The sequence below is a fragment of the Heterodontus francisci genome, chromosome 7 (assembly GCF_036365525.1).
Source record: "Heterodontus francisci isolate sHetFra1 chromosome 7, sHetFra1.hap1, whole genome shotgun sequence".
NCBI lineage: Eukaryota > Metazoa > Chordata > Chondrichthyes > Heterodontiformes > Heterodontidae > Heterodontus > Heterodontus francisci.
In genome coordinates this window covers 66,064,114-66,136,202 of record NC_090377.1, presented here as the reverse complement: position 1 = coordinate 66,136,202, position 72,089 = coordinate 66,064,114, and the positions used below count along the sequence as shown (strand labels likewise).

The following is a 72,089-nucleotide window of genomic DNA, read 5'->3' as shown; positions in this document are numbered from 1 at the left end:
GCCTGAAAGGGTGGTAGAGGCAGAAACCCTCATAACTTTAAAAAAATACTTGGATATGCACTTGAAGTGCCGGAATCTACAAGGCTATGGAACAAGAGCTGGAAAGTGGGATTAGATTGGATGGCTCCTTGTCGGCCGGTGCAGACAGAATGGGCTGAATGGCCGCCTTCCGTGCTGTAAGTTTTATGTTTTTAAGATTCTATGATTTCTCTGATTCTATGATAGCTGTATATGTCTTCTATACTCGCCTACTTCCACTGAAGGTATGGAGTGGGTGATGGCTGGGAGTGGAAGGATGCCTCAAGGAGCAAGAGAGAGGGTGGCCAAGCTTTTTGATGTGGCTTGGTGGGGGAGGCAGAGAGGAGGAGGGATGTTCTCTACCAGCAGGGGGGATGAAGGCCTGATACGCTGCACTTGGAACAAGAATTTCTGAGAGGTCACATGGTTCCAGGGCCGCAAGAAATTTAATGGCCTGACTGAGTGGTCAAGGTAAGGTCCCATCTCAAAAGCACACTTCTTAATTACTGCGCCACCGCCACCAGAATCACAACCTCAACATACTTCATCCACCAACTAACTATCACTGACACTCCCGCATCTCACATTATTACATCATCTACAGGTACTACTCACAACTCAGACACATCTCATAGCTCTTCAAACATGTGAGACATCACACACACAAATATACCTGTCAATACACTCAGTCTTTCTCTTCCAGGAAAAAATATCACATAACAGACAATAGCAGGACCTGACCAGAGGAGGTCAACCATGTCTGCATGACATCACTCCCCTTAAAGAGGCAGTGCTGGTTGTGATCAGGAGGGGAGTGGGAGACGCTGTGGCTAAAGGCAGATCAGGGGGCATATCATCTAGAGGTAAGTGGCCATCCAGCTTCCTTAAGGATCCATAACTATTTCTGATCCCTAATCAACCAAACCTATCCCAGCTCCCAAGCTCCTTATTATCTCATCACACACCTCCACCTATAGTGGCCACCTGGGCTGCACCCTAACCCTCCCAGCTTTTCCTTTGCAGGCTCCTGAGGAACAAGTTTCACCTCACCCCATGGAGCAGGTTGAGGAAGAGCAGCAGACACCTTGCCCCCTGGAGGAAAAGGAGGAGAAGAGTGAAGAAGAATACACTGCGTCAATGGCTATGACTTTTGTAGGCACCAGCTCAGAGACCAGCACTTAGAGGCTAGCTTAGAAGAGGGATTGTCACAATGTCATTAGCAGGCAGCGGTCATGCATATGCCAGCCTTCCAGGGGTGAGGGGATTGACGTATACTAGTTGTGCTATAGAGGAGTCGGATGAGGACCTCACTGGGCCAAGCTTCAGAAGAAGGCTGATGGATGTGACAAACCAAATGCTTGGTGCAATGGAGCCTGCCTGAAAGCTTAATGATCATGGCTAGAGTAATGTAGGATTCTGTCTCCACCTTGGTTTATGGTTTGACACAGAGCCTGGAACCGATCCTCGCTAGCATGGAGAGGCTGGCGAGCTGCCTGTGGAACCTGAGATCATGCAGCATCTGATAATTCAGGCTGCAGATTTCACTGCAATCAATGCCATTTGAACAGGAAACTACTGCAATGGAAGCTCAGGCAGCTGCCTTAGTGGCTCTGGGCTCCCCCATTGAAAGGGGTTTGCAGAGAGTCTCCAATGCCCACACAGATCTGTCCTCCACCAGATCACTGGACTAGCTGAACATTGGTCCTGAGGTAGTGGCATGGGAATCATGGAGCAGGAACCTACTGGCCTCTTTCCAGCTGCCAGCATTGCTGCTCCCAACCCCACCATCCACCATTGCTCCTGCAGTTCCCTGTCAGCCAGGCGGCCCATACTGCTGAACCCATGTTGAGATGGTGCAGTCTGTAATCTCAGTGCACGATGAAGGTGTCCCAGGAGGCTACCTCTGGAGATTCTCAGCAGCCATCCACCTCGCTTGCTGCTACCACTGGGGTCGCACTTAGAAGAAGTACTAGATTATATAAGAGCTCTTATAGATAGCCACGAGGGGTCAGCACAAAGGTGAATAGTTTAATATTTGTAAGTGTTATTGATTCTGCCATGTTTTCATAGTTTGTGATGCATATAAACCGTGATTGTGGTAATTGGGTGGTCATGGAGTCAGTTGGCAGGAAAAAAGACAGAGGCTCAAGGGGAGAGCCAACTGTGCAACAGCCCCAACAAACAAATTTCTCTGCAGCACCTGTGGAAGAGCCTGTCACTCCAGAATTGGCCTTTATAGCCACTCCAGGCGCTGCTTCACAAACCACTGACCACCTCCAGGCGCGTATCCATTGTCTCTCGAGATAAGGAGGCCCAAAAGAAAGAAGGAGTCAGTCATCTTTTTTATTCTGGTCTTCATGGGGAAGAGGTTAAAAGGATTGAGTCCAGGTGATGGACTGCCTGATGGATTGTATGTTGGGAAGGTACATCATGTAGCAACAATTCTCTGGAGTCTGATGCTGGAACATGTCTCTCAAAAACACTCTTCAATTAGATGGCGGCAAGCGTCCCTCCAGAAGCAGGCCGTCTACCTGAAACTCTCTGGTGCTCCCCAATCCCCTTCCTCTTCCTCTTTCTCCTCCTTCTCCTTTTCTTCTTATGGCTCCTGAGTGTGACCCTTTGGCACAATTGCTAGTAGTAACAGCTGCTCTCTCACACTCGACCAGTTGTGGAGCAGGCAACAAATCACCACAACTGTGAATACATTCTCAGCCGAGTACTGACAGGCAGCTCCTGAATGCTCCAGGGATCTACACCCCTGCTTGAGGACCCCAATGATCTGCTCAATGATATTCCTGGTGACTGTATTACTCTCATTGTATGAGTGCTCAACTGGTTTATAGGGGTTTCTCAGAGGATTCATGAGCCATGGCATCAAAGGGTATCCCTTGTCACCTAATTGCCAGCCACGCATATTGTGTTGGGGTTCAAAGATCTGTGGGATGGAAGACCAGCTCATTATAGATGCATCGTGGCAACTCCCTGGATAGAAGGAATTCATCTGCATGATTTCCTGCCATGGGTTGTGAGAAGCTGTATATTGAGGGCCTGAAATCCCTTCCTGTTCTTAAACAACTTCGAGTTTAAATGAGGGGTTCACCTGTGTACAGTCAGTGGCTCCTTGAACCATGAGGAATCCTGCAATCCTGTTGATTCTAAGAGTTCTCTACCTGTGGTCTTCTCTGGCAATCGGGAATGATACCTAGTCATTCCTCAGTGTATAGAGCTGTAGAGACCTCCCTTATTGCAGAAGTGCACAAAGGATTGTGAAATGTGACTTATATCACCTGTGACAGTCTGGAAAGCTCCAGTAGCATAAAAATTAAGTGTTACTTTGACCGTGACTGCCACAGGTTGTGCAAAACAATAAAGACACTTTCCCAGAGCTTTCTTTCAATAAAATGAAATCTATGAAAACAGCTGCTCACTTCCCATGTTGCACAACACTCCCACTAACTTAGTGCAGACCCTCTGCTGGCTGCAGACCGTCGGACGCCGAGCTTGAAGACCAACTAAAAACTTGACTCAGACAACCTCAAATAAACGTCCCTCTGGCCCCATTGCTGTCAGTCAAGGACTACAGCCACTGACTGATTCTTTCTTCTTTTCACAGGTCTGTTCTGGGATCCTGTGTAGGATTGGGCCTCATCTACTTATAACCTATGCCAATGGTTTAGATGAAGGGACTGAGTGTAACGTATCCAGGTTTGCTGACAATACAAAGTTAGCGGGAAACGTAAACAGTAAGGAGGATGCACAAAGGCTGCAAAGGGATATAGATAGGTTGAGTGAATGGGTAAGAATATAGCGGCCGGGATTGTATGCGGCCCCCTGAGGCGGGGTCGGAGGAGGGGGGGCATGGAGTATCGCGACAGGTGGCGGGGGGGTAGAAGCGGCAGAGGGCTTGCCGCCTCCCCGTTGCCAAGTGATCTTTGTGGGGGTGGGATAGGCCGACAACGGTCTTCCTGCCCAGAAGCCAATTGAGGCCCTTAAGTGGCCGATTAACGGCCAATTAAGGGCTTCTTCCTGTCGCCACTGGGATCTTACTAACGGTGGGGCATGCCTCGTTGGCAATTTGTGGCCCATGGAGGACCCCACTGGAAATCGTTTTAACTGTGCCCCCCCCCCCCCACCCCCACTGGGGGAACCCCACCCCTGGACTGCATGTCCATTCTGGACTGGCACTGGCGGCCCCACCTCACTAACCTGAGGTCCGGGATTCCAGCACTGGGAGGGGTCCAAGGCCACTGCAGTACTGGCCCCTGGTGGCGCTGCCAGTATTGCTGAGCTGCCGGCCCTCTGATTGGTCGGCAGCTCTTGGAGGTGGGATCCCTGTCTTTAAAGGGACTGGGATACGGGCTCGTGAAACCTAGAGGTTAAAAGACCAGAGGATTACTCCAGGGTTGGGGAGGGGGAATGCAGAGCAAAAATGCCGAGGTGGGGGCCCTGCCACCTTTTTAGCCTGGTGCTGGGAGCCCCGCCTCCAGCACGAAATCTAGCCCACAAATGGAGTATAATGTGGGGAAGTATGAAGTTGTCCGCTATGGTAGGAAAAATAGAAAAATAGAAAATTTTTTAAATGGTGAGAGACTGGGAAATATTGGTATTGAAAGGGACCTGGGCCCCTGGGCCTCTTTGTACACAAATCTCAGAAAGTTAACATGTAGGTACAGAAAGCAATTAGGAAGGCAAATGGTATGTTAGCCATTATTACAAAGGGATTGGAGTACGAGCGAAGAAGTCTTACTGCGATTATATGGTGTCATTTGAGACTATAGCTGGAATTTAACGGTGAGGCAGTGGCCCTGCCCAGTGGCTGGAAAGCCCACCTCCGCGAGGCCTGAAAGCCACACTGCTATTTTCCGTGGCTCAGGCCCTTAATTGGTTTCAATCAGGGCTTCCGCCCCTCTGAGGCAGAAAGTCCCACTTTCAAGGCCTGCCGGCCAATCAGCAGGCCAGCAGCTCTTCAGTCCCAGCAGCACCACCGGGAGCGGTGGCCACTGCTGGGACTTAATCCAGCAAGAAGTGGATTGTGGACGTCAGCTTCCAAAAAAGTAAGTGGTATTGGGCTTTGCCGGGGGCAATCAGTTAGGCCCCAGCGAGGGGTACGCGGTTCAGAGTGTAGGGCAGGGGGGTTGTTTTAGCAGGGGTGGCCCATGCTGGTGGGGAGGGGGGCCTCCAAGGGGCACTGCCAGTTGCCTGATCAGGAGGGCTTCCCCCAGCCCACAAGGAGGCCACCATGTATTACTTGGCAGCCTCCTCAGGTGCCGAAGTGCCCGTTTGCCAGTGGTAAAATACAACGGCAGCAGGAAGAGGCCCCTAAGTGGCAATTAATTGGCCATTTAAGGGTCTCAATTGGCTTAAGGGCAGGCCGTTTGTCACTTTTCCTGCCGCAGGTAAAATAGCTGCAGGGCGGGTAGGCGACGGGCATGGCACCCCCTGCCTCTCACCAGATTTTACAACTCCCAACCTCCTAGCCCATTCCTGGGGGGTGGGGGGGGGGGAGGGCTGTTAAATTCCAGCCCACACCTGGATCTCTGTGTTAGTTTTAGTCTACTTACCTAAAGAAGGATACACTTGCTTTAGAGGGAGTGCAAGGAAGTTTGGAAGACTGATTCCTGAAATGAGAGGATTGTTCTATGAAGAGAGATTGAATAGACTAGGCCCATGGTCCCTAGAATTTAGAAGAATGAGATGTGATCTAATTGAAACATATAAAATACTTCAGGGACTTGATAAGGTTGAAGCTGGGAAGATGTTTCCCCTGGCTGGGGAATCCAGATTGAGGGGCCACTGTTTCAGAATAAGGCATCAGCTATTTAGGACTGAGATGAGAAGAAACTTCTTCATTCAAAGGGTTATGGATCTTTGAAATCCTCTACCCCAGAGAGATGTGGATTCTCAGTCGTTGCATATATTCAAGGCAGAGATCGAAACCATTTTGGACACTAAGGGAATTAAGGGCTATGGAGATCATGAGGGAAGGTGGATTTGAGGTAGATGATCAGTCTTAATCTTATTGAATGGTGGAAATGGCTTAGTTCTGCCCCCTTTTTTTTATTTGTTCTATGTCAAGATAGTGTGTGGCTTGGAGGGGATCTTGCAGGTGGTGGTATTCCCCTGTGTCTGCTGCCCTTGTCCTTCTACCTGGTAGAGATCGCAGGTTTGGAAGGTGCTGTCGAAGGAGCCTTGGTGAGTTGCTGCAGTGCATCTTGTAGATGGTTCACACTGCTGCCACTGAGCGGCCAAGGTAGAGGGATTGAATGTTTAAAGTGGTGGATGGGGTGCCAATCAAATGGGCTGCTTTGTTCTGGATGGTGTCAAGCTTCTTGAGTGTTGTTGGAGCCACACTCGCCCAGGCAAGTGGAGAGTATTCCATCACACTCCCGACTTGTGCCTTGTAGATAGTGGACAGGCTTTGGGGAGCCAGGAGATGAGTTACTTGCTGCAGAATTCTGTGCCTCTGACCTGCTCTTGTCGCCATCATATTTATATGGCTGATCCAGTTAAGTTTCTAATCAATACTGACCCCCATGATGTTGATGGCGGGGACTTGATGCTGGTAATGCCATTGACTGTCAAGTGGCGGTGGTTAGACTCTCTCTTGTTGGAGATAGTCATTGCCTGGCACTTGTATGTATGAATATTACTTACCACTTATCAGCCAAGCCTGAATGGTGTCTGGCTCCCGCTGCATGCAGGTATGGACTGCTTCATTATCTGAGGAATTGCGAATGGAACTTAACATACGAATTAGGAGCAGGAGTAGACTACTTGGCCCCTCGAGCCTGCCCTGCCATTCAACAAGATCATGGCTGATCTGACTGGAACCTCAACTTCTCATTCCCTCCTACCCCCAATAACCTTTCATCCTCTTGCTTATCAAGAATCTATCTATCTCTGCCTTAAAAATATTCAAAGACTCTGCTTCCATTGCCTTTTAAGGAAAAGAGTTCCAAAGACTTACGACCCTCTGAGAGAAATAATTTCGCCTCATCTCTGTCTTAAAAGGGCAATCCCTTATTTTTAAACAGTGACGCCTAGTTCTAGATTCTCCCACAAGAGGAAACATCCCTTCCACATCTACCATGTCACGACCCCTCAGAATCTTATATGTTTCAATCAAGTCACCTCTTACTCTTCTAAACTCCAGCAGATACAAGCCTAGCCTGTCCAACCTTTCCTCCTAAGACAAGAGTGCTCTCATCAGCGAATATCCCCACTTCTGACCTTATGATGGAGGGAAGGTCATTGATGCAGCAACTGAAGATGGTTGGGCCTCAGACACAAGCCTGAGGAACTCCTGTAGGGATGTCCTGGGGCTGAAATGATTGGCCTCCAACAACCACAACCATCTACCTTTATGCTAGGTATGACTCGAACCAGTGGAAAATTTTCCCGCTGATTCCCATTGACTTCAATTCTGCTAGGGCTCCTTGATGCCACATTTGATCAAATGGCAAGAGCAGTAACTCTCATCTTACCTCCAGAGTTCAGCTCTTTTGTCCATGTTTGGACCAAAGCTGTAATGAGGTCTAGGGGCCAAGTGGCCCTGGCGGAACCCAAACGGAGCATCAGTGAGCAGGTTGTTGCTAAGTAAGTGCTGCTTGATAGCACTGTCGACAACCTCTTCCATCACTTTGCTGTTGATTGAGAGTAGACGAGAGTTTAAGGGGCAGTAATTGGCCACATTGGGCCTGTCCTGCTTTTTCTGGACAGGATATACTTGGGCAATTTTCCACATTGTCGGGCAGATGCCAGTGTTGTAGTTGTACTGGAAAAACTTGGTTAAGGGCATGGCTAATTCTGGAACACAAGTCATCACTACTACAGCTGAGATGTTGTCAGGGCCCATAGCCTTTGCTGAATCTTGCTATTTCTTATGCTCTTATTAAAGACTTGTAAAAAATTGATTAATTAAGACAGCACCGACATTTTTTGAAATGGTATGGAGCAAATGTTGAGAGCAGTAGCCTAGTGGTTGTGTTATTGGATTAGTAATCCAGGCCTGCATTAATGATCCAGAAACATGAGGTCAAATCCCGCCATGGCAGCTGGGAAATTTAATTACAGTGACTTAAATAAATATGGAATAAAAAGCTAGCATCAGTAATGGTGACCAGGTAACTACCAGATTGCCACAAAAACCCATCTGTTCTTCAGGGAAGGTAACCTGATCTGTTCTGGCATATACATGACTCCAGACCCACAGCAATGTGGTTGACTCTTAACTGCCCTCTAAAATGACCTAACAAGTAACTCAGTTGTCATCCTCTTTATTACAAATGGACAATAAATGCTGGCCTTGCCAGCGATGCCCACATCCCATGACTGAATAAAAAAATGTTGTCTTCCAGTTTATACGTCTGTAGTAATTGAAGCAAACTCCAACAATAACAATTTGCATTTATATAGTGTTTTTAGGTAGAAAAACAACCTGAGGTACTTCACAGAAGGGTGAACAGATAATCAAGTAGCTGCCTCATAGATTACACACTGTACAGCTAAATATCAGCATCAGGTTTTCCCATTTACAAATCTGGAATAGCACAGATGCTACCTGATGCTGCGTGTGACTGAGCTAAAGAAGGCGATATTAGAAAACGTGACTAAAAACTTGATCAAACAAGTTTGTTTTAAGAAGGGTCTTAAAGCAAGATCAAGAGGTTTAGGGAGGGTATTCCAGAGCTTTGATGAAGGCACAACCCCCAATGGTGGGGGCAAAAGGATTTTGGGATGCACAAAAGGCCAGTGTTGGAGGAACACAGTTCTGAGAGGGTTGTGGAGCTGGAGATAGGGAGGGAAGAGGCCATGAAGTGATTTGAATACAAGAATGAGAATTTTAAATTTGAGCCATTGGAAGACGAGGGGCCAATGTAAGTTAGCAAGTACTTGGTAACAGATGGACTATGAGTAGCAGAGTTTTAAATGAACTGGTGTTTATGGAGGATGGGAGGACACTCAGGAGAGGATTGTAATTGTTGAGTGTAAAGGTGATCAAAACAGTATACTTGGTTCCCCATGTCTATCCAGAGTGCTGGACACACGAATAGTGTATTTATTTCTCCCATTTCTATTGATGTTAAAACATCACCAGGTTTATTGGACATGCCAGATGAGTTGATCTCAGAAGAAAGCAACACTACTATCCACACCAACTCCAGAGAAGTTATTGCTGTTGAGAACGGTAAATGATTTCTTTGGTCCTGGCTATTTCAATCGATTCAGCAACTTTTACTGTTCAAAGCCTTCTACTTATATTTTTTTCTCTGGTCCACAGAAAGCATTAGTGTACCACAGGATTGTTTAATAGAGCAAGGCAGTGCACTCAGTCAAAACTGTTATAATTTTTAAATGCATTGATCATAATAATGGTTCAACACAGTGAAACCATCAAAGCACATTCAAAGAGGTCTTTCAGTAAATAGAGTTGAGGGATCAGGATCATGAAGGGAGACAAAAGAAGCAAGTACGGGTAATGAAAGAATGCTAGTTAGAACTGGAACTGCAGTGACCAAAGAAAGAATATGTCACACAGCATAGAAACATAAAATGTTACAGAATAGAAGCAGGCCAGTATTTTTCTCCACATGATCTATCTAGTTTAATCCTACACTCCTAGTTGCTCTCCATATCCTTGAATATCTTGCTTTAGAAAAAAACTGTAATTAACTTTTCAAATGATTTATTATGGACTTTTCTTCAACAATCACTCATCAACCTACTGAAGGCAAAAAAGAAAGGAAAAATTATGTTCTTGTATATACATTACTTCAGAGTGGTCTATGCTGTAATATTTGAGATGTTATTGTGCATTAATTCAGTGTATTCTTAATTGTTTTGTATTTCTTTCTTTATGAACAGAGCATTATTGGTGTAATGCATTTATTACAACTTGTGTAATGTGCTAGTATTGTCCCTCACATAATGAAAGGATTTCCAAATACTGATGCATCAATAATAAAATTAGGTTCAGTTTAGTAATAGATGAAAAATAGCTCATGATGAGGGTACTTGACTGAAAAAAAGGAAAATGGTAGCAAAATAAAAAGCAACCTTCCCAAATTAAATGGAAGGAAAAATTGACAAATTGAACCAATCTACAATGGATAATATTTAAACAGGAGATAACAAGTGTATAAATCAAATACATTCTAATGGGGAAAATAGGAAGTGTAAACAGGATGAGCAAGGAGAGTAGATCAAAATAAGACTAAAACACAAGTCTTTAGTGGTTACAGGGCAGATGAAGAAAATGAAAACAGCTCAAATACAAGCAATAAACATACAGGAAAGTTGTAAAAGGGAGGTTAAAAAGGATAAAAGAGAATGAGCGAAAATGAGCAAGATGTAAAAGCGCAATAAGAAGTATTTCTTTAGGCACATTAGTAGTAAGGGGTGAAATAAGGTAGGGGTAGGAGCACAAAAAGATGATGGAATCAATCTTGTCATTGTAGAGTGCATGAAAATGTGTTCCAAGCCTGCATTCACCCATACCTGTTAACTTGTTGGAGAATCTTTGCAGCATCTTTTCCATTTCTTTTATTTCCTTCCTGTAATCTGATGCTCAAAACCATACACAGCATTACTGACTTGCTCAGTGATTGTATTGCTGTAGATAAAAATCCAAAGACCTTGTATAAATGTGCTGCTGCCTTTAATGACCTGTCTATCTACTCCATTTAAAATACATCCATTTACTTGGGAGCACGCTTTATGCTGGTAGTTGAGTGACTGCATTGAGAAAAGCATCGAGAGAGACTTGAATCATAGCACTTGTTTCAATCCTTTACTTTTACTTACTTTTCTCTACTCACACTTTATCAGTTTTTTTCCCCTGCTTTGACTCAAATGATTTGACTTTTTTTGTCTCCTCTGCTTTAACTCAGCATTGTCATCTTTTTTGTGGCCTTATTCCATTAAATTTCTTATCATGGTATTCATCCAATTTGTACTGTTAGCTTTTTAATCTTTTCTCCTATCTCTATAATTATCTAGCCTTCCGTTTTATATCTCAGATATTTCTCTTTGTTGTACCTGAGAAAAACCTAATTGCCAAAAACTTTGTTTCAAACTGGTTCTGATTTTTCAACATTTTCAGCTTTTCCCTAGCCATTATAGTGGCTGCCTTCATTTCCAGCTCAGTGTGTTAATGTTAAACGTATACTCCATTAGATACCACAGACTGTGAGTCAATATTCCCACTATTTCTAGCGACACCTGCTCTACTTAATTCCTCCAATGTTATCTCTTCCTTTCCTGTAAGCACTGATTCATGTTGGGCAATGGTTCTATAGGCACTACTAATTCTTTGATTAAGTGCCCATTCTTCATGCGTGGGTGTCAGCAATGACAGTGGGCTGTTTTACTGTGGGGCAGGGACACATTACAGCTAAACTTGATGCTGTTATTTGCACTGCTTTCTTGTTCTAATGCATCTTGTTAACTAATGCCAACAAACGAGAATTGAACATCACGTCTGAGTCACCAAGATGTTGGACTGCTTTCTTGTGCTAATTCATCTCGTTACTTTAAACACCAGAGTAGACACGAAAGCAGAACAATGTAACAATGCAGAATCAGGTCTTTATTGTGACATCACACTTCACGATTCCAGTATGAATGCTCCTGTACAGTGATTTGCTCACATTAAATACCATTTTTCCCTTTGATCATTACATTTCAGGCATATTATCAATATGCTGCCTGTGTGGAGTTTGCAAGTTCTCCCTGTGTCTGCGTGGGTTTTCTCCGGGTGCTCCGGTTTCCTCCCACAAGCCAAAAGACTTGCAGGTTGGTAGGTAAATTGGCCATTATAAATTACCCCTAGTATAGGTAGGTGGTAGAGAAATATAGGAACAGGTGGGGATGTGGTAGGAATATGGGATTAGTGTAGGATTAGTATAAAAAATGGTTGGTTGATGGTCGGCACAGACTCGGTGGGCCGAAGGGCCATGAAGCAATGATACAATGCAGGTGACAGTTGATCCAATTAATTGTAGTGAAACCAAGATACATAGTATAACAAATTAACAAGGATACATGCATACAACTAAAATACATTTTGTCCGTCTCAATCCCTTCCAAATATCCCATTGCCATGGTTACTTTGCCTTAATTAGCTCAATACCATTTCTCATAGGCACCACAGATCAGATCATATTCCAGATCATTACAGACATTGACAAGCGCTTACTCATCATTCTCTTTATCTGTGGAGATGCCCGTTCCATGTGCCGTCTTACACACCCATATCAGCCTTACAGTCCCATATTCAGCAGAAAGATTTTAACTCATGGTGCACTGGTTGTAATTTAATGGCTGCTAGTCCCACAGGTTGCCTCAGAAATTGAGGTGTTCAGGCTGTATGAACTCGCATTCCCACTTCTCTATCCTCACCTCCAGGAGCAGGTGGGGTGCTCAATGGACAGTAATCAAGATAATCTTGTTTTTTTCTCCTTTGCTAGTCCAGGAACACACAGGTCAATTATGGTAGCCTTACTGCTCCCCTGACATCACATTTGAGTTTTACATCTAGGCTTCCTTGATGAAGGAATAGGGATTACACCACTGTCAGTTTTTCAACAATTGGCAATGAACAAATATATTGCTCATATAATCTTTCATTTGACAAAGGAAACATATAGAACATTACAGCGCAGTACAGGCCCTTCAGCCCTCGATGTTGCGCCGACCTTTGAAACCATCTGACCTACACTATTCCATTTTCATCCATATGTCTATCCAATGACCACTTAAATGCCCTTAAAGTTGGCAAGTCTACTACTGTTGCAGGCAGGGCGTTCCACGCCCCTACTACTCTCTGTAAAGAAACTACCTCTGACATCTGTCCTATATCTATCACCCCTCAACTTAAAGCTATGTCCCCTCGTGTTTGCCATCACCATCCGAGGAAAAAGGCTCTCACTATCCACCCTGTCCAACCCTCTGATTATCTTATATGTCTCTATTAAGTCACCTCTTCTCCTCCTTCTCTCTAACGAAAACAACCTCAAGTCTCTCAGCCTTTCCTCGTAAGACCTTCCCTCCATACCAGGCAACATCCTAGTAAATCTCCTCTGCACCCTTTCCAAAGCTTCCACATCCTTCCTATAATGCGGTGACCAGAACTGCACGCAATACTCCAGGTGCGGCCGCACCAGAGTTCTGTACAGCTGCAGCATGACCTCGTGGCTCCTAAACTCGATCCCCCTACTAATAAAAGCTAACACACCATATGCCTTCTTAACAGCTCTATTAACCTGGGTGGCAACTTTCAGGGATTTATGTACCTGGACACCAAGATCTCTGCTCATCTACACTACCAGAAAGTGGCAAGGTTTTAAATATAAAGAAATGTTATGCCCACAGGTTCATTGTGAGCAACAAATGTGCATCCCATTGCCTCAGCACTGACATCATACACTGTGAAAGGGTTTGCAACCAATTGAATTCACCTTCCTCAATTAGAAGGATGCGCGGAGGTGTGTATCTGTGATTAGATGAGGAAAGAAAACATGTGAGTTATATTTGAATTTATTTACAAGATATAGTTGATATAGTTAATCGTACTGAGGTTCAAGCTTCATTATTATTTATATTGGAACGTCACCCAAGGCCAAGAAAACATTTAAAATAATGGAAAGCGCATAACTGGAGAATTTGTTATTATGAGGTGGTATTATGAATATGTGTTGTAATTATTCAAATACATGTTTTAAACAGTAAAACTTTGTTTTAGCTGTGGTGTGGCCAGTATTCAAGATGTTTTTGCCAAATGTAGGATTCAAGTTTGAGATGCACTTATCTGCAGAGCAACCTATACACAAGCAACAACAGTATTTTTGGATAATTTCATAGAAAATGTGACTGAAATAATAATCTAATGTTTTAAAAAGTTTCACTGACTTTTTTGATAAACACATTTTCTCAAATTTTGCCCCAACAATGTACCCCAATTGTAACTTGCATAATTGTACCAGAGTTATTTTTTCCATTTTCCATATTAGCCATCATTCAAGCCTTTCTGATTTAGCTGCCAGTTTTATGTCATGCGTATATGTGCACTAGGTACTGGGTTAAAGTTGCTGATATTTCTCTACTGTTGCTGCCTCACACTGGTAATAAGAGACTTTCATTTCATTCGCGAGGGTTGAGTTCATACCCAGGTGATAAAGGCCAAAGGACACTGTGCTAATCGTGTTTTGATGTCTGCAACAAGTAGCAATGCAAGTATTATATCCCTCCTATTTAACTGAGCATATGTATGATGAGCAGCATCAGCCTCACTGCGTAGGCTGTCCAGAGAAAATAGCAATTGATAGTGTACCTGTTAATGACATTTCCACTTATGTTGTGATGACATACCAATTGAGACACATCTTCATTATATCTCATCACATGATAGCTATAAAAAGAGACACTCTCTTAAATATAGCTTAGAGCTGTATGCTTTGGGCTTTCAGCGAGAATGCATTAAGCATATTTTATCAATTTTAAACGTGTTAACAGCTGCTCATGCTCAGGCTTGTGTATTCCTGATCACTATGTAACGTAACACCATTTTACCCATCACTCATTAAGCCTGATGTGATTTACTCTGCAATATCTGCCAGCATTTCAGTAGAGTACTGTCTAATATATCCTGGATAAAGATGTCAGAATGTAACTATATATACTGGAAGCTAACATTTCAATCAGAAAATCAGTAAAATAAAATTATTAAATACACCAAAATTATCAGTAAATGAATAAACAGTACATATAATCTATGCATGTATCATAAAAAGAAATAGGTCTGAATACCTTAACAAATATGTTTATAAAGAATCTCAGTTGCTGCATGTGGCAGGATAAAGGCAGTTTGCAGAATCCTGAGGTAGAAACTGGACATCATGCACCCATTTTACAGGAGTAAAATGGGCACAATAAGGTGTAATTTGGGAACAATATCCTGTGTCCAAGGGTGCCTGAAAAACGTCCAACCCAAAATTGGTTATGGCCATTTTCCAGGCGTTCCTGGCAGCTGCCTAAAACAGGAGTTAGTGCCCTTAAAAATGATTTTTAAAACTTCTTTCCTCTTTACACCTCCAAGACCCCTCTTTCTTATCATCGTTGCTCCTTTCTATACTGCCCTCCAAAATCCATACCCGAACCCTTCAGTACTCCTCGACATTCCAACTCTCCTGGCACTGTCCCAGGTTTTCCACCCTCTTAGATAAGTCTACCGTTTCCCTCTGTGCGTCTCTTGACATCCTCTGAATGGCTCATCGTTACTGCCACATTATGAGCAACAAGCCCAAATGCCCCATTCTACTCTCTTGCTGAACTTCCCACCCAGTACGCCTGCGGGGCTAATTTTGCCAATCTACTAGCCTTCCAACACCCCCCTCTTACTCCTAACCCTATGGAGTCTGCCAGTAGTTCAGTTCTTACTGCCCCTCTTCACAAATCCGTCCAGAATGTCCGTTCACTTATGAACAAGACCTTTGCCATCCACGAATTTATTGTGGATAATGATATCAACATTATGGCTTTGATGGAAACCTTACTGAGGACAAATTACAACTTCCCCCTAAATGAAGCCTCCCCACTCTCCAATGTCTCCAGTTGGGTGGGATTGCACTTGCCTGGTTCTATTCTTATCTATCTATAATCAGAGCCAGAGTATCACATGCATTGGGTTCCCTTCCTGCACCATTACCTCTGGTGTTCCCCAAGGATCTATCCTTGGTCCCCTCCTATTTCACATCTGCATATTGCCCCTCGGTGACGTTATCCAAAAATGCAGCATTAGTTTTCACATCTATGCTGATGACACCCAGCTCTCCCTCACCACCACCTCTCTCAACTCCTCCACTGTCGCTAAATTATCAGATTGCTTGTCCAACATCCAGTATTGGATGAGCAGTAATTTTCTCCAATTAAATATTGGGAAGAACAAAAACATTGAAGGCACTGCCACAAAATCCGTTCCCTAGCTACCAACTCCTTCCCTTTCCCTGTCTCAGGCTGAACCAGACTGTTTGCAACTTGGTTTGTTCTTGAGATGCTCTATTGACCACATATCCATGCAATCACGACGACCACCTATTCCCACCTCCATAATATCATCCGAATCCACCTCTGCCTCAGCTCATTTGCTGCTGAAACCTTCATCCATGCCTTTGTTACCTCGAGACTTGACTATTGCAAAACACTCCTGGCCAGCCTTCCACATTCTACCCTTTGTAAACTTGAGGTTATCCAAAACTCTGGGCCCCATGTCCTTACTTGACCCAACTTTCATCCACCCATCACCCCTGTGCTCGCTGACCTACATTGGTGTAGACATAACTGCCCTTAGCGAGACAAGACTAGTAAGAGAAGGCCAGCTTTTTAACAAATAGGAGTAGGATACGCTTTCTTTTAGAGTGGTCTACCTCCTGCAAAACATAGAGAAGCAAGGGTTGGTTTCTCTATCAGGAGAGAGATTACAAAGGATATGGAAAACATTCCAAAAGGCATTGACGAATGCCTGGTGAATCTATACCTTCCCCTGCAACCACACGGGAGATACACAACACTCGTAAGTGCAATTGCTCCCACAATGACTAACAGTGATAATGTGAAGGAGAGGTTCTAAGATGATCTGGACCATCTCCTACAATCAATCCCCAAAGACGACAAAATTATCCTTATGGGTGATTTCAATGTCAGAGTCAGAAATGACTGTATCACATGGGCAGGCATCCTTGGTCAACGTGGAGTTGGAAAAGAAAACTCAGATGGAACTCTCCTGCTTTCGTTGCGTGCCAAACATGACCTTGCCATAACCAATACCATGATCTGCCTCAAAGGAAAATACAAGACAACCTGGCAACACTCATGATCTAAGCAGTGGCATCTCCTTGACTACGTGCTTGTCAGACAAAAGGAAATGGCTGAGGTCATGATAACTTGTGCCATGCGAGGAGCTGTGTGCTGGACAGACCACTGCCTGTTCCACACCAAGCTGAGTCTAAAGATCCAGCCAAAACATTGTAAATCAACTTGCCAGGCACAGCCAAAGCTAGATGTGAAACTCCTCAAGAGCACTACTATTTCTTTAGACCTTGCTATGCAACTTGACACCATTCTGCAGTTTGATCTTCCTCTCCTGAATGACTTAGAAGATGAGTGGTAACAGCTCTGTGATCAGATCTTCAATATTTCAGTAGACATGCTGGGGTACTGCAAGCACAAACACCAAGATTGTTTTGATGAGAACGATGAAAATATCTCCCATCTTCTCAAATCGGAACAGCTCCCACATGCAAGTCTTCTAGCAGCCCCACAGTCAACAACCAAGCATCAAACCTATAAAAATTCTAAACACAAGTTCCAGCATGCTTTAAGAAATGCAGAATGACTGGTGGAACACAAAAGCTGATCAGCTGCAACATCTAGCTGAGAGGCATGATTTGTGTTTCTACAATTTGCTGAAGGCTGTATGTGGCCCAACAACCACAACCTTTGCTCCTATCCTAACAGTTGATGGAAATGAATGAATCACTGATAAGGCGGATGAAATGGAAAGGTGGCTTGAGGACATCACCGAGCTCCTCAACAGAGACTCCCACATCTCAGCAGATCCTCCACATCAATTGAGCAGTTGCCTGAGAAAGAAAGTCTGTCTCTTCCTCCTTCCACTGAAGAAGTGATAAAAGCAATCAAATCAACCAAAGAAAGCAAAACCCCTGGCCCAGATGACATTCCAGCAGAGATAGTATAAAGCTTGTTAAACTTACAGCCATCTTCAAGCGTATCTGGGATCAAAAAGAAGTTCCACAGGACCTTGAGGAGGCCAACATAGTCAGCATCTGGACGCGGAAAGGATCCAAAAATGTATGTGGCAACAATCAAAGAATAAGCGTTCTCGCAATTAAAGGAAAGATTCTCACAAGGATCCTATTAAACCATCTACTAGTTAGCTTTGAGGATGATGTCTTCCCGGAATCACAGTGTGGCTTTAGGGCTAACTGTGGGACTGTCAATTTAGTGTTTGTAGAAAGACAACTCCAAGAAAAGTGCAGACAGCAACATCAGCATCTAAATATGCTGTTCATAAACCTAACTAAAGCTTTTGACAGTGTGAGTCGACCTAATACACTTGCTCTCCCATCTAGGATCTCCGAACAAGTTTGTCAAAATCCTGCACCTACTGCATGATGGCATGTTTGGATGTGTTTCTGCCTGTGGTGAGATGTCCAATGCCTTTGTGGTAACCTTTGCGATGTAAAGCAAGGATGTGTCGTGGCTTCCCAAATCTTCAATCCCTTCTTTGCTGCAATGCTTAATGAAGCCACCTGTGACATACATGCTTGCAGACATCAATATTAGGTTCCGTTCAAGGAAGCTCTTCAATCTTTCCAGTGTGTATGCCTCCACCTAAGTCACAAAGGCAGTAATCAGAGAGCTTCTGTATGCAGATGACTGTGCCCTAAGCTGTTCGCAACAAGGGAGACATCCAGACTATGGCAAACAAATTCTCAAGTGCTGCCAAAAACTTTGGTCTCCAAATCAGTGACTCCAAGACCAAGGTTATGTTTCAACCAACACCAGACACATGCTATGAAGCACTGGGCAAAACAGTTGATGGCACCAGTCTCAAGGCTGTAGAAAAATTCTCATATCTTGGTATTGTGTTGTCCAGGGATGCCACTATTGATGAAGATATCCATGCATGCATCCAGAAAGCAAGCTCTGCCTACGGCCGACCCCATGATTGTGTCTGGAAGCAGCGTGGCGTTAAGCTGAAGACTGAAATCAAACTCTGCCATGCCGTTGTCCTTACCACCCTGCTGTATGGCGCAGAATCCTGGGTGTGCTATAGATGCCACATTAAAGCTGTGGAATGCTTCCATCAAAGACACCCGAGGTCCATCATGAGATTTCAATGGCAGGGCAAAATCACAAAAGTGAGCTCCTCCGTCCTGCTGGGTTCAACAGCATGGAGACCACCCCTCAGAAAATTCAACTTAGATGGGCAGGCCACTCCTGCATGGATGATACAGAATTCCCAAGCAGATCTTCAATGGGGAACTGTCTCAGGTCAAACGACATCAAGATGGTCAGTACAAATGATACAAGGACACCCTAAAAACATGGCCTTACAAATTTATGCATTGCAGACAACCATTCTTGGAAAAACCCTGTAGCCGACTGGCCCACGTGGAGGAAGCATTGCAATTTAATTCAGCATGTTTCGAGGACCATCTATGCAAAACTTGCAACATTTGACTTGCTCAGAGGAAGGTCAGAGGTGGCGCAGTTGCAAAAGTTCCCCCAAACACCAACAGTGACAATATGAACTGCCAGCTCTGTGGACATCCATCCTGATCCTGCACCAGACTCTTCAGTTATGAGAGGACCCACAGAACATGATGAAATCATTTACAGCTTGGACATATTCGGACATAGTCTAACATGACATTGGCTCCCGGTCAAGCAATGCATCAATGTAAAAATTCTCATCCTTGTTTTCAAATCCCTCCATGGCCTCGCCCCTCCTTCTCTCTCTAATCTCCTCCAGCCCCACAACCTCTGAGATATCTGTGTTCATCTAATCCTGGCCTCTTGCGCAAGCCCAATTTTAATTGCTCCATCATTGGTAGTGTTGCCTTTCGGTGCCCAGACCATAAGCTCTGGAATTCACTCCCTAAACCTTTTCGGCTATCTACCTTTCTTTCTTCCTTTAAGACACTCCATAAAGCCTACCTCTTTGTCCGAACTGTTGGACCTCTGCCTTAATATTGTCTTATGTGGCTCAGTGTTAAATTTTGCTTTTCAAAGCTTCTGTGAAGTGCCTTGTGACAGTTTATAACTTTAAAGGAACTATGTAAATACAAGTTGTTGTTGAGCGGCTAACATCTGTTTTATGCTGCCATCTTGAAATCAGTATGCGAGGAGTAAGGTAGCTAACAAGCCTGCCTACTCAGAATTCTTCAGCAGCCACTGCGGCCAAGGCAATGGCTGCAAATGAAAGGTGTGTGCCTTTTCAAAAGTAATTTTAATAAACATTCTTGTGGAACCACCCAGATCCAGATGTTTTCTGAGGCCCACTGCAGCCTACAATTCCGTCCCTCGAGTCTTCCTTTTCTGATTATCGTTGAACAAAGATATAAAAAATCTACCAAACACATACAGTGTAACAGCCATATGCCTGAGTTGTGTTTGAGCTATTGACTATTGAAGTTAGCAGACTAAGTGGGGCCTGCAATCAGCTCTGTGCAGTCCATAACTATTCTTGTTATTGGATTTATGTGCTCAAAGGAAGTTGGAATTAGCAGTTCAGTTCAATTTTATATGCATTCTGTTTTGGAGGAGAGAAAACAGTGGGCTGGTATTGTCGGGGCCTCCTGAAGACGGGAATAGAGGCGGGCGCGTCCCGAAAATACTGGCGTTGGGCAGCTTGTCAGTTTCAAGATGCCGTTCCCAGAACCACCATTTATCACTGGGGGTGGGGGGGAGGGCAGGACAGGAATCCCACTCTACTCCCAATTGAGGCCATTAAAACTGTTTACATGCTCATTAAGAGCTTGTTATGGGGTGAAACTTAAATTTTTAAAGGTGCGCACAGGTTACCTGTGCCTTCAGAAACTGATCAGCAGAAGGGAGGTGCGTAAAGAGTGGGGAGCCAGTCATGGCTACCTTGAGCATCACCCCAGCCCCCATAAGATGGTCAGGAGAACAAAGAGGGACTGGGCACTTGGGAAGGGGAATCCCTTGGCACTGCACAGGAGTACCCGGGTTTTGAACAGGGTAGGCACCCTCCTGGCATCACAGGGGCAGAAGAGAAGGGGGCAAAGCTGCCAAGGAGAATTGGGGAGCCAACTGCCCAAAAGAAAGGCAATAGCTGGCAATGGGGGCACAGTCATCAGATTTAGGGACCAATGGCGATGAGGGACAACACCCTCTGCTGGAAGGGCAGAACTTTGGGCATCAGGGAGCCCAGCACATCAGTGCGAAAGATAAGGCTGAAGCATTTGCAACAATCTTCAGCCAGAAGTGCCGAGTTGATGATCCATCTCGGCCTACTCCTGAATTCCCCAGCATCACAGATGCCAGACTTCAGCCAATTCGGTTCACTCTGTGTGATATCAAGAAACGACTGAAGGCACTGGATACTGCAAAGGCTATGGGCCCTGACAATATTCCGGCAATAGTACTGAAGACTTGTGCTCCAGAACTTGCCGTGCCCCTAGCCAAGCTGTTCCAGTACAGCTACAACACTGGCATCTACCCTGCAATGTGGAAAATTGCCCATGTATGTCCTGTTTACAAAAAGCAGGACAAGTCCAACCTGGCCAATTACCAAACCATCAGCCTACTCTCAATCGTCAGTAAAGTGATGGAAGGTGTCATCAACAGTGCCATCAAGTGGCACTTGCTTAGCAATAACCTGCTCAGTGACGCTCAGTTTGGGTTCCGCCAGGGCCACTCAGCTCCTGACCTCATTACAGCCTTGGATCAAACATGGACAAAAGAGCTCAACTCAAGAGGTGAGGTGACAGTGACTGCCTTTGACATCAAGGGAGCATTTGACTGAGTATGGCATCAAGGAGCCCTAGCAAAACTGAGATCAATGAGAATCAGGGGGAAAATCCTCTGCTGGTTGGAGTCCTACCTAGCGCAAAGGAAGATGGTCGTGGTTGTTGGAGGTCAATCATCTGAGCTCCAGGACATCACTGCAGGAGTTCCTCAGGGTAGTGTCCTAGGCCCAACCATCTTCAGCTGCTTCATCAATGACCTTCCTTCAGTCATAAGGTCAGAAGTGGGGATGTTCGCTGATGATTGCACAATGTTCAGCACCATTCACGACTCCTCAGATACTGAAGCAGTCCGTGTAGAAATGCAGCAAGACTTGGACAATATCTAGGCTTGGGCTGATAAGTGGCAAATAACATTCACACCGCACAAGTGCCAGGCAATGACCACCTCCAACAAGAGAGAATCTAACCATCTCCCCTTGACATTCAATGGCATTACCATCACTGAATCCCCCACTATCAACATCCTAGGGGCTACCATTGACCAGAAACTGAACTGGAGTAGCCATATAAATACCGTGGCTACAAGAGCAGGTCAGAGGCTAGGAATCCTGTGGTGAGTAACTCACCTCCTGACTCTCCAAAGCCTGTCCACCATCTACAAGGCACAAGTCAGGAGTGTGATGGAATACTCTCCACTTACCTGGATGGGTGCAGCTCCAACAACACTCAAGAACCTCGATACCATCCAGGACAAAGCAGCCGCTTGATTGGCACCCCATCTACAAACATTCACTACCTCCACCGCCGACACATAGTGGGAGCAGTGTGTACCATCTACAAGATGCACTGCAGCAATGCACCAAGGCTCTTTAGATAGCACCTTCCAAACCCACGACCTCCACCAACTAGAAGGACAAGGGCAGCAAATGCATGGGAACACCACCACCTGCAAGTTCCCCTCCAAGTCACACACCATCCTGACTTGGAACTATATCGCCGTTCCTTCATTGTCGCTGGATCAAAATCCTGGAACTCCCTTCCTAACAGCACTGTGGGTGTACCTACCTCACATGGACTGCAGCTGTTCAAGAAGGCAGCTCACCACCACCTTTTCAAGGGCAATTAGGGATGAGCAATATTTGCTGGCCTGGCCAGCGACGCCCATATCCCATGAATTAATAAAAAAAAAGGAGGGCAAGATGGAGGAAAGAGGGGCAGGAAGGCAGCGGAGGCCAAGCACTAAAAATAGGAAGTACTACCAAAGATGGAGCTACCTGGAGATGACTGAGAACGAGTGCTGCAGGAAACTGTAACTCTCCGGGCAGATTGTCACAGAAATCTGTACCCTCTTCATCAAAGACCTCACACCTCGCAGCATTGGTCGCCATGCCCTGCCAGTAGCTGGCAAAGTCACTGTGGCCTTGAACTTCTTCACTTCTGGCTGTTTCCAAGGATCATCTTTGTGGTATCTCAAAAATGGCTGCACACCACTGCATCTCACAAGTCATTGATACCCTCTTTGCCAGAGCTGGACAGCACTTAATTCATTTAACAACAGACATGACCTCACAGAGACAGAGCACATTGGGTTTCGTCTCCATCATTGGATTCCTCCAGGTGCAAGGCATCATTGATTGCACCCATGCAGCCATCAAGGCACCTGGCAACTGGCCAGTGAGATCCATCAACAGGAAGGGCTTACATTCGCTCAACATTCAACTGATCTGCAACCACATGTGTGCGCTTGCTTTCCTGGCAGCTGTCATGACTCCTTCATCCTCTGCCAGTCCAGGTTGCCTCAGATCTTCACTCCGACCTCCAAAGTGCATGGTGGATCCTAGGGCACAAGGGAAATCCCTTGACGAGATGGCTACTGACCCCTCTATGAGAACCCCAGACAGAGGTGCAGAGGCAATACAACCAATGCCAGCTGCTCAGCAGGCCAACCATTGAGCAGGCCATTGGGCTTCTGAACATGCAATTCCAGTGTCTGGACCAATCGGGTGGCACCCTCCAATACCCTACTGCAAGGGTCTTGGTCATTGTGATGGTCTGCTGTGCTCTCAATAACATGGCCCTCTAGAGAGGTGTGGACCTTGAGGACGGTGAGGTCCTGGAAGGATACAGCTCATTGGAGGAAGAACAGAAACAGGAGGTGAGAGAGAAGGAGGAAAAGGAGGTGAAGGGAGATGATGCTGAAAGGAGAGGTGCCCCTGTTATATGATGAGGCAGCCTTCTCCTGCCACCCTCTGGGAAAAGGACCTCCCTTCTTGCCCTCACAGCCTCCAACATTAGATGCAGGTGTGCATTGATGAAGTGATAGGCAGCCCTGTGCAGGGTGCCAGGCCTCTGGCTCTCCTGTGACATCTCACTTCCCTCTGCTGCAGTGGAAGGTTTTGGCACATACCACAGATCTCTCCCTCAGGACAACCAGCAGCCTCAGTGATGGCTGCCATGGGGTATCTAAATCAATCCCATACTTCATCTGGCCTGCCTCTGTTCCTGCCCCCACTGGCTCTGTGGACAGGAAACTTATCTCCATACCAATTAAGGGCTTCCCCATAAGAAAATCTTAACTTGAATCAGTTTCCCACCAGAGGTGGTTTCTGACCCAAAAACAAACCTGGTTCCTGTTTCCCACCTCTGTGGTGAAAATTTAGCCCAGTGTCTTTGGTGATCATAATCCACCATAAAATAAGTGTCAAAACATGAAACACAGCTGCTAATTTAAGGTCAATTATCCTAAATTCATATCTGTACAAGCTCCTTGGGAAGGGGAAAGAAATCAGCAAATGAAAAGTAGCAGCAAACAGGTTGCACAAGTTAATGAACAAAGCTGATTCGAGACTAAGGGCTGGAATTGTGGGCCCCGCCGACGTCGGGAACAGACGTGAACAGGTATTGAAAATTATGAGGCCAGCTGGCATGCCGGCTTTCCAACCCTGTTCCCAATGTTGGCTATTTTGGCCGATGTGGGTTCGGCGCTGGGAAGGCTGCCCGGCCCACGAGGCTGCTGGCAATTTGGCACATTAAGAGCCTGTTGAGCGGGAATTAAGGAGGCTGTCTGGGATTTTCCAGTTGGCTTCTAGTTTCCCGACGCGACGGGGGGCTGATCGACTGTCAGCAGCAGGCAGGGGTGCCAGTGCTCCTGGCGGGCCTACAGGCCTTCCCTGCCTACCTGGGTGGGGGTACAGCCAAAGGCCACTGTGTAGAGGGCCATCCCCCACAGTGGTGGCCTGGCTGCTTTTTTGTGATTTTTCATTAAAGTTTTTATAAAGTGGCTGAGAGCGCACCTTCTTGTTGAAACACCCTCCCACTTACTTACCTTGTACGACAGCCAGATGCTTTTGTGAGGCAGGAAGGTCTCTGATTGGCTCTCCAGCTTTGAGAGTCCACCCGTCACCCTTAATTGGACAGTGAACCATGTCAATTAAGGGATCACCCACGTGAAAATCTTGACTTTAATCAGTTTCCCACTGGAGGCAGGTTCAGGACTTGAAAAAGTCCCAACTCCTGTTTCCTGCCTCTGTGAGGAAAATGCAGCCCGTTGTCACTTTATTTTTGGTTCAGATTATGCTATCCATATAGTTGCAAGTCATGCCCAGCACCATCATCCTGTGTGTGGCTATTATGTCCATCTGAATAGTAAATTTGGTGGTATTTATCTGCAATTACTATCTAACTGAAAGTATGTTAGGAACGATGTGAAGGTCCTTGAGAGGGTGCTGAGGAGGTTTACCAGAATGGTTTCAGGGATGAGGGAATTTAGCTACAAGTTTATGTTGGAGAAGCTGGGGTTGTTCTCTTTGGAGCAAAGGAGGTTGAGGGGCGATCTGATAGAGGTGTACAAGATTATGACAAGTTTAAATAAGATAGATAAAGAAAAGCTGTTCCTATAAATTGATGGTACAAGGACTAGGGGACACAGATTTAAGGTTTGGGGCAAGAGATACAGGGAGGGTGTGAGGAAGAATTCTTTTACGCAGTGAGTGGTAATGATCTAGAACTTACTGCCTATGAGAGTGGCAGAAGGGGAGACAGTCAATGATTTCAAATGAAATTAGATGAGCACTTGAAGAAAATAAACTTGGAGGGCTATAGGGATAGACGAGGGAATGGCACTGACTGGATTGCACTACAGAGAGCCAGCATGCACTTAATGGTTTGAATGGCCTCCTTCTGTGCTGTAATGACTCTATGATTCCAAGACACGTGATTTATCTTTTCTTGAGTCTTAATTTATCATAGCTGGTAAATTAAGCCATTAAATATAATAATATATGTCATCAACAGGGAATGAAACACTTAACCCTTGGTAATGAGTAGAATATATTTGCAGTGCCAGTAGCTAAAACAACATGGCATGCAAAATAAAACAAAAATTAGTCTATGTTTGAGGTAAATTAGCTTAATATTTAAATTTAATAACTTAAGAAAATAAAAGAAGAAAATCATAGGATCAAAAAACTATACACAAACAATGTTCTGTATTTTCTGGTCAGCAGCTAAGTGATGGCACATGCCACTGACCTCGAAGAAAGCTGCCCACAAAGACTTAACGACCTCTGTGGCTTGGATTTCAGCTTTCCCGATGGTAATTTCATCTGGTACCAAGAATAGGGAATCTGCAGGGCCCAGTAGCAGTGATGTCATTCAGCAGGCTGTGCAGCCAATCACAATTAAGAGTTCTCAGTGGCAGCAAACCAGGAAGTAAAAAGCACTGATTTTCCTTCACTTTTTAATAAAGATTGGGACATACACATAGGTTTACAGTGGAAGCTGAAATACCATAAACTAACTTTTAAAAGAAATTGTTTAAAAAATCTATGGGATTGCTTTATCATAATGGAGAATTTGATGTTCTACAAATATAAAATTAGTTTTTTAGGGCCAGACAGGTTATTCAGTGGTAATTGTGACATTAAAAACCCAGTTACACCTCATTAACAAAGCGTATCCTTTTCAAGGGTTTTTACAGTGATACTAATAGCATAAAAGTGGAAGTTCACACCAATTCATGTGATTACTAAGATTTCCATCTCTGAGGACTTCAATACTGCACTCTGTGCAGGAGCGGCAAATCACTGACCGCAACTTCAGGATTTTTGTCCTTAACTGTGCATGTGTAGATACCAGAAGTTGCTGTCAGTTTCACAGAGTTATGATGGTGAACATTAACCATTATGCCCTCACACAACCACAGAATCCATTGTGTCTGGTTGAGAAGCTTGATCAAGAGCTGAAAAAAGATAAATTTCAAACACTGAAGGAATCCATAGGACTCCAGGTAGCTTTTTAACAGCCTTAATTGTGTTTCCAATAATGAAGAGATGCAAAGCAAGAGCAAAGTTGGGTTGCACTATGAAAAAATATTATTTAAGTGATCACATTATTCCAATTAATCAGTGAGTAGAAAAACAGAAGCAACCCACCTAGTTTTCTCATTCTGGTAAGTAATTTACTTTATGCCAATTAATTACATCATGACATGTCATGCACTGCTTTAAAATATTTAAATAGGCTTCCTAAATTGCTCAATAAGTATCTCGATCATACAAACCAGAAAGGTCACTTCTTAATCTGTGATGAACCACATGATCTCACATGGATTACTGTATTTGTGCTAGGTAGCATCAGCACCTTTGGGTTATGGATGGGTAAATTAGCCCATTTTCCAACTAATGGATAGAAAATTATGAACACACCCATGATTTCCCATTATGTGCTTCTGGAGGCCGAGGCTATACTCTGAGAGTGTACATTTGGAAAACTGGTCCTTTGATACCATCTTGTTCAAGCAGGGAAATGGCCTTGAGATGTTCTAAATTGAAAAAGTATATATAGTGACACACCATGGTCCAGCTCAGATTCACTAGGATACTACCAGGGACGATGGGACATAATTATGAAGGAAAAAAGTTAGGGCTTTTTCACAACACCTGAGAAAATTAAGGGCTGACTTGATAGAGGTCCTCAAAATTATGGAGGATTACGATACTGTAAATAGTAATTGGCTGTTTCCATTGGCTGGTGAGAAGTTAGCTCGAGGACACAATTTTATGATAATTTCAAGAGAATTGAAGGGAAGGTTAGAAAAATTGTGTTCATGTAAATTGTTGTTGGAAAGTGAAATTCTATGTCACAAAGCAGTGTTCATAAATAGCTAGAGATAATAATTAAATAGTTTATTGAAAATAAGGAGTGTTGAAGTGTATGACAAGCAAGCAGGAGATTGGGATTAGACAACATGACTAATGAAGAAGAACACTAGCATAGACTTGATGGGCCAAATGGCCTTTTTCATGCTTTAACATTCTATGAATCTTTGTAATATTCTATGAAATAGATTTTCCTCTTTAGCACTGTAGGAGCTCGGTGAGCAAAAAATCCATAATGCAAAAATCAGTACATCTGCCTGTCCAGTGAATCTGTAGCTGGCCTGCATTTTGCAGCTAGGTTGTGTTACAATGATTTGTTGTGTGAAGCACTTAGAAAATGCCAGTGTGCCAAAGTTTTCATTAATAAGTCTTAAATTGCAGCTGAATGGGAACCGCTGGAGCATCGGCACACAGGGAGCAATAAAAGAGGCTTTGGTGTATGTCAGCAATAAATGTTACTGGGTTAACTGCTAACACTTTGTGACATGCATAATTATGCATTCCTTTGATATATGAAACTGCTATGTAGCCAGATCCTGCAATGTGGAAACAGACATGGCTAAATATGGCAACCTTCAGAATTGACCTTGGCCACTATCTTCTGCTGGACATTTGCACTGCTGTCCTCTGTGGAGGGTGCCCTGGAGTGTCAACCCCCCACTTCATGCATTATAGCACGTACTGTTCTCAGAGCTTGATGATTTAATGTCTAAAGCATAGAGACAGAAATTCCAGAAACAGAGGAGGGCACGCCCTGAGCACATTTCCAGCCCGAATCCACCAGAAAACTAGATTAGAGCCAGAATTCATAGGCCGTAGTGAAGAAGGGGGCGATTTAGATTCTTAGGACATTGCAACAGCATGCATGCAGAAGCTGTTCATGTGGGAAGGGCTTTACCTAAATCAGATCGGTACCAATATCTTGGGATAAGGATAAATAAAGCATCATGGACGGTTAGAACTAATACAGAAGGGGAAGGGATTAAACAAAACAGACCATATTTAAAAGGGCAGCACAGTGGCGCAGTGGTTAGCACTGCAGCCTCACAGCTCCAGCGACCTGGGTTCGATTCTGGGTACTGCCTGTGCGGAGTTTGCAAGTTCTCCCTGTGACCGTGTGGGTTTCCTCCGGGTGCTCCGGTTTCCTCCCACATGCCAAAGACTTGCAGGTTGATAGGTAAATTGGCCATTGTAAATTGCCCTAGTGTAGGTAGGTGGTAGGAGAATGGTGGAGATGTGGTGGAGAATATGTGGTTAATGTAGGATTAGTATAAATGGGTGGTTGTTGGTCGGCACAGACTCGGTGGGCCGAAGGGCCTGTTTCAGTGCTGTATCTCTAAATAAGTAAATAAAAAGCAAATCAAACAGAAAAGCACTACCTAAACATAAGGGTCCCAATGCCAAACATAAATCTCTGCAGCTCCACGTATATGCTCTAGGATGTATTTCATAGTAGAATGTAAAGACACTGAATATCTTTCAGAGTCATAGCAGTTGATATTCACCCCCCGCCCATGTTCTGCCAGAAAATTTTATGTCTGCACCTGCCGCCATTTGTCTAGCAGCGCGTTGTGTGGCATGTCTGTGTCCTGCTCGTGAGAGGTGGGACACTTCATCATCATATTTAAATCCGGTTCCCACAGTGTTGTTAGGAGCCTGTTTTAAATTTAACTGCAGCCTGTCAATCTGGCCTGCTGCCGGTTGGGAAATGGAATTAAAAAATGATAATGAGGTCCTACTGTTAAATTTGGCAGGACCGCCACATCCTCAGGATTCCCTCGCAGCCATGCTCGCCTGCTCTCTCCCTATCTCCTTGTAAATATTGGGGCCATAGAATCACTGATTTACAAATTTTTAAAGGAACTTTTGCCTCTGCTACTAACATTTTGTTCAGTTGGTGCATGTGTCAGATGTTGAAAAGAACAAATGGAGAAATCACTGAAACATAGTAACCTGGAACTGAAAATCCCAAGAAGCTGGATTATTCACTGGGTACCTAACTGACCAAGATAAGGATTTTAGAAAAACAGGCAATACATCTCAATTTCATCATACACTGGCCCAATTAGTCCCTGATATGTGGCTTTCTGCTCAGTTACTTCTAAACTCTCCTTTTTTGAGGACACCTTATGAATGATAAAACAGTAAGAGATACAAAGCAGCTAACTTCTCCATTGTTTGGACAAGGAAGAAAATAAAAATACTATCAGAGAAGTCTAGGACATTTACTTTTTCTCCTGACAGGGATTAATTTACCCCAGAGGGAAGTCTTAACATCCAGGACCATATTCATGACCTAACACCTAAATCAGAGCATTTGCAGGTGCATGGTCTTTAATAGTCATCTTATCTCTTTACATAGACCACCCTTACAAATATTCCCATAACAAAATATTTACTGACGCAGAATCACATTGATGTGGAATTGAAAGCCAACATGAAATCCTAAAGAAATATATTTAGATTGATATTCAATGTGAAAATTAGTGTTTGACTCTGTTAAGGGACCAGTACATGAATCAATACAAACGTTAAATGGCTTTCAAAAGTTCTATTCCATTGAACAGGAAACATTCCAGCCAGTTAGAATGTCCAAAAGATAACTATTTCTGCATTAGCTAAATAAATTGCAAAGTTCAGCAAAAAGTGAATGTGAAACTTTGAATTCAGTTTAAAATAAATCTGGAAATGAAAAGCTGGTATCAGTAAAAGTGATCATGAAGCTGTTGGATTGTGTAAGAATTCAACTGGTTCGTGAATGTCCTTTAGGGAAAGTAACCTGTCATACTTACCTCGCCTAACCTATATGTGACTCCAATCCCACAAGACTCTTAACTGCCCATCAGTCAGCTGCCTCAGACTTTCTCGGGCAACTAGGGATGAGCAATAAATGCTAGCCTTCCAGTGATGCCCACATCCCAAGAATTAAAATAAAAAGGAAATACGGACAGCACTGTTCTCCTGGTGGAAGTGGACAGATTATATGCTGCATCAAGAATACCTGGTTGTGGGGGGAAGCAGAGCTTGTGAGGCACTGATGGTTGATCAGAAAAGTCAAAGTAAGATCTTCTTGATCTGCAGCGTTTACTTAATGTCAATTACTGTTGAATCAGTATTTAATATCAGAAAATGGGTTGAAACCACTGCCAGCAAATATCAATGGCAGAAATCCCAAGCAACGGTTAGAGCAGGCAGAAATGCAGCAGAGCAGAACTTCCACCCACCACTTTTACCCACTGATGACCCTGTCCCAAAAATCAAGTGTGTCCCTGTGCCTGTAGTAGCACAACAGTCATGCTGAGGCAGACAAATGACAGAGCAGCCTCTTGCCACTCCAATAAGAGGAGCCTCAGGCTGTTGGGCTGCGGATAAAGAGGCTAGAAATAGATTTAAAATTTATGGGACTGCCGTCTGGCCTCTTTGGGCATTTCAAACAATCTTTCTGGGATTGATTACAATTTCCCTTTATAGATTCGGACCCCACTATGAGTTATGCGTCCCCCCACCCCCACCCCCACATCCAATTGCAACATCCTCTCCTCCAATTCGAGCAGATTTTGTCCTCTGATTTGACCTCATCACTCCGCCTGGATTCAACATCAGGCCCAGCAGTGAAATGTATTTTCTGCTTTAATACATCTTTGTATGTGAACAAAAAACAGATACATGGTGCATTTCACAATCTGTGATGTATGCTCACACTGCACACGCGCTAGATTTTTCTAATCTCCTTTCATGCTGCTGAGATGGCTTTTTTTTGGTGTTCAGCTACTCCCACCATAGATGATTTATCTAATTGGGTGAATATGTCAATTTAGGTTTTCCATTAGCAGCCCAAAAATGACATCATCGTTTAAATCGGTCGCTGCTGTTCAGTCTCCCGTTTGACCTAATTTGGAGCCATTTCTTAGCAAATCAAGGGCTAGATTACTTGGTTCCCCAAATGACCCAAAACTGAAGATGTGAGGAGGCACAGCAAAACTGAAGGAACCTACAATATTAATTTAAAAATGACTGAAGTGATAAGCTATTTAGAAGTTAACATAGTAAGGCAGAAAGTAAAAAAAAAAGAGAATGGAGAAAAGCAAAGCAGCACTAGAGCTTTGCAACATTTTATTTTTATTAAAAATTCCTAACAATAGTTTGTTCCAGTATTATAAGATTGATATTATAGTAATAAAACTAATTTCTGACGCCTGAGTAGAAATATGACAGTAACATTATGATTTGTTTCAGTGTCAAAGGGCTGGATTTTATTGAGCCCCCGACGCCAGGCTCTGTGGCGGGGGTGCTGGAAGATTGTCCTGAGAGGCCCGCCATAGAGCTCGACGCTGGGAGGGCCTGGTCTGATCCTCTCAGGGGCAGCAAGGTTACATGACGGCCCTCCCACCACTGGGCGATGGGACCTGAATTTCAATATGTAAAATCAATAAAATTAATAAATTTAAATACCTTCAATCTTCCAGGTCCACCGTGATCTTCAGTGCGGCGGCCGGCACTCCTGCGCCTTCACTTCCCTGTCTGGGGAAAGCCTGCGTGACACTGTTGGGGAGGGGAGAGAGTTAAGAATTTTAGTGGGGGTGGGGGGGGGGTGGAGAAATGGGGTCAAATAAATGAAATGAAAGTAGGGGATGGTTGGAAGCGGTGAACTTTAACCTTTGTACAGTCTGGTGGGGTCAAATTTCGAAGGTAAGTGTTTTTGGGAGGGAAAGGGCAAATGCTTAATGTAATTTTTATTGAGGGGTGAGAAAGGGGCATTAGGATATGATTTGATACATTTTGGGGGGGGTTGTAGCTTTAAACATTTAAATTAGCTGGCAAGACTGGCTGCCCTTTAAATATGGCGCCAGTGCCTGCGTACAGGCAGCTGACTCCATTGCTGGCATCGGACAGCCCGCCCTCTCCACATGATTGGGGGGGGCAGGCCGCCCTGGCTATTTAGTGAGTCGCCGCATAGGATATTGAGAGCAGCGGTGGGCTCTTAAAATCCAACCCCACGTGAGTGAGCTGGTATCTTTAAAAAATAATTGTCAGCATAAAATTCCATGAATCTCTGACAATCTTAGAATTAATAAATGTTTCTTTCTCCAGTAAAAGTTTATCATTAGAAATAAATTGAATTTTGACTGGAGTGGTGCACATAACTAGTAGTTAGAAGCCACATTAATCACACAATTGCTATAAACTACATTTTTTGAATACTGTGATAAATGATAAAAGTGCACTTTGAAGATCTGAAGAAAATGCAAGAAGACAAGAAAATGTGTTGCATATGTTGTTACTGGTGAAAATCACATTTTAAAATGAGGTGGGTCTCTCCACAGAGCAACCAGCTATGGCATCTCCTCCCTCAACACAAGCTGGAACTTTTAAGTGCTGCAACTATACAGTTCATATTCATTCCCTTAAGTAGACTATTTAAAAAGAATTTAAAGTGCAATTTTAAACTGTTTACATTCCTCAAAGTTGATTTATTTTGCTAGTTACAAGATAGCACACAGGCTGCAGTGTGTCACAAGTCAGCAACATACTGAAAGTTCAAATAACCTAGACATATGTTTTGTCATTGAAATAACTTCAATTTGTGTTTTAAAATTTACAGCTTGCGTAGTTTTCCTCTTCTGGAAACTAATAGAAACAGGATCCCATGATTGAAACACATGGTTTGAACTTCTGGTATTGGGGCCACTCTTTGGGTATATAGTGAGCTATCAATGCCTTCAGCTATTCATTCTGCGTGTTGTTCACAGGGCTTAATATTCATATTACCAGCCCCTAAATACACAACAGATAACAGCTATGGACTCCATGTTCCTTGCTTTTAGTTAAACGTTTCAGGGCACTCCGTAGTCCTTTCTCCCTCTTCCTGCAATCTATTTCTAAGTTATGTACCTTATTGTGTAGCAAAAGTAATCTAAAGTGAACCATTTTGGTTCAATTCCCTCAATCACCAACAGTAATCTAATTTGGATTCTTCAGATTCATGTGCGCCTACCCATTTGCTTGTTGCATTATCTCAAGTTTCCATACTGTCATGACTTTGTAGGTGAGTACCTATCGTGTGTGGTTGGACAAAGTCCTTACATGGAAAACAAAGGTGCACGCTGCACTGACCTTCATTTATACCCATTTACTCTAACACTTTGGCACAAAGTTGAGTAGTGTTGCATTGCTTCTAGTGGTGATGAGGAGGCCTACTGAAGATTTCTGTGTATATGATGCACTGCTGGTCACTGTGTTGCCTGGGCAGCATTACTGAATTAGACTGGCACACAAAGGTATGTCCCCTACATGCGACCAAAGACCTTGAATGTACGCTATCATGGCATTCGTCATTTGAACTGTCTGATGCAACACCAAGATACCAAATTAGGTCAATGCATGTGCAGGCAGCATCTTCATTAATCACTCTGAAATAATATTATTAAATGCTTCTTTAATGCTCTTAAACCCCTCTCCCCTGTCTCCTCCACCCTCAACTCCAACAATAAGTGCAACGAGCTCACGGACTCCTATGTCTCTAAGATCGTGACCATTCGATCAGCTGCCTCTGCCCTTTCCCTCCCTTCCTCTAGCCCACTGGACCAAACTTCCTCTAATGCTCCCTACTGCCCTAGCCCTGAACTCGCATCTTTCTCTAGTTTCTTTCCTATCTCCCCTCATGCCCTCTTCAAGTTCATCTTGTCCTTGAGATCCACCTCCTGCTCCCTCAACCCTATTCCCACTAAACTGCTGATCACCCAACTTTCCCTCCTGTTCCCCATGTAAGCAGATATTGTTAATGGTTCTCTCTCTTCAAAAAACTGTCCCTCTCTTCTTTAAGTCTGCCGTTATCACCTGCCTCACTCCTTAAAAACCAACCCTTGACCACACCGTCCTTGCAAACTACTGTCCCATCTCCAAACCTCCCTTTCCTCTCCAAAGTCCCTGAATGTGTCACCTCCCAAATCCATGGCCATCTTTCCCCGAACTCCGTGTTTGAATCCCTCCAATTGCGTTTCGACCCAGCCACAGTACCAAAACAGTTCTTATCAAAGTCACAAATGATCATCCTATGTGACTCTTGACAAGATAAACTATCCCTCATTGTCCTTCCTGACCTGTCTGCAGCCTTTGATATGGTTGACCATGCCATCCTCCAACGCCTCTCCACTTGTTGTCCAGCTGGGTGGGACTGCGCTGGCCTGGTTCTGTTCTCATATATCTGATCATAGCCAATGTATCACTTGCAATGGCGTCTTTTCCCGTTCCTGCACTGTTATCTCTGCTGTCTCCCAAGGATCTATCTTTGGCCCCCTCCTATTTCTCATTTACATGCTGTCCCTCGGCAGCATCGTCCAAAAGTACAGCGTTAGTTTGCACATATACGCTGAAGACATCCAGCTCTACCTCCTCTCTCAACTCCTCCACTGTTGCTAAATTATAAGACTGCTTATCCAACATCCAGTACTGGATGAGCAGAAACGTCCTCCAATTTAAACATTGGAAAGACTGAAGCCATTTTCTTGTACCCGCTCCAAACTCCATTCCCCAGCTACTGACTCCATCCCTCTCTCTGGCAACTGTTTGAGAGTAAACCAAACAGTTTGCAACCTTTCTGTCCTACATACCGCGAGATGAGCTTCTGACCACACATCGGCGCAATCACTAAGACACCTATTACCACCTCCACAACATCGCCCGACTGCTCTCCTACCTTAGCTCATCTGCTGCCGAAACTCTACCTTCAGACTTGACTACTCCAATGCATTCCTGGCTGGTCTCCCACATTCTGCCCTCTGTAAACTTGGGGTAACCCAAAACCCTGCTCCCTTACTGTCACCAAGTCCCATTCACCTATTACTCCTGTGCTCGCTGACCCACATGACCACCTGGTCAAGGAACGCCTTAATTTTTAAATTGCTATGATTGTTTTCAAATCCTTCCATGGCCTTGCCTTTCGTGATCTCTATAATCTCCTCCAGCCCCTCCGAGGTATCTGCACTCCTCTAATTCTGGCCTCTTGAACATTTCTGCTTATTTTTAATTGCTCCACCATTGATGGCTGTGCTTTCAGTTGCCTCGGGCCTAAGATCTGGAATTCTCTCCCTAAACCCCTCTGACTCTGTATCTCTCTTTCCTCCTTTAAGACCCTCCTTAAAACCTACCTCTTTGACCAAGCTTTTGGCTATTTGCCCTAATATCGCCTTATGTGGCTCTGGGCCTAATTTTGCTTTATAACGCTCCTGTGAAGTGTCTTGGCATGTTTTATTATGGCAAAGGCGCTATATAAATATAAGTTGTTGTTGAAGCAAGATGGGCCCTGTTCTGGGGCTCTTTAAAGGCCCACTCAACAAATTGCAAGTGAGGTGTATGATTTGCTGGAACTATTTTGAGATATTTGCTGCAGAATGTAAGGGAGGAAAGGATTATGTAGTTACAGGGGCAGTTGTTGCAGCAACTCTTGGGCTGAAGCTTGACCAGGGCATGGAGAAGAGGAGATAGAGAGGGAAAGCTCTGTGAGAAGGAGGAGAAAGTGGGCACTCCATAGAAAGCCTGTAATTATGGGTGACTTTAATCTGCATATAGATTGGGCAAATCAAATTAGTCACAATACCGTAGAGGAGGAATTCATGAAGTGTATACGGGATGGTTTTCCGGACCAATTCGTTGAGGAACCAACTGGAGAACAGGCCAGCCTAGGCTGGGTATTGTGTAATGAGAGAGGAATAATTGACAATCTAGTTGTGCGAGACCCCTTGGGGTTGAGCGTCGATAATATGATAGAATTCTTCATCAAGATGGAGAGTGACGTAGTTGATTCTGAGACTAGGGTCCTGAATCTTAATAAAGGAAACTACAAAGGTATGAGGTACGAGTTGGTTATGATGGACTGGGAAACGTTACTTAACGGGATGACAGTGGATAGGCAATGGCAAACATTCACAGAGCACATTGATGAACTGCAACAATTGTTTATTCCTGTCTGGCGCAAAAGTAAAACGGGAAAGGTAGCCAAACCATGGCTTACAAGGGAAACTAGAGATAGCATTATATCCAAGGAAGAGGCATACAAATTCGCTAAAAAAAACAACAGACCTGAGGATTGGGAGCAGTTTAGAATTCAGCAAAGGAGGACCAAGTGATTGATTAAGAAGGGGAAAATAGAGTACAAGAGTAAGCTTGCGGGGAACATGAAAACTGACTGTAAAAGTTTCTATAGGTATGTGAAGAGAAAAAGATTGGTGAAGACAAATGTAGGTCCCTTACAGTCAGAAACAGGGGAATTTATTATGCGGAACAAAGAAATGGCTGACCAACTAAATGCATACTTTGGTTCTGTCTTCACAAAGGAGGACACAAATATCATACCAGAAATGTTGGGGAACACAGGGTTTAGTGAGAGGGAGGAACTGAAGGAAATGGTATTGGGGAAATTGATGGGACTGAAGGCCGATAAATGCCCTGGGCCTGATAATCTGCATCCCAGAGTACTTAAGGAAGTGGCCCTAGAAATAGTGGATGCACTGGTGGTCATCTTCCAAGATTCTATAGACTCTGAAACAGTTCCTACAGATTGGAGGGTAGCTAATGTAACCCCACTATTTAAAAAGGGAGGTAGAGAGAAAACAGGGAATTATAGACCAGTCAGCCTGATGTCGATAGTGGGGAAAATTCTAGAGTCCATTATCAAAGATTTTATAGCAGAGCACTTGGAGAACAGTGGTAGAATCAGGCAGAGTCAGCATGGATTTACGAAAGGGAAATTATGCTTGACAAATCTACTAGAATTCTTCGAGGATGTAACTAGTAGAGTTGATAAGGGACAGCCAGTGGATGTGGTTTATCTGGACTTTCAGAAGGCTTTTGACAAAGTCCCACATAAGAGATTAGTGTGTAAAATTAAAGCGCAGGGGACTGGGGGTAGTGTATTGCAATGGACAGAAAATTGATTGGCAGACAGGAAATAAAGAGTAGGAATAAACGGGTCTTTTTCCGAATGGCAGGCAGTGACTAGTGGGGTACTGCAGGGATCGGTGCTAGGATCCCAGCTATTCACAATATATATTAATGATTTAGATGAGGGAACTAAATGTAATATCTCCAAATTTGCAGATGACACAAAACTGGGTGGGAAGGTGAGTTGTTAGGAGGAGGCAAAGAGGCTTCAGGGTGATTTGGACAAGTTAAGTGAGTGGGCTAATGCATGGCAGATGCAGTATAATGTGGATAAATGTGAGGTTATCCACTTTGGTAGCAAAAACAGGAAGGCAGATTATTATCTGAACGGCTATAAACTGAGATAGGGGAATATGCAACGAGACCTGGGTGTTCTCGTACACCAGTCGCTGAAGGTAAGCATGCAGGTGCAACAGGTGGTAAAAAAGGGAAATGGTACTTTGGCCCTCATAGCGAGAGGATTCGAGTACAGGAGCAGGGATGTCTTGCTGCAATTATACAGGGCCTTGGTGAGGCCACACCTGGAATATTGTGTGCAGTTTTGGTCTCCTTATCTGAGGAAGGATGTTCTTGCTATAGAGGAAGTGCAGTGAAGGTTTACCAGACTGATTCCTGGGATGGCGAGACTGACGTATGAGGAGAGATTGAGTCGGTTAGGATTATATTCGCTGGAGTTCAGAAGAGTGAGGGGGGATCTCATAGCAACTGATAAAATTCTAATAGGACTTGACAGGGTAGATGCAGGAAAGATGTTCCCAATGGTGAGGGAGTCCAGAACCAGGGGTCTTAGTCTAAGGATACGAGGTAAACCTTTCAGGACTCAGATGAGGAGAAATTACTTCACCTAGAGAGTGGTGAGCCTGTGGAATTCATTACCACAGAAAGCAGTTGAGGCCAAAATATTGTATATTTTCAAGAAAGAGTTAGATATAGCTCTTGGGTTTAAAAGGATCAAAGGATATGGGGGGAAAGTGGGAACAGGTTACTGAATTGGATGATCAGCCATGATCATAATGAATGGCGGAGCAGGCTCGAAGGACCGAAGGGCCTACTCCTGCTCCTATTTTCTATATTTCTATGTTTCTACCTGTGCTGCTGCCTTCAGTGATCTATTGACAAGTACACCAAGGTCCCTCTGACCCTCTGTATTCCCTAGAGTCCTACCACCCATTGTCTAATCCCTTGCCTTGTTAGTCCTCCCAAAATGCATCACCTCACACTTCTCAGGATTAAATTCCATTTGCTACTGCTCTGCCCATCTTACCAGCCCATCTATATCGTCCTGTAATCTAAGGCTTTCCTCCTCACTATTTACAACACCACCAATTTTCGTGTCATCTGCGAACTTACTGATCATACCTCCTATACTCACGTCTAAATCGTTAATGTACAATACAAACAGCAAGGGTCCCAGCACCGATCCCTGCGGTACACCACTGGTCACAGACTTCCAATCGCAAAAACAACCCTCAACCATCACCCTCTGCCTCCTGCCACTTAGCCAATTTTGGATCCAATTTGCCAAATTGCTCTGGATCCCATGGGCTCTTACCTTCTTGACCAATCTCCCATGCGGGACCTTTTCAAAACCCTTACTGAAGTCCATGTAGACTACATCAGCTGCTTTACCTTCATCTACACATCTAGTCACCTCCTCAAAAAATTCAATCAAATTTGTTAGACGTGATCTCCCCCTGACAAAGCCATGCTGACTATCCCTGATTAATCCCTGCCTCTCCAAGTGGAGATTAATCCTGTCCCTCAGAATTTTTTCCAGTAGTTTCCCTACCACTGATGTTAGACTCACAGGCCAATAATTACCTGGTTTATCCCTGCTACCCTTCTTGAATAATGGTACCACATTCGCTTTCCTGCAATCCTTTGGCATCTCTCCTGTGGCCAGAGAGGATTTGAAAATTTGTCTCAGAGCCCCTGCTATCTCCTCCCTTGCCTGGGATACATCTCATCTGGGCCTGGGGATTTATCCACTTTTAATCCCACTAAAACCGCTAATATCTCCTCCTTTTCAATGCTAATTTGTTCAAGTATATCATAATCCCCCTCCCTGATCTCTACACCTACATCGTCCTTCTCCATAGTGAACACAGATGAAAAGTATTCATTTAAAACCTCATCTACGTCCTCTGGCTCCACACACACATTGCCGCTTTGGTCCCTAATGGGCCCTACTCTTTCCCTGGGTTATCCTCTTGCCCTTAATATATTTATAAAACGCCTCAGGATTTTCCTTTATCTTGCTCACTAGTGTTTTCTCATGTCCCCTCTTCACTCTCCTGATTACTTTATTACGTACCCCCCTACACTTTCTATACTACTCTAGTGCCTTCTCTGTTTTCAGCCCTCTGAATCTGCCATAAGCCTCCTTTTTTTTCCACATCCAATCCTCTATATCCCTTGACATCCAGGGCTCCCTGGACTTGTTGGTCCTACCCTTCACCTTTACGGGAACATGTTGACCCTGAACTCTCACTATTTCCTTGTTGAATGACTCCCACTGGTCTGATGTAGACTTTTCTACAAGTAGCTGCTCCCAGTCTACTTTGGCCAGATCCTATTTTATCATATTGAAATTGGCCTTCCCCCCTTTTGTTACGATCCAACTTTGTCCTTTTCCATAACTACCTTAAATCTTACAGAGTTATGGTCACTATCCCCGAAATGCTCCCCCAATGACACTTCTACCACTTGTCCGGCTTCATTCCCTAGGATTAGGTCTAGTTTCAGAGCCTATGTTGGATTCATGTCCTTGGCAGAAATAACGGGCCTACGCTGTCCTGTGTCTTGTAGGACTTTCTACACGCTGGCTTAAATAGCTCGCCTGTTTGTGCTTTAAGAATTCCGCCCCCTTTAAGCCTCGAGGTGTTGGTGGTCTCTTCGGTCCTGGGGGTCCTCAATCTTCTTGAGCTAACCAAAGTGTTAGGCCGGAGCCAGCATGGATTCACCTTGAGAAGCTTTTTTCCATCCGAAGAAGACAGACTATTTCTCTCCCGAACACCTGTTTATATACTTTATTTCTAAGGGCTGGCGGTTGTCATATTCCAATCACTTATTCAATTATCCATTTAGCAATGGACTGATATTCAAGATAGTCCATCTTATTTCCATTCAGAGCCCATGAAGTCATCTTGTGGCTCATTGCTTGCTCGGACTCCTGTTTAATCTTTACTCAGAGAGCTGGTTTAGATATGGGTCATGAGGTCCCACCTTATCAGGCTTTAGGAATGTCTTGTTTCAGAGTCTGTGCTGGATTCATGTTCTTGGCAGAGATAAAGGCCTACGCTGTACTGTGTATGTCAGCCCCGCTATAGAATATTTCCAAATAAGAGAGAGAACTTTCTATAATCTTCAATTTATTTTCTTAAGATTTTATTAGATTATTAGACAGCCATTTCTTACACCACTACTTCCACGCTGTAAAGGATAGGTTCCAAGCTCTGCACGATGCCCTGTGCCATGTTGGAGGTGGAGTCCTCCAGTGACTGGAGGCTGACTGACAGGCCTACCAATGCACCAAGCATCTCAGTATTTATCATCATTAGTGTTTTCCTGAAGTCGGCCCCAATGAGGTCCTTATCTGAGTCCCCTGCAGAACCTGTCAGTGATCTCGCCCTTGAGCTAACACATCCCCCTGTCCTGGCTGCAGCCCAATCCTGCCCGGTGACTCACCACGTGCTGATCCTAACTCTACATTAGCCTCTGGTGTTCAATCAGTGCCAATACCTGAGCTGGTGGCTGTGAGTGTAAGGTCAAGTGATGGTACCTCCTCTTCACTCTCTTGGGACTTTCTCTTCCTCTTTCTCATGGTTCTTTGGAGGCTTAGCAGGAACCAGTTTTTGACTATATGAACGCAGAAAAGCATAAGAAGAGTTTTAGGTTGGGGGTAGGAGGATGGGAAGGAAAGCAGGAATTTCACAGTCACAGCATCTGCAGTTTCCATTTCATGTCACCTTTTAGGATTCAGGTGAGGCGTGCGTGGAAAAGGTGCTTAAAGCAGCAACTTACCATCATCCTCGATGGCCTCAGTAGTGGCAGGTGCCACTGACTCTGTGGCATTGATCCCAATTGTTGATTGCACCATCTCCTCAAGGGCACTGAGGGGATGAAGACATCCTAGTCCTCCGCTGGTCCTCTGACTTTCCCCTGTAAGAGAGAGGGTAGATCGTCACTGATTGTGTGTCACTGTGCTTGGATGATGTGCCTGTCATAGCTAAATAGCTGTAGGTTTACAGTTTACAGAGGCATGTAGAAGTATGTATGAGGCTGACATGATTGGAAGGTGTGGGTGGATGAGGTGAAGTGTAAGGATGTTAGGGATGAGTCCTGAGTGCCAGGGAGTGCTGCTGGGTGAGTGATGGGGGTATGGTGTATTGAGCAGTGTGAGAGGTGAGTGGTGTGGTGGGTCTGATACATGGAGCTGGATTTAGTGGAGCCACTAGGGCTACCGGCACTGGGTCGTAAAGGCAGTGAGAAACTAGACTCAGCCATTCAGAGCACCCCCCGCACCACCCCGGCTCTATTTAACAACGCCTGGGCAATTAACTGCCCAGAACCGGGAACCTCAGCCCTTTAAGGACAGGGTCCTGCCTCCAAGAGCTACCGATCAATCAGAGGGCTGGCAGCTCAATAGTATTGGTAGCGCCACCAGGAGTGGTGGCTACTGCTGGTACTACAGGAGGTCTTGGAACCAGGCCCATTGATGGAGACCAGGACCCAAGGTACATGAGGCAGGGTCTCCGGGACCAGTCCAGCAGGGCCTGGTGATGGGGGGAGGGAGGGTAGATATTGAGTGCAGGGGGAGGAGATTAAAATGAGGTGGGTTGTTTTTCGCCAGGGGCCCTCCGTGGGCCATGGATTGCCCACAGAGGAAGGACCACCCCCAAGCCAGCAAAAAGGCCACCACATTTTACCAGGTGACCTCTCTGTGTAGCTGAGGCCCACACTGCCATTGGCTTAACTCCAGTGGCAGCAGGAAGAGGCCCTTAAGTGGCTGGTAATAGACCTCTTAAGGGCCTCAATTGGCCTCTGGGCAGGAAGGCCATCATCGGCCTATCCCACCCCTGACTTAATTGCAGTGCAATAGGAAAGTGGCAGGCCCACAACCCCCCGCCTCCCATCGCAACTCTATGCCCCCCCCCCCCCACCTCCCATCCCATCTATGGGGGGCCCAGCCATATTCCTGAACCAGTTGAAACCACTTGGAAATGTCAAATGGTCTTAACTGGTCTTTTCTGCTCTCAACTGCAAGTAAGTGGTCTCAACTGGTGAAGTCTGGATACAACCAGGATAACTGGCAATCTTAAAATAAAAGCAAAATACTGCGGATGCTGGAAATCTGAAACAAAAACAAGAAATGCTGGATTCACTCAGCAGGTCTGGCAGCATCTGTGGAAAGAGAAGCAGAGTTAACGTTTCGGGTCAGTGACCCTTCTTCGGAACTGACAAATATTAGAAAAGTCACAGATTATAAACAAGTGAGGTGGGGGTTGGGCAAGAGATAACAAAGGAGAAGGTGCAGATTGGACCAGGCCACATAGTCACTGAGGAAGGAGATGTGGCTGTGAAAACGAGTTTTGGTAGATACCTTATCAAACACCAGGAGGGAAATAGAAAGCAATGAAGGTGAACAAGGTAAAAGAGACAAACGAAAATCCCGTCGGAGAGAAGAGCAGAACTTCTTCAAGGTAGGCATTCCTGGAAGAGAAGTGGCAGTGAATTAAACACTAAAATAAAAGCAAAATACTGCGGATGCTGGAAATCTGAAACAAAAACAAGAAATGCTGGATTCACTCAGCAGGTCTGGCAGCATCTGTGGAAAGAGAAGCAGAGTTAACGTTTCGGGTCACTGGCAATCTTAACTGGTAACCAATTGGTATTCCCAGTTGCCCAGACAACTTTAACTGGAACCATTTGGGCTCATCTGGTACCAGTTGGCTTGCTATCTGGTTAATCTGGAACCAGTTGGCAGGCAAAGTAGAACTGGTTGGAATTAAGTGAAGCGACTAGTCATACAGTTGCTTCAACTGTAACCAGTTGGCAGGCAGAATCTTTGAACTGGAAAATATTACGGATAATCAAACCAGTTGAATCCAACTGGATTGACTTAATTGAACCAGTAAGACTGCCTACAACTTAAAAAATGCCCCTGTGGGGGAACCATTTAATGATTTCTGTCATCACAGGATGCTGTCATGATTTTTTCACACCTAACTAGCACTGGTGTTGAATATTGTCATGCACAGCAAAGGCATGTTCTATTCATGACTTCAAACATGGAACCCATTCAGCATAGAATCTTCTGGAGCAGAATTTTCTTTTTAAATGAACCACAATGGACATTAAAATGCTGCAATAAGATGGCTGCTGAGGGTTAGGTGACTTTTGCAATTTTGGCCCAGACTTAGAACTATTTCAAACATCCAGAAAGTTCCTAACTGAATGAGCTTGGGTGGAGTGCCTCCCTTGGATGGACATGCCAAGAAGAAACCATTTATGGAATTCACACCTCCTATTGTTTGTGGTCTGACCCAAAATTCAGTATCTATGGTCTCCTAGACTCATTGTCTCCGAGTTCGAAACGTAACAGAAAGTTGTAAGAAAACAATTAAATCCTGAGTAGGTGCGAATGGCCATCATCCATCCCCCATTGTGTAGCAATAACTTTGAACTTCAAATCATTTTGGATGGGCAATAGAAGCATTGATCAGATGGTCACATGACCAATCACAGATCTTATTACTCCAAGCACCAGGGAGAAACTGTTCAGTCTGCATACCACCAACTGAAGAGACAGCAACAAAGGCAGAACCCCTATGCCTTAAATTGGAGACCACAACATCTTAAGGTCTCCAAGCCTGTTCCTTTTCAAGTCCACTAATACAGAAAACCGGCCTCCTGGTAATGAGACTACAAGCAACTAACTGCATGACCTGCTGAAAATCCAACTCTTCGAGACTATCTCACAATGACTTCGATATACAACTCTGGCTATCGAATCCACCTAACTACACTTCAGGAGTGAAAACGCCTTCTTCACTGGGCCTGCAACACATGTCTTTTCCCCAAGATGAGCTGAATCACGTGTCTTAAAAACTATTCCTTTGGTTATAATTGGTAAAAGTGCACTATCCTTTTCAACAGCTTTCTTTCTCAACTATGTGTGTGTGTGGCATCAGACTTTCAGGTTGAAGGTGGGAATAATAATAATCCTTTTATTTAAACCCATGTAAGTTATTCAAATTGGCCATACACTCAGGGTTTAAAAAACACACACATCCTGCTTTTCAAAAACATACTGATTACGGACAGTAAAGGGAAGAAAACTGGGGTTTCAGTTCTCTCTCAATTTTTTCCGTAACACTATCAATTCATTTGCAACATTCCAATATTCCAAGGGCTGTGCTTAAGAACATTAGAACATAAGAACTAGGAGCAGGAGTAGGCAATTCAGCCCATCGAGCCTGCTCTGCCGTTCAATACAATTATGGCTGATCTCATCTCGGCCTCAACTCCACTTTCCTGCCCATTCTCCATAACCCTTCAACCCTTTACTAATTAAAAATCTGTCTATCTCCTCCTTAAATTTACTCAATGTCCCGGCATCCACCGCACTCTGGGGTAGTGAATTCCAGACTCACAACCCTTTGAGAGAAGTAATTTCTCCTCATCTCTGTTTTAAATCTGCTACCCCTTATCCTAAAACTATGACCTAGATTGCCCCACCAGTGGAAACGTCCTCTCTACGTCTACTTTGTCAATCCCCTTAATCATCTTATATACCTCAATTAGATCTCCTCTCATTCTTCTAAACTCTAGAGAGTAAAGGCCTAAACTGCTCAATCTCTCTTCATAAGACAAACCCCTCATCTCTGGAATCAATCTAGTGAACCTCCTCTGAACTGCCTCCAATGCAACTACATCCCTCCTCAAGTAAGGGGACCAAAGCTGTACGCAATACTCGAGGTGCCGTCTCACTAATGCCTTGTACAGTTGCAACAACACTTCCCTACTTTTATACTCTATTCCTTTGGTAATAAATGCCAAAATTCCATTTGCCTTCCTTATTACCTGCTGCACCTGCATACTAGTTTTCTGTGAATCATGCACGAGGACACCCAGATCCCTCTGCACCGAAGCACTCTGATGTTTCTCTCCATTTAGATAATAATTTGCCTTTCTATTCTTCCAACCCAAATGGATAACCTCACACTTATCCACATTAAACTCCGTCTGCCAAATTTTGGCCCATTCACCTAACCTATCCATATCCATTTGTAAATTTCTTATTTCTTTATAGCAACTTACTATCCCACCTATTTTAGTATCATCTCACCCCTGCCAACAAAGTCTTTCTCTTTAAAGGTTTCGTGGGCATTTTCTTCTCCAGTTGTTGGGCTTAACATTGCACTGCAAAATCTTCTAATGGTGATTTTGCAAACTCATCCATCAAGAGTGGGACATTTTGCATGAGAAGAAACTTATGCACTACCTGTGAGATAATTCCCCTATACCCTTTAAGCTGTTGTTTCATTCGTGAATTGCATGCCTCAAAGGGAAAGCCTGAATGGGTCCACAAGGGGCCTCAAGTGGCTACACTTTTGGGAACTGCACATTAAATGTCATGGCTCCTGAGCCATATAGGATTTGTACCCTGCCAGCAAATGAATATGTCAATATATTACACTTTTGTACCTCATCAACAGGGATTGATTTTTGTAACAAAAGGAAAGAAATCTGCACAAGTAGAACCCAGTGACTGAAATAAATCTCTGGGAGTATCCCACTTAAGCATGGCAGACTGTAGAATAGTAGCCACATGTACCATTCTGAAGTCTTCCTGTATTTCCTCTCAGCTAATGGTCTCGGGGCACTCGCAACAAAACCTGACAGCTTAATGGATTTCAGACGGTCATCTATCACAGCTAAACTTAGGGGAATTCCAATGTAAAATTCACTGTCTGCTGAGGAAAGTTAATTGTCTGACATAACCCAATAGAAGTCAGTGCATGAAATCTGGGGGAGTCCCCCCAATATTGGAAAATGTGATAGGTTGAAAAAAGCGCTAGGTTCCTTGACACCTCTTACTGCCCTCTCCTCCTGCAGTCCCAAACTCTTGCAGCATTTCATTATCTGTCCTGTCCACATGATCACAGACATCTTTTGGATACCTGACAATGAGGTCTACTGCTTTCCCAGGATGGTAGCACAAGCCATATCCATGACATCCATTGAATTGGACTGTATTCTTCATTGCTGCATGGGCTGGAGAATCTACACAGCAGCAAAATGCAAACAACCTGCTGGTAACCATTCCCCCCCCACCAGCCACCCCCCCCCCCCCCCCACCCCCGCTCAATTCCATAACACTCCTTCATCAGTTTGCTCACTTCTTTTACAAATTTGTGTAGGAACATTTGCATTTTGGGTACGCACTTTCTGAATCATAATCCAGCTAGAATAAGATTAGTTGTTCTTAGTTTTGGGTTGGAGCTCATTAATCCTTAAATATGTAGGTCATTATAAATATTTAGAAGACTTAAAAATTGGGAGTCCATCAGAATTGATAATGTATGAAAAGTTATTTTTATTACTAAGTGGCTGTCAGAACTTGAGTATTGCAGAAAAAAGAGACATATTGTGGAAACGTTTCGTCTTGGACTCATCAGGACAGATGCAAGAATGCCAAATTTCAAAGGGAGCAACAATTTATACCGCTTGAGAAAAGGGTGCTAATTGGTTGGCAAATTGATTCTGATTGGTCGAGACATTGCCATGGAGAATGCACCAGGGAATTATTATCCCCCACACTTCGTTTAATTCAAAAAAAGGTGCAACACCTGGACATGTTCCTTTTGCCTGCAAAGGACAGGTCCCAGTGCATGGATATATGTAGCTTCTAGCAGGCGTAAGTCATAGAGTCATTTGTGGCACAGAAGGAGGCCATTTGGCCCAACGAGTCCATGCCAGCATGAACAGGATGATGCCATCAGGCCAAAAAGGCATTCTGGCTACCACACAAATGTGTAATGTGGTATATGAATTCCAGTGCTGGTGCGATGCCAGGTATGCAGGCTGTACGTCTCAACAACTGGTGGGTCGTATCAAACAGCACGTCCCTTACATGTTCACGATAGCCAGAGTACTCAACCAGCCCATACTTGTAAAACTCAGAATACAATGTCTAAAATTAGATGTGATTCTGCGATTGGACAGCACTTACTGAACAATCCTGCATGTGCTATGAATTACCCCAGCAACCAATTTAAGATTATTGGTTGAGCTTGCAATGTGGCTCACTTTTGCTTGCTAGAAGTTACATATATCTATATGCAGGGACCTGTCCTCTGTAGGCAAAAGGAACATGTCCAGGCTTTGTAACTTTTTTTGAATTAAACAAAGCATGGGGTAATGCCTCGACCAATCAGAGGCGATTTGCCAACCAATTAGCACCCTTTTCTCATGCAGTCTAAATTGTTGCCTCCTTTGGAATTTGGCATTCTTGTGTCTGTCCTGATGAGTGCAAGATGAAAAGCTTTGACAGTATGTCTCTTTTTTCAACAATACTGAAGTTGTCCTTCTGCCTCCATGCTCTTGTAATAGTTGGCATCATATACATCCTCAATATTTCCCAATACAGATTTTGTACAGGTTTCCCTGTATGTTAGGTTCTGTTTTATATCGTCTTTCTGAAGGAGTGTGAAGTCAGATCTACAGTGACAAAAAAATTGCCATTGTTCAGGTCTTTAACACATTTCCATTGACAATTGGGGCATAGAACTTTATCTTTAGCAAGAACTCTGAATGCACTAACATAACAGTAGCAATACAGACAGTAGAAGTGGAAGCATAGATGATCTACATTGCTGCAAAACATTTTCCAGAGAACTGATTTGTTGCACTTTAATACCAATCTCCCAAACAATGTGTTTACAATCTCCAGGAGATGCATCACGGCAATAGATGATAAACAGTGCCTCATGGAGAAGGATAATATCAACAATAACGCCTTTGTATTCGACCTTTCACTTTTAACAAAGAACGGCTCATCTTTATACTTCTGGAAGAAATCTCCAGCTGTTCTTTCACCGGCATCAGGATTTTGTTCATTCTCTTCATCTTCAAGTTCAGCACCATCTGCAAAGAGAGCATGCAGTGAGCAAAAGCTACCCAATAGGCTGGAAGATAAGTTTAACATTCCTCAGCTGTTTTGTGAAGAATTTAGGAACATTTACGGCTATAGCTGTGCTGAAACATTCAGTGAGGGATGCCCTTCATAATCCCAACCATGATAACCATGATGCATACTGATGAACAAGAATTTTTTCATGCCTCTCAGCGTGAAATTAAGTGCTTCGATTTTCCATTGCTATTTTCAAATTCCTGAGATTCATTCACAATAAGAAATCATACTTGTATCTGACTCCTCTATCAGAGATCCTTCATAAGCCACCTCTTCATCAACACCCTCTTCCAGTGGACCACTTTCTCTGGCTTACTGGAAAAGAAATAGTCCATGAGGAATTTAATTGACTTGAAATTTTCAGTAGCTATCTTAGCCTCCAAAGCTGTCTACCCATGTACTGGTTGGTTGGTGTAAGAAAGATTAATGCCTTACTGAAGAAGAAACCGCTGAACCTTCATGCTCTCCATCTGAGCTGTCACCTTCCAGAACCTCGCCCTGTCATTGTTGCATAAGAATTTCCATCACTTGATACTCAAGCTGGGCCGCTTCATGTTGCTGGGATGTCTGGACCAAGTCATCACTGACCACTGTGCGCTGCGCTTTGCCGTGCGCCACTGGTTGTCTTGCCCGCAGTGCCCACCTCCATCGAGTCGATCCTGGAACCGCAAGGTCTCCATGTGGCTCCATATAAGCTTTGTACCTGAGTTTATGACCTCCTGTCCATGGTATTGTTACACAGGTGGTTTCTGTTTAGCCATAATGGCCTGCTGATAAATCTGCATGTAAATGAAACCAGGGAAAAATGTTCAGATGTTTGATTACAAAATCAATTAGAGAAAATGTTGGAAAAAAATTCTCCACAGCTCAGGTCACCTGATCAATGTGCCCTGATGTCTATTTGCATTCTCTAGATAAACAGGTTGATTGTGTTTGCTGAGTCTGTAAGCAAGGCTCCAACTTCCTTTGATTTTGGAACTAAATGGACAGTTTTACTGTACAAATTCTCAATGCTTAATTCTGGAGAAATACTATAGGTGTCCTATTGTTTAGCACTACGCTTTTACAGCATTGCATCATTAAGTGTTCTTTTAGGCAAACAGACGTCACACAAGGTCACCCCTATACCCTTTCACCTGAATTTAACATATTTCCATAAGAGATTTTTACTTTCAATGATTTAAAATTATTGTTCAAATGAATTTACATGGGAAGAAAATTATAAAAGTTAAATGGCCTTGCAATCGTATTCGTTTATAAAATCTGAACCCTACACACAGAATAATTCCAAGACATGTAATTATAACTTTGTTTATAAACTTTGAAACTTTAGAATATTTTTCCACTTTACCCATGGCTGCCTGCGTGCTGTCCTGGTCCTCGCAGGTCTGGAATGCACTGCCCGACAGTGTGGTGAAGGCAGGTTCAATTGAAGCATTCAAAAGGGAATTAGACTGTTATATGAAAAGGAAGAATGCGCAGGGTTTCGGGGAGAAGGCGGGGGAATGAATATAAGTGAATTGATCTTTCAGAGAGCTGGTGGCCTCCTTCTGCACTGTAACAATTCTGTGACTCTGTGATTCTCGCAGGCTACCCATCCCCACCCCAGCCACTTCCCGCTGTCTCCCGCTCCTGCGCTCTCGCCCACCCCCCATGATCGCAGCAATATGCCGGAGCAACAAGGCTCCTCCCCCCGCCGATCCCGGATACATGCCAGTGCATGGAGCCTCCCCCACCCCTACCACCTCCCAACGTTCCCACAGTATTTCTTCCATACTGGTTCCATGAGGTTTTTGGGTGGAGACTTGGTTGAAAGCAGCTCCAGCTGCAAAGGAACAGAAGTTCTGCCCTCCCTACTCAAATAACGCATGCTGATTGGCCAGGGTGATGGCAATTATCAGAAGCAGCCAATGAGCAGAACAACCACCTCCAGTATAATAAAAGCAAAATACTGCGGATGCTGGAAATCTGAAACAAAAACAAGAAATGCTGGAATCACTCAGCAGGTCTGGCAGCATCTGTGGAAAGAGAAACAGAGTTAACGTTTCGGGTCAGTGACCCTTCTTCGGAACTGACAAATATTAGAAAAGTCACAGATTATAAGCAAGTGAGGTGGGGGTGGGGCAAGAGGTAACAAAGGAGAAGGTGCAGATTGGACCAGGCCACATAGCTGACCAAAAGGTCACGGAGCAAAGGCAAACAATATGTTAATGGTGTGTTGAAAGACAAAGCATTAGTACAGATTAGGTGTGAATACACTGAATATTGAACAGCAGCAAGTGCAAACCTGAAAAAAACCCTGAAAAAAACAGTGGGTAAGCAAACTGAACAAACTAAGATGAAATGAAATAAATGCAAAAAAAGATAGTAAAAAATGTAAAAAAGAATGTAAAAAAAAGGAAGAAAAAATAACTAAAAATGAAAGTAAAATGGGGGGCTGTCATGCTCTGAAATTATTGAACTCAGGCGCTTGGGGTCCAAGGTGTACTAGCTAGATGGATAAAGAACTGGCTGGGCAACAGGAGACAGAGAGTAGCAGTAGAAGGGAGTTTCTCAAAATGGAGACGTGTGACCAGTGGTGTTCCACAGGGATCCGTGCTGGGACCACTGTTGTTTGTGATATACATTAATGATTTGGAGGAAAGTATAGGTGGACTGATTAGCAAATTTGCAGACGACACTAAGATTGGTGGAGTAGCAGATAGTGAAGGGGACTGTCAGAGAATACAGCAGAATATAGATAGATTGGAGAGTTGGGCAGAGAAATGGCAGATGGAGTTCAATCAGGGCAAATGCGAGGTGATGCATTTTGGAAGATCCAATTCAAGAGTGAACTATACAGTAAATGGAAAAGTCCTGGGGAAAATTGATGTCCAGAGAGATTTGGGTGTTCAGGTCCACTGTTCCCTGAAGGTGGCAACGCAGGTAAATAGAGTGGTCAAGAAGGCATACGGCATGCTTTCCTTCATCGGACGGGGCATTGAGTACAAGAGTTGGCAGGTCATGTTACAGTTGTATAGGACTTTGGTTCGGCCACATTTGGAATACTGCGTACAGTTCTGGTCGCCACATTATCAAAAGGATGTGGATGCTTTGGAGAGGGTGCAGAGGAGGTTCACCAGGATGTTGCCTGGTATGGAGGGCGCTAGCTATGAAGAGAGGTTGAGCAGATTAGGATTATTTTCATTAGAAAGACGGAGGTTGAGGGGGGACCTGATTGAGGTGTACAAAATCATGAGAGGTATAGACAGGGTGGATAGCAAGAGGCTTTTTCCCAGAGTGGGGGTTTCAATTACTAGAGGACACGAGTTCAAAGTGAAAGGGGAAAAGTTTAGGGGGGATATGCGTGGAAAGTTCTTTACGCAGAGGGTGGTGGGCACCTGGAACGCATTGCCAGCGGAGGTGGTAGATGCGGGCACGATGGAGTCTTTTAAGATGTATCTAGACAGATACATGAATGGGCAGGAAGAAAAGAGATACAGAACCTTAGAAAATAGGCGACATGTTTAGAGAGAGGATCTGGATCGGCGCAGGCTTGGAGGGCCGAAGGGCCTGTTCCTGTGCTGTAATTTTCTTTGTTCTTTGTTCAGTCCGGCAGGCTCTAGTGTGCCTAATCGGTAGATGAGATGCTGTTCCTCGAGCTTGCGTTGATGTTCACTGGAACACTGCAGTAATCCCAGGACAGAGATGTGAGCATGAGAGCAGGGGGGAGTGTTGAAATGGCAAGCAACCGGAAGCTCAGGGTCCTGCTTGCGGACTGAGCGGAGATGTTTCGCAAAGCGGTCACCCAGTCTGCGCTTGGTCTCCCCAATGTAGAGGAGACCACACTGTGAGCAGCGAATACAGTATACTACATTGAAAGAAGTACAAGTAAATCGCTGCTTCACCTGAAAGGAGTGTTTGGGGCCTGGGATAGTGAGGAGAGAGGAGGTAAATGGGCAGGTATTACACCTCCTGCGATTGCAGGGGAAGGTGCCCTGGGACGGGGACGAGGTGGTGGGGGTAATGGAGGAGTGGACCAGGGTGTCGCGGAGGGAACGATCCCTTCGGAATGCTGACAGGGGAAGGGAGGGGAAGATGCGACTGGTAGTGGCATCACGCTGGAGGTGGCGAAAATGGCGGAGGATGATCCTTTGGATATGGAGGCTGGTGCAGACGCAGTCTCTTCACACATAGTACTGGTTGCTGAAGATTGCTGTGTGCAGTTGGTTCTCTAAATCTGAGTGGGAAAATCATTTGGCGGTTCAATTTCTCATCTATTTTTAAGGGAGGTTTGGAGAGGGAGATCTAAATCAGATTGGGGCAGAAAAAATATAAACAATTTTTAATGCAGATCTGAGACTTATTTGCGCCTTCAGCTTTTAATTGTTTTATTATCATGTCTGTGTTTGCTTTCTTTCAATTACTGCAGGATAATTTCTGCAGGATTTTGGACATCAAAAATTTTGACCTGAAATATAATCATGCTTCAAAGGTGTAACTGGTCCACTGGATCCCAGGCAAATCGATTGAGTATGACTCTGGGTTGGAGGGAAGCAAGACTCAAATCCTCAGGCTGTCAGGTAAGAACTAGTTTTTCACCAATTGGGACGAGATTTGTGAATCAATTTTGTAACCAAGTTTTTTTATTTGCCTGAAAATGTGATTTAAAGGCCCGAACAAGTATACATGGGATGTATTTTGTAAGCAGCTTTGTTCTTGCAGACTCCCATGAAGAGATCAGGGAGAAGGTGCAGTGCAGCTCAAGATGGCCAGGATTGTAGATACCACTGTTGAGGAGAGCAGCAGTGGCGGTGATCTGCCCCTATCAATTGTGGCCAGGACACAGAAGGCACTTGAGGATGCAAGTGCAGCCAGGGTTATTCTCCTTGATTTCCACAGCAAATAGTTAAAAAAATCTCAAATCAAAGCTAGATGGGTGTGATTTCAAATTTTCCAATATTTCTTGTCTGACAGAAGGAGAAGTCTGTGTGAAAGGAGGCTTTGATTAAGGACACAGCTTCCTGGTCCAAGAAGAAGCAGCTGGAGGCGGAAACTTCCCTACAGGAAGAGGAGGTTGAGCCTGACCCATTAAAACCTGTGCCTTCCCAATCCCGAAAGCTGGAGAAGGCAAAGTCAAAGATCAGGAGTCTCAAAGAAAGGAGGGCAGCCCTCTGGCAGAAGGTGGAGAACATGGAGGCGATGAACCTTAAGCTCCAGGGGGAAATTGTGCAGCTGTCAGAAAAAGATGAGATATAATGTTATTTTAATGTTACACACCTCTTTCTCTGACCAATACAATGCTGTCTGATTGGAAACAGATGATGGAGTAAATTGGCGTTGCGCAAATGGCCTCCCAACTCTGATATATGAATGATGCCAATTATTTTCCTCATGTTGCAGACATGCCTAGGCATGGTGGTGCACCCCCAGCACCATGCGAGCAAACAGCGTCGGACATGCCTGCACCCCCAGCACCAACCAGGCAGAGTCAGCAAGCTCCATTCTTATGGAGCATGAGAGGCCAGCGAGCAGCTGTATACTGCAATTGATGGCAAGGTAATGATTCTTATCATTGTTGATTTCAGCAGAAGGTGATGTATCATTATGACATTTGGTGCAGTGCTAAACGTGCCTCCATACTGACTTGAGTCATTCAGTGAGACTGAATCATTTAATAATCTGTCCTCACGTAGAATCTGTAGTTAATTAGAGTCTGTATTATCTGCTGATTTTAAATGTAGGGTACTGAGAATGTCCCTGATCTTACAGGTGCGACTATTGGGTGCTGTTGAGATCCCAGAAAGCCAAAGGACGAATTTGTTATTTAAGTCCCTGGCTGTTGACATCTGGGGGAGTGACGAGCTCAAGGAAAGGACGTTCTGTGGGAGAGTGTGCCAATGCTTTATCAACACTGGAGGTACTGCAAAACCTTCACTCTCACCACAGAAGTTAAATGAGGTTCAGGGTAACAACTGTAATAACCCATTAACCTGTATATTCTTTTTGTGCGATGTCCCCTTTAAGTGGACTGGGGAATATTGAAAAAGGGTGAATTGGTTTCCTGTTTATGACATCATTAGGTTCAAGTGACATGGGGATGAACTGCTAAAAAGCAAAGGGTAAACAGAAAGCTATTGCAATGGGGTCATTAGGGCTGTTTTATGTCAGGCAGTTCAGAACATCACAAATCTCCCTGACACCTGGGAGGCCTCTGTCACTTGTTTTGGAAGTCTGTGACCTTGTCTTTTTCTCTTATTTACAGCATGCTTCTACATCACCTCCAAACACAGGGTCTGAGTGAGGAATCTATCAAAAAAGAGCTCAGTAAGATGAACAATTACATCTCTGAGAAAATACAAGACCTCAATAGAAGACCAAAATCTGGAGAACCATCAAACGTCTAAATGTAATTAATGTTTAAGATTTGCATTTTGATTACAGCTGTAATTTAATGTTTTTGCACTTTAACTGCTGTGTTCGCTTATTTCTTGATTTCTGCACTGTGTTTAATTTGGTTTTTGCTATTTAACTGTGTTTTGTGTTTTTCTGCATCACAATAAAATTTGAAACAAAAAGCCCAGTCAAAAGTTTTTTTCAGCTTCACTGCATGATCACAGCAGACATCAGATTTTCACTTGTTAGTGATACTTATATAAACACTTTTCGCAAGTTAATATCCTGGTCTCAAATGGAACAAGTTAAGCCAGAAACCAGTCTACCTGGTCACAACTGTAACCAATATAATTTTCAACTGGAACCAGGTTCACTGGTCTCAACTGGAGCCAGTATAATTTTCAACCGGAATAAGTACAAATGGTCAAGTGGAACCAGTACAACTGGTCCAGTTTTCCCATTTTCCATGAACGAGTGGTTAAATTGGGCCAGTTCCAAATGGTTTGGATTTATCCATTAAATCCAGATATGCAGATGCATTCACTCATCTTTAACACCCAAGTAAGATCATTAAACTTTTTTCTCGATTGCTGCCATGACCTGGGGCGACATTCTGGACATTAACTGCCCTTGCTACCTGCTCTATCTTGAAGGCTTCCTGTCCCCGGTGGAAACATGGTGTCTTTCCTGGCCTTCAAATGTCTGATCAGTGCCTCCAGGGCAGCGTCACTAAAGTGGAGAGCCCTTTTCCTGTAGTGCTTTGACACCTCCCTTGAGCCTGAGTCTTCCACAGTGATTATCCAGCAGCCTGCAGTGTATTAGTGTAGCTTCCCCTTTATAGGGACTGTGCCTTTAAAAAGGGAAGGCTGCCTGAAGCACACGGTTTGCTCATAATGCTCATCGAGCCCCTGTGATGTGCAAAGGCTGCCAGCAGCACTACAGAAAGGAGTGCAGCATGGAATCTACTCAAGGCCACACTACAATCATGGAAATGAGGTAGGTGCACCAATTTTACATGCTGCCCAATTCATTTGGAACTGGTACAAGCAGGGCACAAATCGTAACCTCCATGCCCTAAATTCAAGGCACACTAATTTCTAGCCCTTTCTTTCCTATCAATCAACTGGCTTTCCATCTGTATTTCCTCTTATGCAATAACTCTGATTTCTTTTAAATAGGCCTCCTGTGAGATATCTTATTGGATGCAGTGCTCTTTTATTTATGCAATCAATCATTTGTTGAAAAAACTCGACATTTGTCAAACATGGCTTGCCTTCAACAAATTCATACCGGCTGTCCTTAATTATCCCAGGCAATTCTAAATTGTCACTAATTTGATGTCAAATTATGAATTCTAAGAGTTTGTCCGCAACAGAAATTAATACAATGATAAAATACGGTAGTTGCTGGAAATCTGAAATATAAACAGAAAATGCTGCAAATACTCAGCAGATCTGGTATCATCTGTGGAGAGAGAAACAGAGGTTAATGGCCTGGATTTTATGTCCTCCACACCCTCAGAAGCTGGCTGGGAGATGGGGGCACATAAATCGGGTGGGATGGTAGGGGTGCGATGTCCGTCACCCCCTACCCTGCTGCTATTTTACTAATGGCGGGAGAGGTGGCAAGCAGCCTGCCTGCCCTTAGGCCAATTAAGGCCCTTAAGTGGGCAATCATTAGCACCTTCCAAACCCACAACCTCTACCACCTAGAAGGACAAGGGCAGCAGATGCATAGGAACACCACCACTAACTAGACTACCACCTGCAAGTTCCCCTCCAAGCCACACACCATCCTGACTTGGAACAATATCACTGTTCCTTCACTGTCGCTAGGTCAAAATCCTGGAACTCCCTTCCTAACAGCACTGTTGGTGTACCTACCCCACATGGACTGCAGTAGTTCAAGAAGGCAGCTCACCACCACCTTCTGAAGGGCAATTAGGGATGGGCAATAAATGGTGGCCTAGCCAGCAACGCCCACATCCCATGAATGAATTAAAAAAAAATTAATGAACACTTAAGGGCCTCTTCCTGCCCCCTCTAGAACATTCCCCTTGCCCTGGCAATCGACCCCTCCCCACCCACCCCCCATAACTGCTGGGCCTGGCTGATTGGCCCAGGCAAGGCCCGACCCCATTAGCCTTATTCTTCAGCCACCATTGCTGGCTGGGTCTGAGGACTGCTGTGGTACCAGCAGTGGCCACCGCTCCCGGTGACGCTGCTGGGACTGAAGAGCTGCTGGCCCTCTAATTGACTGGCAGTTCTTGGAGGCTGCACATCCTGCCTCAGAAGGGTGGAAACCACGACTGCAGGCAGTTAATTGCCTGAGAACCATTAAATATGGTCATGGCTTCCAGGACTGGTGGAGCTGGGCTCGCCCCCAACTTTCCAGCCGCGGGGTGGGGCCACTGCCTTCTTGTAAAATCCCAGCCAATTTTCCAGGTTGATGACCTTTCATCAGAACTTAAATTAGACTAACTAGACTACAAGTGACACGCTTTATCTTTTGCTCCCTTCTTTAAAAAAATTAAGTTTTCTACTCTCCCATCCCCGGCACAAATTACATACCTAAAGTGATTTGAAAACTTGTGGTGGGAAATTTTCCTACATCTCTCTGATCACCATCAACAACCTTGTGTACATGGCATCCCTTACCCTATAACCTGGAAGGCAACACACCATTCAGGACTCATTGCTGTAGTTGGTTATTTTCCCTCACTAATGGAATCCACTATAGTTATTGTATTCCTGCACTTCACTTTCCTACTTTGACAACCCTTTTCTCCATGTTAATGTGGTTTTGCTTTTGGCTGTCCTTCTCTGAGTTGCTGTAATTGTCTCAGGCACTCAATTTGTCAATTCAAAATTCTCAGGGACCCTGCACTGCTTCATGTCTCTTCTTCCAACCTCAAAAGATGCTTTCCTCCTTAACACAAAAACAAAACACTGTGGATGCTGGAAATCTGAAATAAAAGCAGGAAATGCCAGAAATACTCAGCAGGTCTGGCAGCATCTGTGGAGAGAGAAACAGAGTTAACATTTCAGGTCAATGACCTTTGATCAGAACTCCAAAAGGTTAGAGATATAACAGATTTTCATCAAGTATAGAGGCAGGGAAAATAGTGGAGAGATAGCAGGGGAGAGGGAAGGAAAGAACAAAAGGGAAGGTCTGTGATAGGGTGGAAGGAAGGACAGATTAAATGACAAAAGTGATGGTAATGGGACAAGTAAAGAAACCAAAGATGTGTCCAGAGGAGCTGGAAATGGGAATAGCAGAATGATTAACAATAGCTGTTGTCCAAAAAAATGGGTGCAGAGGTTACACCATATTATGATACCCCTGCTCCTCCTCCTACTTTTGGACAGCCTCCTGTTCCAAGGTGCCATGATCAGCATTCTAGCTGTCCTTCTGATAGTTTTTGTTCAAATCCTCACAGGATCTTTGTTTCCTATCTCATCTGGATTCCCCTTACTCTCTACATTATTGATCTTACCAACACCATTCTGAACAAAGAACAAAGAACAGTACAGCACAGGAACAGGCCATTTGGCCCTCCAAGCCTGCGCCGATCTTGATGCCTGTCTAAACTAAAACCTTCTGCACTTCCAGGGACGGTATCCCTCTATTCCTATCCTATTCATGTATTTGTCAAGATGCCTCTTAAACGTCGCTATCGTACCTGCTTCCACCACCTCCCCCAGCAGCAAGTTCCAGATACTCACCACCCTCTGTGTAAAGAACTTGCCTCGCACATCCCCTCTAAACTTTGCCCCTCGCACCTTAAACCTATGTCCCCTAGTAACTGACTCTTCCACCCTGGGAAAAAGCTTCTGACTATCCACTCTGTCCATGCCACTCATAACTTTGTAAACCTCTATCATGTCGCCCCTCCACCTCTGTCGTTCCAGTGAAAACAATCCGATTTTATCCAACCTCTCCTCATAGCTAATGCCCTCCAGATCAGGCAACATCCTGGTAAACCTCTTCTGTACCCTCTCCAAAGCCTCCATGTTCTTCTGGTAGTGTGGTGACCAGAATTGCACGCAATATTCTAAGTGTGCCCTAACTAATGTCCTGTACAGCTGCAGCATGACTTGCCAATTTTTATACTCTATGCCCTGACCGATGAAGGTAAGCATGCCGTATGCTTTCTTGACTACCTTATCCACCTGCGTTGCCACTTTCAGTGACCTGTGGACCTGTACGCCCAGATCTCTCTGCCTGTCAATACTCCAAAGGGTTCTGCCATTTACTGTATACTTCCCACTTGTATTAGACCTTCCAAAATGCATTACCTCACATGTGTCCAGATTAAACTCCATCTGCCACTTCTCTGCCCAAGTCTCCAACCGATCTATATCCTGCTGTATCCTCTGACAATCCTCATCACTATCCGCAACTCCACCAACCTTTGTGTCGTCCTTTCTGATCCTGCGCTTCTCTATGAAGTGTAACCAAGTGGTCAGATGCTCCTCCTCCTTTCTTATGTGTCAGAGTGGCTCCAACTCACACTCCAGTTCAATGACTTTGAGCTGGAGAGATTTGAAACGGAGACGCCTACTGCAGATGTGTTTGCTCAGGACAGTCTCATTGTCCACAAATTCCCACAGTCCAGACACACAACATGCTCTGCCATATCTTAGTCGATATTATTTATATGTACTTTGTAGTCTATTGCAAGTTTTTTTACACATTAACTTGCACTAAGCATTATAACACTGGACAAAATTTTATGTATTTACTGCTATAAACTTACACAAACTACTACAAGTATTGGAGGCACAATGCAGCACAGCCTTCCCCTCTGCACTGAATTCCCACTCTCAACAAATTCCCAATGTTACACACTGCTTACAATGCACTCCATGTATGACAACTCTATGTGACCATTTTGCAGTCTGTTTACATTTATACACCTTTTCAAACTGTATTTCAAACCTTAATCTCTGCTCAGACTAAATTCCATGCTGTCTTGGCCTTTAGCATTCCACTGGTCTCTTTCTGCTCAAGTGCAAACTGAGGAATAAACTCAAATTTATATGTCTTTATTTACAGAATAGCTCAAGTGTCACATAAGAAAATGGCCAATCAGAGAACAGTGAATTATATAGACATATAAATTCATAATTAATTTATACTGACATAAACCAGCCCATAGGTAATGTACCAAATAAACAAGTTTGAGCAGTTTCTAAACTGTTTCTAGGACTGATTTAAATAAATGAAAGTCAAATTACTGAACATTTCAGGACTTTGGTCGCAGTTAGGTATTGTTATGGCCACACGGTGAGGAGTGAGTCATAGAGTCATAGAGTCGTGCAGCATAGAAACAGGCCCTTCGGCCCACGGCGTCCATGCCGACCATAAAGCCTATCTATACTAATCCCACCTGCCTGCATTAATTCCTTATCCCTCTATGCCTTGCTCATTCAAGTACCTGTCCAGATGCCTCTTAAATGTTGCTACTGTTCCTACTTCCACCACCTCCTCAGGCAGCTCATTCCAGATACCCACTATTCTTTGTGTGAAAAATTTACCCCTTTGATTCCCTTTAAATCTCCTTCCTCGCACCTTAAATCTATGCATTCTAGTTTTAGTCACCCCTACCATGGGTCTGGCTATCTACCCTATCTATGCCTCTCATAATTTTATATACCTCTATCATGTCCCCTCTCAGCATCCTTCATTCCAGGGAAAACAGACCCAGCCTATCCAATCTCTCTTTATAACTCAAGGCCTCCAAACCAGGCAACATCCTTGTGAATCTTTTCTGCACCCTCTCCAGCTTAATCACATCTTTCCTGTAGTGCGGCGACCAGAACTGCACACAGTACTCCAATGTGGCCTAACCAACGTTATGTACAACTGTAACATGACGTCCCAACTCTTGTACTCAATGCCTCGGCCGATGAAGGCAAGCATGCCATACGCCTTCTTCACCACCCTGTCTACCTGTGTTGCCACTTTCAGGAACTATGTACTTGCACCCCAAGGTCTCTCTGCTCAACAACACTCTCCAGGGCTCTGCCATTCACTGTATATGTCCTGCCCTGGTTTAACTTCCCAAAATGCATCACTTCGCACTTGTCTGCATTAAATTCCATTTGCCAATCCCTTGCCCACTTTCCCAGTTTATCTAGATCCTGTTGTAACCTTAGACAACCTTCTTCACTGTCCACTCTCCCACCAACTTTGGTGTCATCTGCAAACTTACTAATCATGCCCCCTACATTCACATCCAAGTGTGGGTGGTTCCCACTGTTCAACTCCCACCTGACTGCAGCAAGTGTTTTTGTTATTAGGGTTTTAATCCCTTTGTGTTTTATTTGCCTAATAAACAGACAGCGACAGGTTTTCTTGTAGGTTTAAAAACTGAAGATTAATTATTTATTGAGCAACATGCATATCTGCACCCACTCATGCATTCACTCACACACACACTCTCAAGAGAAGACAGATAGAAAAGTAGATGGTAAGAGGTGTACAGAGTTCAGGTTGTAAACGTATGTTGTTTCAGGAATAACCTGTGGGATCCTCCTCAGACAGTGAATTTTTAAAGTTGCAGGCATGTTTGCTGATTGTCTGGCATTCATTGGGCTGTTGCATTCTCCTGGTAGTTCACTTTGGGTTGAAGATGGTGCTGATGTCTTAGGTCAATTCTCACTGGTTGAAAAGTCGTTTTTGCAAGAGCACTCTCTTGTCTCTGTTGTAGCTCGCTTCCAAATTGTCTCAGCAGGGTTCAACTGTGTTGGCTGGAAATGATATCTCTCTCGTTCTCTCAGCCTTGCAGGAATTCAAGATGGCTTTTTGTTGCACTATGCGGTTGAAGAGAGACCAGGCTGATGTTGTTGTCTCTAGTCCTGTCCTGAAAAGACTCCCCCTTTGTTTCTCAAAACATTATCTTTTAAGGTGAATATTTTACAAGGGTTAGCTTTGCCCATGTGACTTCATCTTGGCTGGGCTGTCTAATGCCCTTGATGATGCCCCCATTCTGAGGAGATGAGGGTGGTTCACACTCCATTGTCAGGGAGGTTATTTGGAGATGAGAAGTCTGTGAAAGGTCTTGTCTCATTGTGTTTGAGTATAGCTCACATCCAGGTGTGCTTATCTGTTGCGTTTCCATGCAGATGGAGCTTAATTGGTTTTCCGTCTTAGCAGACACGGATGAGGATTTGAGGGCAAGAGATACTGAGGGTCATGTGTTTTGTCCTCCATTTTGTTGACAGCTCATTTTAAAAAACTCAATTTTGAATGCACCAATTTTCTTAGTAACCTATCATACTTTGTGTGAAAAAGTGCTTCTTGATTTTGCTACAGAATGGCCTAGCTTTAATTTTAAGACTATATCCCCTTGTTCTTGATTCTCCCACCAGTTCTCCTCCATACTCCAAAGCAATACTAAGGATTTCTGCTGACCCATGCTCAACGCCCCCTCCCGTGTGTCTCCCTGCAGAACCCCCCAATTCCAGGACCTACCTGAGGGCCGCTACCAGCATCTGTGACAGCCGGACTGTCTGATTGCTGTCAGCAGCTTGCAACTGCATGGCAATGGGGCTTGATGACCAATCGCCCTGAGGCATACATTGCAGTCACATTGTCTGTTTGTTCTCATAGTCGGACACTAACCAATTTCTCTCATGTTATGTCTCACTTAGAGGGAGTTCTGAAATAAAATGGGGTCGTCTATGTTACAATTTGCTAGGTTTATCATAAAAGTTTGAAACAGTATTTGGCAGCAAAAGTAGACAACTGTGCATATAGAAGATTTACTGAAGTGTATTTGTCCAAAAGGTATTAATGCTTCTTCATTCCTGACATGGGGTATGTGCATTTTGCCATTTGACTGCCATTTATATCAGGCAGCTATCAATTTGAAGCACATTTAGCTTTTACAACAGTGATTGTTAATTATTGTTTACTTACTGATGGCTTTGCTTAAGAACAATTCCCAAATATCACCGAGCTGAATTTAAAAAAAAGACACAGGAATGGAAATTACATTTAGTCTGGGATTCTGTTTTTCTATATTAATATAATCACATATCAAGGGAATGAACTGAAAGTTAAAACAATTATACCACTTGCAATTAATTTGATTGCATGCTCGTACAGTGCGAAAGTAACACAAGGGGATTTAAAAATTAAGTTATTTGATACATTACTTCTGACTACTTTGTGAAACATTCATAATTCATTTTCTAATTAAACACCAATGGTTTCCTCCTCAGCTGTAGTCAATATATTTAAGATGTGAGGGTACTGGAAAAAGAAGCACATTTCTTTTGGACTATGAACATAAAGCAGGCCATTTAGCCCAGCTGTTCCCTGCTAGTGGTTATGCTACTCCTGCGCCTTCCCATACGCTCCCATTTAATCCTGCCTACTACTATCAGCATCACCTTCCATTTCTTTCACTCTTACCTACCTTTGCCTTAAAGCAACACTGAGGATGGAGAATGGTGTGGCTGCACTCCCACCTCACCAGTTGTGTACGCAGCAAGAGCATTCATATTTGTGCTACCACTGGACACGGCATGAGGTGGCTGTGTGTCCATGTGCACTGCTCGGATGGGTGCAGGAACAGGTGGCTGTGTGTCCATGTGCACTGCTCGGATGGGTGCAGGAACAGGTGACTGTGTAACTGAACAGCAAGGAGAGGGTACCGCAGGTGGGGGAAGTGGAGCTTTGAACAGGCAGGCATATGTTCAGGAAGTTCAGGAAGGCTATTAAGGGACCACACGGGATACATGAGATGAGATAAGAAATACAGAATGCACTCCATTGAAACGTTACAAAAACGAAAGTGACCATTTAGATGGAAGGTTGTTCGCTGGACTGCAGCACATGTACTGCCTGCACACAGCAACTTACAACAGGGACTGCAGCACATGCAGTGCCCCAGACAATGGAAATGTTTTCAGAGCAACTTACAACGGGAGAGCAACTTACCTTGGAACAATCTCCTCTGTCTAATAAAAATGAAGCAAATCTCCAAAACGACTAAATAATTGAGATAAAATGCGAGAAAATGCCCGACGAAACCTCTCCTCCTTCCACTTTCAGAAACTCGCGCCGAAGCTTTGACGCATGCGTGAATATCAGAAGATTGACGCAAGCGTGAATATCCGGTGGCGTTGCATGAAGCGCATGCGCAGAGGCCGACCAGGCTCGTTGCCCGAGGAAGACGGTGTAACGCGATGACGTCACCGGCACATGCGCAAACTGGTCCTGGCAAGCCGGAACACAGCGCATGCGCAGAGAGCAGGAGACCGTCGGCGCTGGCCAGCGTTGTCAGGAATCACTTTGTATATTTAATGAATAGCCTTTCAGCTATATACAATAACATTACGATACAAACATAATGAATAACTTTTTACTTGCCTGAATTACATAGAAACAGAACATTTACACCACAGAAGGAGGCCATTCAGCCCATCATGTTTCTGCTGGCTGGAAAGAGTTATCCAGCCTAATCCGACTTTCTAGCTCTTGGTTCATAGCCTTTTAGGCTATGGCACTTCAAGTGCATATAAAAGTGCTTTTTAAATGCAATGAGTGTCCCTGTCTCTACCATACTTTCAAGCGTGTGAGTTCCAGACCTCCCCCCACCCTTCGGGTGAAAATATACTCCTCAACTGCCCTCTAATCCTTCTACCAATTACTTTATATCTATGACTCCTGGTTATTGACCTCTCTGCTATGGGGAAATAGGTCCTTCCTATCCACTCTATCTCAGTGCCTCATAATTTTATACAACTCAATTAAATCTTCCCTCAGACTTCTCTGTTCCAAGGAAAACAACTCCAACCTATCCATGTTAATGGTATAATAATTGTTTAATTGCAGGTCGGTGGTGGGCATTAATGTGAACCCCCAACAAATAGACACAAAATAAAACTGGGGTTGTGGGATTAGGAGATGCATGCTCTGTCAATATGCATAAAAATGTGTAAAGATTGGTTCCAGTTCTTTTCTTCACTAACTGGCTTTCTGGAATAGAACATGGAACACATAACATGGAATAGAAATGCTTGCCTAAATGTAAAGGTTGGAAGCTAAGAAAAAAAATGCACACAGTAAACCACAATCCTAGTAGCCATTGCGAAAAATGGCACAAAGCAAGTGAAAATTGTCAGGATATGATTGCCCTCTGATGTTCTCGGACTCTGAACCATATGACCAGTGGAAGAATGAAGTAGATATGTTGACACTGGTTACAAAGAGGAAGTATGGCCTTTGTGTTGTCGCTTCCGACCAGCAGTGAAATCAGAAGTGTTTTGTGAGCTGGATGCCCATCAGTTGGATAATGAGGAAGCTTTGAACCTTCTATTAGAATTCTTGGATGAATTTTACAAAAAAGATGATCTGTTAAAAGCCTATGAGGCACGGTCAGACTTTCATAGATTTTGGAAAACAGATAGCCATTCCATGGAGGAATATATCATGGATTTTAACAGATTGTATAAACGATTAACAAAATTCAATTTGGGGATCCCTGGAGCAGTACTCGTTTAAATTATTTGAGTGTGCTAAGGTGTCTCAGGCTCCTGCTTCTAACTGATGTTTGGTTCTCAGAGAGGCAGACCCCATTGGATCAGATCGCTGCTGCCTTGAAAAAATTCCTGGTGAAACAATCATTTCCTTCAGCTTTCATGAGCCATTCCTGGCTGATACAAATAATAGAGCACTCAATGATTGCCAAATGTTGAAATGGTCCACATACTGGCTGCAGACCAGGGTTAAAGAAGTAGAAGGAGGGTTAAAGTGCCTTTAACAGATCTGGCTCTTAAAGCAGAAGGCAGCAATAAGAGACAAATGAATCCCTGGAATGGAAACAGTTAATAGGTATGTCAAGGAAACCCCATATTCCAGATGACAAATATTACTTTATCAGTTGGAAACTTACATTAATCTTTTAATGGAAAAAAGTCCTACAGTTAACTTTTTAAAAAACTAGCAGCCAAGATGGCCACTGCAATTTACATCTGAAATACCAGGAGATTGAATCAGAGACAATAGTCTAACAAGAAGCCCAGTCAGAACAATGCTTTGACTAACTGAGTAGATTGTGCAGATCATCCTCATAAGCAGGACAGTCAAAGCTATCTATAGGCATTCATAAGTGGAGACGTCCCTCCAGTGGAGATAAACACTGACAACCCCACCTAAGAGAAGTATTAAATTTTAGACTTTGGACTTCATTAAAAACAAAGGGGATTGAGAGCACCATGTGACTGCCTGTCCCTCTCTGAAAAACAGAAGTTTTGTTACGCTCACAGAAGACAAGCAGTAACTGAGACTGCAGCAGCACAGAAAGCTGTGGGCTTCCCTTTCTCTCTCTCTCTCTTTCTCTCTCCCCAGAAAACATCAAGTTTGAAAACCATCTGTGACTGTGGACCCTCTAAGCCTACAGGCTGCTACAGCCAGAGACCAGGGGAAGGGAATCACCAGGGAATGCCTTCAAGAAAACCCTGTGCAAAGCTGGCCAATCACAAAGTGCACTTTGACCAGCGAGGACTTCAAGAGTACAGCTTCAGCCGGAGGACTACCGGATCACCCACTTCACAGACCGTGTACTTAAGTTCCATTTATTCTGAACTTTAATCCAACACCAAATCTATTTTTCCCTCTCTAATCTATTTGTGTATGTATGATTCTTGTATGAATGTGTGCATGAATTTGGAGCATATTTTTAGTATTTTTAAATCAGGGTTAGAGTGTTAAGTATAATAAACTAATAAACTTACCTCTTTCTTGTTTAAACTCAAGAAAACCTGACCGATTGGTTCTTTCACAATCACAGTAAAGGTAAAAAGTAAAACACTTACAGAGGTGGTAAGCACAACCATTGTTTAAAAGGAATAAACCCTGTTGTGGTCAAACAAGAGGAAGGGCAAGAGGGGTGCCTGAGACCTCCTCCTCACCTGGCCGTAACAGGTGCTTCAGGTGTGACTTGGAGTATAATTATGTGATGAACTGCCCAAAGCAGAGAGGCAGAGTCCTCTAAATGACACATGAGACAGAGGATTCTGAGGAAGAGGATGAAAATAATGATGAATCCGAACAAATCATACTGGTCACAAGGAGTTTAGTCCTGTGATGAATGTAATAGCCATGGACTCCTTTAACTGTGTTGCCTGCACTTTGAGAGAATGTGGAATAGCTTTGTTAAAATGTTACATTGATTCAGTAAGTAGAGAGGATAGACACAAGGTTAAGGAATATAAAAGTACTAATTGCTTTAAGTTTGGTGATGACACTAAGGAGAGTTGTAAATTTCAAGTACTCCATAGCTGGAGTAAGCCATTTTATAAGTACTGATGTACTTTTTAGTGAGAAACCTTTGCTGTTGAGTAAACCTTCAATGAAAAAGGGACAAATGACACTTGACATGGAGCATGATAAAGGCAACTATTTTTGGAAAGACAGCAGATCTGCAGTTTACCCAGTCATGACACTATTGTATCTCCTTACAAAACCTGATGTTCCTCATTAGAGTGTTACACTACTATTAATGGCATCAGGTAACAAGAATCAGAGAGAAAAAAGGTCACGTAGACATTTTGTTCTGATATAAAATTAATACAGAAAATGCTGGAAATACTCAGCAGAACAGACAGCATCTGTAAAGAGCAAAAGAGAGTTATCGGCTGGGATTTTACTGAGCTCCCAACGTTGGGCTCCATGGTGGGGTGGGGGGTGGGGGCCAGAAGATCATTCCAGCAACTGCCCACCACGGAGCTCAATGTTGGGAGTGCCAGGCCCGATCTTCCCAGCAGTGAAGCGCAGTGGTGACCCCCCCACCGCTGGGCGACGGGGCCCAGATTAACATATTTAAATTAATGAAATGAATACATTTAAATTAAAGCAACAGTGATATTATCTTCAGGCTGCGATCTTCCAAGCGGTGGCCAGCCCTCACGCACCTTCACTTTCCCATCCAGGGAAAGCAGGTGCCACTGTGGTGGGGAAGGGGGGAACTTATTACTTTTAGTGCAGTGGGGGTGTGGGGCGTGCGGGGGGGGGAAACATGCTCTAATGCAAATTACTAGTGTAGGAGAGGGTGGGAAGGGGAGACCTCTGCACTTTGATCAGTTTTGGGGGGGTAAGGGGGGGGAAATGGTCAAGTGTTGAAGTTAACTGTTTTGTGGGGGAGAGGGCAAATGTTGAATTTAATTATTATGGGGGGGAAGGGGGCGATAGATTTACCGGCAGTACATTGTAGGGAGTAACCCTTTAAAAATTTAAATGACCCGGCAGGGCTGGCTGCCCTTTAAAAATAGAACCATCACCTGCGCAGGCAGCTGACACCATTGCTGGCGTCAGAGAGCCCGTCCCCTCTACCTATTGGGGAGATGGTGGCCCTCATTATCCTGGGCCGTTGTGAGGATGATCGCGGCGGCATGGCGGCACATGGCCCGCACATACGGGCTGACATTTTTTTCGCCTGCTGCCGGCCCGGCAGCGGGAGAAGAAAATCCAGCCCAACGTTTAAGGTTGATGATGTTTCATCAATCAATTTGCTCACCCTGCTTGTCAAAGGTTAAAAATTGTCCGAAAGGATGCAGGTGTGGTTGATGAAGAGTATACATTTCTAACAGAAGAGAATAGTGAGAAGTGTGAAATCTGTAAAAAGTTTTGGAAATCACTGCTACATCCTATTGCAAGCCTTCCATTGTCAGGTGACTTTAAAGAGGTAGTCGCCATGGATCTAAAGGTATGGGACAAAGACAGAAACTTTTCATTCTACATTTTATAGACCTGGTGACCAGTTTTAGTCTTCCTACAATAACAGATAGTAAATAGTAAAAGATAGAAGACAAAAGGATGATTGTAGTCAAAATCGTGGAGAAATGGATAGGCGCCAGACTTGGAACACCAGCTAATTTTCTGACTGATAATAGAAGGGAATTTGCCAATGACAAGTTCAGAGACATGTGTGAAAATATGAACATCATGATCATGAATACTGCAGCTGAACATCCTTCCAGAAATAGACTTTGTGAAAGGAATCATGAGGTGATTGATAAAATGCTACATAAAATTTTAGGTGATCAACCAGACTGCCAGTTGCCAACCGCCCTGGCATGGGCAGTTCATGCAAAGAATTCACTTCAGATGGTTGTAGCATATAGTCCCTATCAATTAGTCATTTGGTGAAATCCCACATTGCCTTCTGTACTGTCCGATTATCTTCCTGCTCTAGAAGGCACTACAACTGGTTCAATTTTTTTTCCTGCACATCTGAATGGGAGACAGTCTTTCACAAGGCTGAGACTTTGGAGAAAATTCAGACGGCTCTGAGGCATTGTGTAAGGGGGGCCTGAAGATGGCCCCAGATGCGGCCCGCCATGGACCTCAACGCAGGCAGGGCCTGGCCCGATCCTCCCAGCAGCGGTGAGGCACTGTGACGGCCTCCCTGCTGCTGGGTGACAGGACCACAATATTATTCAAATCAGTTAAATGAATTAATGAATTTCAATATTCTTATGTTGCCTCTTGATAGCCCATCACAGTCTTTGGCCTGGCGGCCAGCACTCCTGTGCCCTCGGATCTCCGTCTGGGGAAATGAGGCGCAACAGTGGTGGGGAGGGGGTAAGTTTATCAGTGCGGGTGGGGGGGGAGTGGGGTCAAATTAATGTCATGGGTGCAGTGGATGGTGGGAAGGGTTGTAATTTAAACTTTGTGCAGTTTAGGGGGTGATGGTCAGATGGTAAAGGTAAGTGTTTTGAGGGGGAGGAAGGGTAAATAATTAATTTAATTGTTATTGGGGGTGTGGCAGAGGGGCAAAATAAAAGTATTCATTTAATTTTATTCCATCCATCTTCACATTTTTAAATAAGCCGGTAGGGCTGACAGCCCTTTAAAAACATTAGCGCCTGCGCACATGAATTTGAAGCCATTTCTGGCGACGGACTGCCCGCCCCCTCCATGTGATTGTGGGGAGGGGCGGTGGCCCACCTCGACTATTTAAATGAGCTACCACGCTTGAGATTGCGTGGCTCTTTGGCATGCAGCCCGCGTGGGCAGGCAGCCATTTAATGAAGTGAAGTTTTGGTGGCTGCCAAGAAAGTTGAGGATTAACTAATAAGAGAGACAAAACAAAGGGAATTAGATAGTTAGAGAGAGTTTGGAGTTTATTCTCAGGTACCAGATAAGGGGCAGCCAGCTTTGTCATATAGGTGGATTTATACTGAAAAAGTTCTTGTTGATGGGACTTACAAGGCTAAAGTGAGGTTAGTTGCAAGCGCTTTTGAAGAGTGACTGAGTGATGCAGATGTTAGAGTGGACTCTCCCACAGATGGAAAAGTACTTTTGAAAATCTTTTTAGCTATTTTGGCCACATATTCATGGGAGTGTAGTCTAATGATGGCCATGAAATGATTATCGATTGTTGTAAAAACCCATCCAGTTCACTAATATCCTTTAGGGAAGGAAATCTGCCATCCTTACCTGGTCTGGCCTACATGTGACTCTAGACCCACAGCAATGTTGTTGACTCTTAAATGCCCTCTGAAATGGTTTGGCAAGCCACCCAGTTGTATCTAACCGCTACGAAGTCAATAAGGAATGAAACTGGATAGACAACCCGGCATCAACCTAGGCACCGAAAATGACAACGGCAAACCCAGCCCTATTGACCTGCAAAGTCCTCCTTGTTAACATCTGGGGGCTTGTGCCAAAGTTAGAGAGCTCTCCTACAGACTAGTCAAGCAACAGCCTGACATAGTCATCCTCACTGAATCATATCTTACAGACAACTTCCCAGACACTCCCATCACCATCCCCAGGTATATCCTATCCCACCGGCATGACAGACCCAGCAGAGGTGGCAGCACAACCCTGGGAGTCCTCAACATCAGCTCCAGACCCCATGACGTTTCATGGCATCAGGTCAAACATGGGCAAGGAAACCTCCTGCTGATTACCACCTACTGATGCCCCACCCCCAGCTGATGAATCAGTACTTCTCCTATTGATCGGCATTTGGACAAAGCATTGAGGGTGGCAAGGGCGCAGAATGTACTCTAGATGGGGGATTTCAATGTCCAACACTAAGAGTGGCTCGGTAGAACCACTACTGACAGAGCTAGCTGACTCCTACAGGACATAGCTGCTAGACTGGGTCTGCGGAAGTTGGTGACGGAACCAACAAGAGGGAAAAATACACTTGACCTCATCCTCACCAATCTGCCGACTGCAGATTTATCTGTCTATGACAGTATTGGTAGGACTGACCACCACACAATTTTGTGGAGACATTGTCTTCAATGTCTTCACATTGAGGATACCCTTCATCGTGTTGTGTGGCACTATCATCGTGCTAAATAGATAGATTTCGAACAGATCTAGCATTGCAAAACTGGGCATCCATGAGGCGCTGTAGACCATCAGCAGCAGCAGAATTGTACTCAACCAATATCTGTAAACTCTTGGCCCGGCATTTCTCCCACTCTACCATTATCATCAAGCTGGGGACCAACCCTGGTTCAATAAAGAGTGCAGGAGGGCATGCTAGGAGCAGCACCAGGCATACCTCAAAATGAGGTGTCAACCTGGTGAAGCTACAACCCAGGACTACTTGCATGTCAAATAGCATAGGCAGCATGCGATAGACAGAGGAAGAGATTCCACAACCAACGGATCAGATCTAAGCTCTGCAGTCCTGCCACATCCAGTCATGAATGCTGGTGGACAATTAACCAATTAACTAGAGGAGGTGGCTCCACAAATATCCCCATCCTCAATGATGGGGGAGCCCAGCACATCAGTCCAAAAGATAAGGCTGAAGCATTTGCGACAAGCTTCAGCCAGACGTGCTGACTGGATGATTCATCTCGGCCTCCTCCTGAAGTCCCCAGCATCACAGATGCCAGAATTCAGCCA

General features: G+C 44.2%; 1 pseudogene; it reads left to right on the top strand.

Annotated features, from left to right (window-relative positions):
* Positions 1-53,571: 53,571 nt before the first annotated feature.
* LOC137372383 (BEN domain-containing protein 5-like) lies at positions 53,572-55,210 on the top strand (annotated as a pseudogene).
* The last annotated feature ends 16,879 nt before the right edge of the window (positions 55,211-72,089 follow it).